Source organism: Nannobrachium achirus, assembly GCF_963921795.1.
Source record: "Nannobrachium achirus genome assembly, chromosome: 18".
Taxonomy (NCBI): Eukaryota; Metazoa; Chordata; class Actinopteri; order Myctophiformes; family Myctophidae; genus Nannobrachium; species Nannobrachium achirus.
Genome location: NC_137825.1, coordinates 48,920,083 through 48,992,171, shown reverse-complemented (window position 1 = coordinate 48,992,171; position 72,089 = coordinate 48,920,083). Strand labels below are relative to the sequence as shown.

The window sequence follows — 72,089 nt, the reverse complement described above, 5'->3', positions numbered from 1 at the left end:
GTACGACTAAAACTAAGACTAAAACTAAATAACTAGTCTGTCTGCGTTTGTCCGGGTGAAATCTCCCAAACCACTGGACCGAGCAGTGCCAGATATGCACTGCCAGTAGGCCAAAGAAGTTATTTTTTCCACATAGTATATATTTTATAGTTTAAACAGTATAGGGGTGCAAAATATCCTTGTACCGAATCGAATGACCCTTGTACCGAATCCACAACAATACCACTCCACATCCACATTCCCCTGAAACCCCCTCAAGGACCCCTAGGGGTCCGCAGAGCCCACTGAGAGAACAAAAAAAAAATACTAGGGCTGGGATGCGATTACAAAAAAGTATCGAATTAATTACAGGCTTTGTAATTAATTAATCGCAATTAATTGTATTTTAATCGCATATTAATATTTGACCCGAGAAGCTTTTTTTTTCAAGTAAAACACATTTTGTTCACATCCACTGGGCCAAGCAAAGCACTCTGATCGGCTACTTCTCCCTTTGCGTTTGTTGTCTCTTGGTTGCAGCAAGAGCCGCTGATACAAACGACCTACGGCCTGGTCGCGACTTAGGCCACGACTTGGAGGTCGTAGGTCCCGGTTCTGGAGGTTTTGCGCGATCTCGGTCGTAATTCAGCGACCTGGGAAGTCCGCGATCGAAACTCTACGCTTGCTAAGGGAAGGGACGCGAGTTTAGAAACTCTACGCTTGCTAAGGGAAGGAGCGCCGCGATCGAAACTCTACGCTTGCTAAGGGAAGGGACGCGAGTTTAGAAACTCTACGCTTGCTAAGGGAAGGAGCGCTCGTTTTCAACAGCGTCGGCAGGTTAGCTACTCAGTGTCGGCAGGTTAGGGTTAGGGTTAGGGTTAGGGTTAGGGTTAGGGTTAGAGTTGGGGTTAGGGTTAAGGTTAGGGTTAGAGTTAGAGTTGGGGTTAGGGTTAAGGATAGGTTTTGGTGCACCTCGCGCGGTCCAAGTGACTACAATGGAGCGCTTCCTACCTCCGGTTCAGCCAATCACAAGCTTCAAAAGGTTGAATAGCGCTGCTGCTCTAGAATATTCTGCAAAAAGACCTTTTAAATACGACCGCGGACTTCCCAGGTCGCTGAACAACGGCCCGATCGCGCAACAACGGCCCGGGGACGACCGAGGTGGCGCAACCACGGCCGGGGGTCGCGAAACTAGACCGGCCGCGACCTAACAAGTATGTACCGCGAACTACGACCTCCAGAACCGGGACCTACGACCTCCAGGTCGTGGCCTAGGTCGCGACCAGGCCGTAGGTCGTTCGTATCAGCGGCTGTCTCTCCTTGGTTGGTGCATTGCTATGATCGGTATGCCTGAAACTGAAGGTTCTGTGGTGCAAAAACCACACACACACACACACACACACACACACACACACACACACACACACACACACACACACACACACACACACACACACACACACACACACACACACACACACACACACACACACACACACACTTTCTTGTCATGATGAAGTCCAAGATCCACCTGAAGCCATGCCATTCCCATGTGAACTCGAGATCCACACAATCCGATCTTTCATTTTCTCCCAGCTCCAATTCAGGCTCTTTGGAGCTGTTTAAGTGGGCAGGGACCCCTCACAGTCTCAGGTAACTAGAAATAGTAGCCAGTGTCCCTGTCCCCATCGAAGGAGGATCGATACTGAACCAGAACTGCTGAGAAAGAGAAACAAAATACTCTGATTTTAAGGACATTCAATTTCCCAATGCAGACAGTGGTGCGGTAATATTGTGCACTATATTATCGCTAAAAAGACGACACTGATATCGGCTTTGTAGTCATTCTCCATTTTTAGAAGCCTACGTACTCTGTGGTCCTTTTGGTGTCTCACCATTTTAACACATTCAGAACGGATACACATATTGTGTATCAATATGTTATGCTTTAACTATTGAAAAATAGCAGATATACAAGCTCACAGCGCGGCACCGAGTGCCGCGCTGCGAGCTTGTAGATCTGCTATTTTTGAAAAATCGTGAAAATTTGAATTTTGACCCGATCAGCAATCTGGCCAGCCATCGTCAAAGAAAAGGTCGTTTTCACTTAACTGGAGCTCAGTTAGTCTGTTCTTGAGAGACTGTGTCAGTGGTTCTCAAACCTTTTCATGTGAAGGACCCCCAAAATGATATGTATTTGGCCACGGACCCCCCCCCCCCCCCCATCTCAAAATATTTAGTTCCAGGGACCCCCCAGAAGCCAAATTTGAGTTACAAACGTTCGCTTTGAAAATACATATATTCAAAGATTTGCACACATTTTCACGATTCTTTTCAAAAATAGCAGATCTACAGATCTGCTATTTTTCCACTGGTTAAAGCATTCAATAGTTCTAGGCCTAAATGGGTTAATGATAGTGACATGTCATAGTCTGTTTGAACGCCGAGCAACGCCTTGATCTAAATATGGCATGGATGAGATATTTATATGCAATGGTGCACAGGGGCATTAGGCAATCTAAATTGCAGCATGAAAACAACCTCACACCGTATGTATAGCCAGTATGTTTAGATCCTCATCCTACAATTCATCTAAATTCAAACATTTAGAGATGAAAGTTGTGCGTGTTGCAACCAAAGCCATATGTTCTGATTTAGAATGTCACGTTTTTTCCCATGCAAATAAACATGTTCCAAGCATTTTACTTTTTAAATTGCGTGCCGCTATCATCGTGCAGATATGCCATTTTGCGCCTTGTCCATGTGTGTGTGTTTGTGTGTCTGTGTGCATGAGTCCTGAGCTAATCTTGCAAAATATACAGTATATCTGTACAAAATATGTTGTGCAAGCTACCAGTAGACCAAGGAAGACACGAATAACAACTCTGTTATTTGTTATTTTTTGAAGGACAGATCTACGAGCTATAGTGCGGTGCCCCTTCTTCCATAGTGAATCTTGTGGTAACAGTTTGTGGAAGGTCATGTCCTTTTTCAGAATGACAATCTCCCATATATGCCCCTCACCAGGGACGTGCAGAGAATGTTAGAGAGGCAGGGGCTGAAATTTCGAAAAGGTTTCGAAAATATCGAAAATAGCAGACCTCAAAACGCGTCGCGCTGCGACGCGTTGTGAGCTTGGAGGTCGGCTATTTCCGGTACTTGATACCACACTGAACTGAAAAAAGAAAGACAATTAAATCCCTACAATATGTATCTAAGCAAACCTTGTGTGTTTTTACATTATGTACAGAGGTTTTGACTTAATGTGCATCGACTGTACAAATAAAGGAAGAAAGGGTTACCCAAGAGAAAACCTTTGTTGGCCAATTAACCACTTTGATTATTACCACATAATCAAGTCAATACTGGAGATGAGGCATAACGGCATAGATTTCTACACAGAGAGGGCAATTCTTTCAACATACTGTAAATATGCTGCTTTCATGTTCAGGAGAGTTTGGACAAGGCAATTCTCTTGCTGCCTTCAGGGTATGGAATGGAAAGGAGGGCATTTGCATTTCTTTCACCATAGTAAAAACTGCATTCCTGGTCTGGAGAGGGCAGTTTTTTACAGACGGATAAAAGGGCAGGGGCTCAAGCCCCCTTTGATGTCTATGTGTGCACGTGCCTGCCCCTTCACACTCCTCCATACAGAAATAAATGAGTTTGTTGAGATGAGCAGTGGTGGAAAAAGTGTTTCACAAAAAGGTTTCGGTCAAAGGGACCTTTCTCAACAGATTGCGGAAGGCCATTTTCGGTTTCGGAATGACAATCCCCGAAGTAAAAGTGTAAATTCAAAATGTACTTGAGTAAAAGTACAAAAGCATTGGCATCAAAATGTAGTAGTAAAAAGCACTCACTATGCAGAAACGTCCCATTTCAATATTTCAAATGTATTGAAATGTTTCGAAAATAGCAGCAAGCTCATAATGCGTCACATCGCCATGCATTGTGAGCTTGCAGATCGGCTCTTTTCAAATGGCCGAAATGTATATAGGGCTGAAGTTGCTAATGCAAGTTTTGTAATAATAATCAAAATCTACAAAGTAATAAGTAGCCAATTTTTTCCAAATAATTTTAGTGGAGTAAAAGTACAATATTTCCATCCAAGATGTACAGTTGGAAATGGGTTCAAAATCCTGACCTTAATCCTAACCTTTGGAATGAAGTGGAACGCCAAATGTGAGTGAGGCCTGATCACCCAGGCAAACTAGCTCATTTTGGACCCAAAACAGAAAGTAATTGTAACAGAATTTTTTTCTTCACAGGCCTTTTCTATAAGGTCTCCAGAACAACATACTAAAAGTCCTAATAAATCCTAGTTGCGGAAATATGTTTAATTGGCACCAATCCAAGAAATCCACCCAGGAGGAAAATACCCAGAAAAATATTTTTTTTCTGGGTATTTAAGGAGGATCTGAGGGGTCTAACTAGGGGTTTGTCATGATGCTGAATCCATTGCAGGCATTTGTTTTGCACAAAAAACATTCCGTGGGCTAGAAATGGCCTCAGAAAACAATACACGTATGCAGCGTCGGCGTGAGCGTCTGGGAAACCGGGGATTTCCCCGCTGGGCCGCTAGGGGGAGTCCGGCGAGCGGGCCGCTGCAGGTCACTGCAGTGTTTCAATTGAAACGGGCCTCGGCCGTCAATGCGAATGATCGTCGTCCATCAGAAACCCCCATTGGGGCCCCCTTTCTGTAACGTGCTAGTTCTGCCTATGTCCTGTTGCCAGGGGGGACTCCGACTGCCAGTAAATCTCAGTCCAAATAAATGACGCTCATATGTGAATGACACTCTATCGGAAGCCCCCCTCAATGGGCCCCCTCTATCACGCTGTGCCTGTGAGCTGTGACGCTGCACACCGATTGGCTTCACTTTGTAATACGAGCTAGGCGCGCGGTTTAGTTGTTGAATGGACTATCAAAACAAGTTGTTATTAGTTAGAATACATCACAGAGCCTTTCAAACGAGAGAGCATTTGTGAGTAAATTTGGCAAGTTGTTCAACCACTAATTAACAAGAATGCACGCTCATTTTAAGATGGCAACAACAAACATGGACGCAACACTGGTCTGTCGCATCCTATGGTCGCATCCAGTCAGATGAAACATGTCATGTGGACAGCTGGACACGTTAAAACGTTACCTTGAATGGAATATATCTGAGGAGCAATTATGTCAACTTCCCCAAAAGGCTGTCCTGTCTTATTAAACCAGACGCTGGGACAGCATCCACTGCTTGTATTGTATCCACAATATAACTTGTGAGTATCCTAATTTATTACCTTAACATGTCACGCCAATGCGCAAATGGTAATGTGGGTAGCCTACAGTAATTAATGTACAGTATTTGTGCAAGTTGGCCCTACATTTGTGGATAGCCTATGCATTATGTTCAAACAGTTCAATCCAAAACATAATGCTTATAGTCCAGTAATTTTAGGCCAAAATTAGGCTAAACCTAAAACAAATTGCAATAGTAGCAAACTCAACTGATTCTGTATCCTCATTATATCCTTAGTGAGAGAAAAAAGTCCCAAGGAATCCCATCAGGGCAAAGTTTTGAAAACGACCTACCTACCTTCACTTACTATACACTATAATATAAAGGAAAAAATGACTCCCAAAAAAATCTGCTTTAAGTGGGATGTGAGGGATCAAACTAGGGGTTTTTAATTATTCGGAATCCATTGCAAGCATTTGTTTTGCACGAAAAACATTCATTGGGCAAGAAATGGCCACTCAAAATGATGGTTTAGTGATGAGTCATCAATTTTCAGTCTTTTGGGGTCCGTTTTTAGTGTGGCGTTGGAACCGTTCATTTTGAGGAGGGGGTGCTCAAGTGAAAAATTGACAATTAATTAATAAATAATGCTCAATTTTGACAATTAATTAATAAATAATGCTCAACATTTTTGAGCATAGGGCCGGTCTGATGCAAATCCCAGGGCTGAAAATTCCTCCCACACCGAGCTTGCACGTATGGGTGAGTATTCATGTTAGTCGGAGGCCTTAGGGTTTTTTTTTTCTCGTGCTAATCAGTCTAAATATTATCTATTTTGCACAGATGTAGCTCAGGGCATGCTCTAATGATTTAGCTAGGGCGCCCGAGTCTGCGACATTCGGGGTCGCCACAGCGGCCAAATCAAGTTGGGCTCCCATCGACTTTAGTGATGAAAAGTGATGAGTCAGAGTTTTGTGGGTGCTGTGGTGACCCCGAAGGTCGCCGACTCGGGCGCCCTAGCTAAATCATTAGAGCATGCCCTGAGCTACATCTGTACAAAATTTTGCACTTTTAGACTGATTAGCACGAGAAAAAAAAACCCTAAGGCCTCCGACTAACATGAATACTCACCCATACGTGTATTGTTTTCTGAGGCCATTTCTAGCCCACGGAATGTTTTTTGTGCAAAACAAATGCCTGCAATGGATTCAGCATCATGACAAACCCCTAGTTAGACCCCTCAGATCCTCCTTAAATACCCAGAAAAAAAATCTTTTTCTGGGTATTTTCCTCCTGGGTTGATTTCTTGTGTTTCAGGCATTAAGGGGTTAATAATAAAAAATGCTCAATGGATATCACTGGTCATCATCTTGAATCCTTAAGAGGTGACCCCAAGCAACAAGAATCAGTTGAGAAAAAAACTTTTACAGGCGAATCCACGTTCACCCCCACGGCTCCCAGACTAGAATAGTCCCAATCGGTGGATATCTTGGATTGGTGCCAATTAAACATATTTCCGCAACTAGGATTTATTAGGACTTTTAGTATGTTGTTCTGGAGACTTCATAGAAAAGGTCTGTGAAGAGAAAAAGTCTGTTACAATTACCACTTATTCAGGAATGTATTCCAATATTGTAAATTTTTCTGATAATAGTACCAATTAGCAGCCATTTTGGATTGCCAAATTAAACATATTTACGCAACTGGGATTTCTTAGGACTTTTAGTATGTTGTTCTAGACACCTCATAGAACTGATGTGTGGTGAAAGAAATTCTGTTACAATTACTTTCTCGTAAAACGCTAGTTGAGTGTGCGAACACAAGTGTGCGAACACATTCATGCAAATACAAAGTAATTGCAACTAAGACCAAGGCTACACTAATCTGGATCTTTTTCTAAAGTCAGGTACCGTATATATCCGGATAGAAAGATATCTAGGTCCACACAACAAAAATATCTCGGTCTAAAAAAAAACATACCTACACTGATCCACTGAATCGGATATTTTAGTAAATCTTCACTTGTTTATCCGGTTACAAAAAGATCCGGTTTAGCGAGCAAAATATACAGCTTCGTATGGCTGCAAGCCCCAATCGCACATCAAAATGTGCAATTAGAAAAAGATCCATATTCGTGTAGCTGGCACCTTTAAGGGGAAAAAACTCACCGGCATTAATACAGTATGGAGTTGGTCCCCCGTCATTGCTATAACATGTTCCGCCATTCTGGGATGTGGCTTTTCAATAGTTGGAACGTTACTGCTGCAATTTGCTTCCATTCTTTCGTCCCCAAGAGCATATGTGAGGTCGGACACTGGTTGGGTGATTAGGCCTGGCTCACATACAGGGTTCCGATTCATTCCAAAGGCGTTTGATAGGGATTTGGTCAGGGCTCTACCAGTCAAGTTCATCCTCACTCAGGGGTGTCATTTGGGGGTTCACTCAGGGGATGGCGATTGCCACCCCCTAGCTTTCAGTTAAACCTGGAATTATTTTATACTTTAGCTATTGAAAAATAGCAGATATACAAGCTGGAAGCTAGATATAAAAGCTGCCACGATATGAGCTTGTACTGTAGATCTGCTATTTTTGAAAAATCGTGAAAATGTTAGCAAATCTTTCAATATGTCATTTTCAAAGCAAACCTTTGCAACTTAAATCTTTGCTACTGGGGGTCCCTGGGACAACATATTTTGAGATGAGGGTCCGCGGCCAAATATCTATAATTTTGGGGGTCCTCGACATGAAAAGGTTTGACCACTGATTTAGAAGACGGATTTAGGAGACATTTATAGGTCAAAATGTTCACATTTTCAAATATATTTCAAAAATAGCAGATCTATCCGTGCTGTGAGCTTGTATATCTGCATAAAATAATGGTTAAAGTGGTTAAAATCTAACGCGACACAGACACGTTCCCGCCGGTCTTAGTGGGTTGCCAATATGGACTGTGACCATACATTAGGTTAATCACATTAAAACTGATGGCCTCCCTAGTTTGGGCATGTCTTTAGAGGACTTTTCTCTCACCGCTCACCGCGCATCGCATCACATTTTTTTTTAAATTGGGCTTAATTGGTCACTTCTTTGCCACCCTCTGGGTTTTCATAAAGACTCTTCTCATTCAACAAACCTATCGTTGTTGTCGGGTGGAAACCTCGTATCTATGTGTATGTTTCTTTCGCAAAGTAAAGCCCTGCTTCATCATCCAAGGCCGTCGCACAAAAGTAGTGAAAACAGCAGATCTACAAGCACACAACGCCTCGCACCGCGAGGCGTTGCGTGCTTGTAGATCGGCTGTTTTCACTAGTTAAAATCATTTTTAAAATGATAAATGCAAAACGACCGGTTTTGGACATACAAGGTTGTCACCCGACAACAACGCTATGTTTCTAGGTGGGGAAGTGTGGGGGGGCACAGCACAGGGGTTTGTCATTCCGAAAGAGGAAATGGCCTTCCGCCAAACTGTTGATGCCTTGAGAAAGGCCCCTTTGACCGAAACCTTTTTAATAAATCAATGCAGAGGAGAAGGAGTGTGTGTGCAGGAATTGACTTTTTTGTTTGGAAATTGGATCTTTGGGGGATGTGATTCCCTGCCTGCACCACAGAAGAGACAAAGTTGAGTATGTTGTCTTCGAAGGCGTACGTGTGCCATCCGCACACCAGAATGCCTAGAATGTCAGTAGTTGAGTCTGAGTCTAATTTGGACTACCAACTGTTTCTGTGACGCACATGGAAAGATGCTCACGGAAGCGATGCAGATTCCCTTGGTCCCCCCGATGCATATGCCCCATAGCCGATACCTTTCTATGTCTATGGCACTGTCGCCTCACAGCTAGAAGGTCCTAGCCTGGCGGTGCCAGCCTCTATCACACACTTCGTTTTAGGAGAGTCTGGGATTGCAGGGAGAGATTCCATTTCTGGGGGGCGGGCTAAAGCCTGGTGAGCTCAGCCAGAGCTCTTAATTGCTCCCTTTGAACATCAAAGGGGTTGTGCACTAAGGTAATTGATTGGGCCATAAAAGTGTCAAGACCTTGTTAGTGTTCTCTCTAATCAAAGGAAGCAACAAAGACAACTACCTGTTTGATGCCTGTCATAGAGGGGAGGGGGAGGGGGGAATGTTTTTGTGTCCACAAAGCCTACAGCCCTGATTGGCTAACCCTTTCTCTTGGCTGGTGGAAATGGATTCTCAATCGTGAGAATTGACCACACTACACCACCACTACCGCCAGGGGGTGTTGTTGTGCGCTCTGGTTTATTAACCAGGCTAAGAAGGTCCTGGGTTCGATTTCCGCCGGAGATGCTGTGGGTGCCAGGGGGCATGTTCTCTCCTCCCGAATCATCAGTGCCCACACCCTAGGTGGGGTTGTCGAAAGGGCCTTTCTCCCTGTGTCTCCTAGGATAGATAGTACCTCACAAAAACATGCAGTAATCCTGGTCTCTAAACTGCCTCCCCCTGGCCAGCCGGGACACCTGATGGAGAGGAAAGGAACTTGTTAGAATAACGTGTTCCTTCCACGCGCTTCGTCCTACTGGGGAAACGCCTCTCTGTCAGGTGATAAGAAGCAGCCTGCTCACTCCTCATGCATTGGAGGAAGCATGAGCTCAGTTCGGGGCCCCCCCCAGGTTGGCAGAGGGAGAGCAGAGCCCAGGATTACAGCTCAGGCAATGGATGAATAGCAGCTCCGCCCCTCCAAACGCTGTCTCCGCCTCGACGTCCGACTACTATCACAGCGCGTCTCTATTAGCCTCATTCACTTCAAAGGAAATAGCGCGGATTTTTACACACATTTTACACATTAAATACTAATTCAGTGTTGGACCTAGAGCTTCGAAATCTCTTCCTGGTCCGTCGGCAGGGCCTGGCATGCGTTGGAGGAAGGTGTATTAGCCTACACGGCTATTGGAACAAACTGCAGAGGAATATTTGAAGAAAAAAAAAGGAATGAGGAAGCCCTTGGCTACTGGACCACATCGTCGTCTTTTATATAAAGAACGCCGATTTTAAATATCAATACACTGTATTGGCTAAACGGCCATGACCCATGACTATCAACACCTTATTTGTTATGTTAAATAGCCACTGATAAAGTAGCCTAATGATGAATGAACAACGCGAAGTGTTGTATTTCTGCCTTGTTGCACAGTAGACCGGCTGCGTCACAAGAGGGGGAAGTGGGACTGAGTTACTAGGGCCCAAGGTGGAAGGGCCTTAATTATTTTATACTTTAACTATTGAAAAATAGCAGATATATAAGCTCACAGCGCGACACCGAGTGCCGCGATGTGAGCTTGTAGATCTGCTATTTTTGATATACCCCGATGAAGAACATTCATGTGGGCCCGCAGTGAATCCTTGTACCCAGTGCCCAGAATTTGGTGCGACGACACCCTTGCCTCGATGTGCGACTCGGGTGGCTAAAACTTTTCGGAATCGAGACCATTTTACGCCAGAGATTTCAAATGTTATAGATTTATAAGCAATCGGCATGATAAGAAACATGTAGGCCTAGCCTACATTTGAAGCAGTTTATTGCCAGTGCTGCTATTTGTTGTCTTTCTTACCTTGTGTTGTGGTACACATATACTGTAGCTGTCCAGTCCAGTGATAAGTTGGCTTATATTAGATGAAGTAGCCTATTCCTTGGTGCTTCTTGATATAAACACATACTGTAGAATGTGTTGGAATAAAATGAGTCATACACATATTATGTTCTCAGTTCATATGACAAGACTTGATGAAACTCACATGCCGCCCAGGTCAATAACACTAATCATTATAATGGCATGAATCGATCTAAAGGAATAAAGTCTGTGCCGATGATGATGATGATGATGTTGTTATGCTTATGGCTGATGTTAGGCAGGCTACTTGAACAGTCGCTTAACATAACAAATAAGGTGTTGGTGTTATAGTCATGGGTCGTTTAGCCAGTAGGCTATTCATATTTAAATCGTTCCGAGTCAGTGTAAAACGGCTCTCAATCCAGCAGAGAGATTTCCTTATGTATTCTCTGCTGTTTTGTTTTAATAGGCCTACATATTTTTCCAATGCATGCCAGGTCTTGTTGATGGATTTGGAAGAGATTTCGAGACAAAAATGCGACATGCAGTGTGTCTGTGTGTGACATTCTCCTCCATGGTGCTGACAGCGAATGACTGAGTGAGGGCTGTGGGACTTCAAAGCTTGTCTTACATAGCAACAGTAACGAGGGCGGAGAGGTGGGGGCGCGGCCTCCGGTAGTCATGAATTGGCACCGGGTGAAAAATCGGTTACAAAAATATTGGAAACAAAAAAATATAAATATAAAAAAAGGGTGTCCATGGCGCTCCGTAGCAATATGGGTGAAGTACCTGCCCACCGCTGCCGGATTTGAACCGACCGTGGTCATTGGTGATTTTATATTCACAACTTTCCAACATCCCATCGTGCATTGCGCGGAAGTTGTACGGAGCTTCCGGCGCCGCAGCCGAGTGTGATCTACAAGCTCATCAACGGTTGCATCTGCAACGCGACGTGAGCTTCTATGTCTGCTGTTAACCGGAAGTGTGGGGCAAAAAAATCTCCAGTAAATTCCCGCGGAAAGAGGTGGATATAATATATATATATTTTTTTAAATCCGATTGATTCATAGCTATTTGTTGAGTTCTCATACGGATTTGTCATTTGCATACAAGCGGCATTAGGTATTGCAAATGAAAGGAAAGCCTGCCCGGTACTTCTAACAAGGTGTTAATAAAGTCACTGCCATGGATGGATGGAGATCTCTCTTTGATCTCTGCTCTGCCCTGCAGGAGTTAACGAGCAGTTTCTCCCTCTGAAAATCAACATCAAACTAAAATAATAAGGACTGTCTATCTGTCACCCTGACGTGTGTGAACTGTGAAAGCTATAACATGTGAGCAACAGTGTTGTTTTTGACAGCAGATTTTGATTTAGTTTTAGTCATAGTCTTTTGAATAAAATGTCATTTCGTTTTTAGTCATAATTTAGTCACCTGAAAAGTTTTAGTTTTAGTCTAATTTTAGTCGACTAATTATCATACGATCTTAGGCGACTAAATCTACAGTTGATTTAGTCAACTAAAATGTATTTTGGCGGGCCTTACGTGGCATCATAATGACTGATTTTAAACTGCGACGCGTTGTGAGCTTGTAGATCAGCTATTTTCAGCACTCAACACCTTCTGATAGGAAACATTGCCATAGAGGTTTTTGTTCAGTAGCCGAGGTCTCCCTGTCTCTCCAGAACAGAAAATAAATCTTCAGGTCGGAATACCAGTATAGGTTTCAGCCCAATCGTGAGCGCTTGTTTAAAAGACACTTCAACTTTAGAACTTTAGAAAATTACTTTGGTATCAGCAAGATTATACTTCATTGTGCAGGCTAGCAAATAAGGTGACCACAGGAGCTGTCCATCCTGTCATGACTCATGCCTCAATTAAGACAAAACCTTCCACAGTAGCCATTACCCATTAGCCAATATGAATATGTAAGCCAAAACTCAGAACATATCGTCTTATTAAGAAGGGTTATGGTCCTGAGCCATATGTCACGCAGAATGTATCTAAGAGTCAAAGGTCGTTTTGTGCTCAATTACATTCAGGGACCTTACCATTGGCGTTGGAGACAGGTAGATTCATTGGGACTCCTGAGGAGGACAGAGTTTGTTTGTTGTGTGATTTGGAGGAAATTGAAAATGAGGTTCATTTCTTATTTTATTGTCCATTATATGATGAATTAAGACATAGATTATTTGGTAAAATGTCATCTATTTGTGTAAACTTTTTTTGGTTGGATGATTATGAAAGAATTGAATTATGTTTCAGTAAAGGTATTCTCTTTTTGGCAGATTATGTGTGTAAAGCTTGGGAAAAAAGACAAAGTGTTTTGTATGCTTGAAGGACAGTTTGAAAAATAGTCTTTTTGTTTCTTTGTATACCTGTATGGTACCAATGAAATTATATGATTATGTATGTGTCCTGTAAGTCCATGTGGGCTGCATGGGCACCTTTTTGATGCACAACATGAAAATAATCTATCTCTACAGTATGATCCATTGCCGTCTCCCCTTTTGGCCCTGATGGGCCTACAACAGCAAAATAACAATAAATATCCCGAGGCATCAGCACAGAAATACAGACGGTCTAACTTTTCGTATTCTTCTTGACTTCTTCTCCATCATTGACCAGGTGCCAAATCAAACGTTCTACCCCTCCAAACTCTCGTTAGCAGGTTTCCAGTCTCTGAATCCAGTGTGTGAGACTGAGTGTGATCTGCTCGCTACTGTACCTGGAGTGGTGAAGCTGGAGAAATCCTGCTCTCTGGAGGGGTTCAGCTTCAGACGGCGCCACGGCAGTGATGTGCTCTGGGTGATAGATATATAGCTGCTGTTCCTCCTCCAAGGCCAGGTTTGCAGCTGGATCATCACAGCTGGTGTGTAAAAAGAAAAAAAAATACATATTTCTTCCACTCCTCTGCTTTAAATCTGCCCCATGATGCAACATGATGACAAGTGTGAAGTAACATCCAGTGACTTACCATCCAGAGTTATGCTCCATATAGACCAGGGGTGGGCACTTTGATAATGCAGGAGAGGGACACTTATTTCCACACTCCAGACTCCAGAGGGACACATTGCATACAGTATATTGTCAGGCAGAAACCTCTTATCTCCATATTTTAACCTTTTGTCATTCTACGTTGGCTATGTCACTCAAAACGTAGCAGAAATAGATGACCTAAAAGCTCCAAACACGCTTGGGAGCGTGTCGATATTGCGACATAGCATCTGTCCATTCTTTCGACACAGGTGAAAAGCTAACCTGCCAACGCGGGTGAATGTTATGCCTAACCCTAACCTCAGTAACTTGGACATATAGTGTTTTATTTATGTTTTATTAAATGCAACAAATATTGTTTTGTTAACTGTTGCCATGTCAGGGACGTGCTGGCCATTGGGAAAAGCGGGACAACTCCCGAACGGCCGGTTCATTCCCGGCCGGTCCACGTCGGGAATTAGGAAAAAAATTAAAATAAAATGTCGGCCTTCGTTCCATTTTGGGGGCTGGGTGGCCAACAAAGTAAATTGTCACTGTCGGGCAGAAACCTCGTATCTCCAAGTTTCAAGTTTGTAAATTTTTTCGCAAAGCAAAACCCTGCTTCATCATACAAGGCTGTCGCACAAAAGTAGTGAAAACAGCAGATCTACACGCACACAACGCCTTGCGGTGCGAGGCGTTGTGTGCTTGTAGATCGGCTGTTTTCACTAGTTTAAGTCATTTTTAAAATGGTTTTGGACATACAAGGTTTCCACCCGACAATGACGAAATATAACTCATGTAATTGGCCCACTGGCTTGTCACTTTTCATGATCTGAAATGGCAAATCTTTGAGTAGTAGCAGCGCTATAGAGAGAGATCTCTCTCTATAGCGCGCAATGAGGGCCTCTACAACTCTTTTTCCCGGGCTGAATCAGGGGCCCAGCATGTCCCTGATGTCTGTAAGTTGAGTGCCAAGGACTTCCAATGTAAACAAGACTGTAAAAGGTCTTATTTGTGATGTTCCTGTTGGCAAAGATGTTCTAACTGTACCGGTGCTGTGCTGCATCTCAAATGTGACTACTGTACTTTGTGTTGTTATTCATTGTGACTAATAAAATATTCAATCAATCAAACTGTGACGCGGATGAGTATCTGCCGGCGCTCATAGTCGAAAGAATGACCCATCGAAAGAGCGAGATTTCCCCAACACGTTTTTGAATTGGAATCCTGAATTATCCAATGCGTTTAGCTATACTTATGTTTACTTTATGAACTTTATGAACTTAAATAAAAAATAAAATTTTAATTTATTTATACTAGACTTTAAGCTACTGATAGAGACTGAAGTAATTAAAGCGGCTCATGTCCGCATGTTTGGAATTGTAACAGGTGAAATCAATAATATTACAGTATTTACCCGCGGGCTGCAGTAAGTGAAGGTGGGGGCCCCATGTGGCCCTCGGGCCGCCAGTTGACCTATTACAAACCCTTTCACAGTAGCCTAGCCATAATGGCATGAAATAGTAGCATAATGTTACCAGCAACAATACTAATTGCGGAAGTCTTCTCTTGACACGAATAGCCAACTCTAAAATCTAAATTGACACAGATGCTTTCCCAGTTTTAATGGGCAACAGCAGCACTCTTTTTTTTTACCAGAATGGTTTTGAATTACTGGTAACACCTGAAGGAAACATTACACTGCTATTTCATGCCAATATGGCTGTCAGGAAAAGGGTCAAAGGGGTGGCACAAAGGGATCTAACTCTTGCCTCTTTTCACTGTCTACTCTTCAGTCTCTAACATACTTTCTCCACAGAACCCGGGAAACTTCTAAATGTTTTGCTGGCAATGCTCTGGCCTATTTACTTACCGTTGTTTCCTGTTGAGATTGGCACATTTCACCCAGGTTTTTGCATCTCACTCACGTCACTTTGTCTGCTGACCTCACTCAGCAACGAAATAAACAGAAAATAAACAAAAAAATAAAATAAAATAATTCACAGGAGGCAAGCAGCGATCACCCCATGATGTGCACTGCAATGTAGTTTCAAATGCACTACATTGCAGGCACTGCTTGAGAGTGAAAACATAAGAAGACATGTGTGACATGTGTGATCTGGGCAGCTTGCCCCAGGAAATGTGCCAAACTCAATAGGGAACAACGGTACAAAGCTACATGGTGAGGAGCGTTACAGCAGCCACAATCTCTTTGGAAAACATTGGACATTTCTGTGATCTTTCTATTAAACGTGTAAATGTGTTTTGTATTCCTGAGCAATTCCAGTAGGCCTATATCAATATTTGGAAGTTAAATATGTTAAGAGAGAGTAGGACTTGAAATTCATGGAAGTATTTTGATGAACATCTGAACAAAAGGACCATCTTTGGTAATTGGCTTATAATGAAACGAAGCTATTTGGCACAGATTTTCACTTGGGAAAGCCATCATCAACAACAACAACAGCCACCAACTGTTTCAATGTTAAACTATTTATATGGCAGTTTGATATTATTTCATCATGCATGATGGGCTAGCTAGGCGTTTTTGTAAATTATGCTTAAAGCTTAATTATAAAGGTTATGCCCACCTTCAAACCCCTTGAGATGCGTAGGCTGGGGTTGAGTCCTATGTCCCTGAGCTTGGTCTTCTAGACTCTGGAGGGATGTTGTTGAATGCTGAACTGCAGTACGCACAGCAGGGACGTGCTGGCCATTGGGAAAAGCGGGACAACTCCCGAACGGCCGGTTCATTCCTGGCCGGTCCAGGCCGGCCATTAGGGAAAAAAATTAAAATAAAATGTCGGCCTTCGTTCCGTTTTGGGGGCTGGACGGCCAATAAAGTAAATCGTCACTGTCGGTCAGAAACCTCATCCAAGTTTCAAATTTGTTTGTTTTTTCGCAAAGTAAAGCCCTGCTTCATCAGACAAGGCCGTTGCACAAAAGTAGTGAAAACAGCACATCTACAAGCACACATGCTTGTAGATCGGCTGTTTTCGCTAGTTTAAATCATTTTTAAAATGAGAAATGCAGAACGAACGGTTTTGGACATACAAGGTTTTCACCGACAACAACGTTATGCTTTTGTGAAAAAGTGAATGATTCATCTTCATTATTGGGACATATCCACTGGAATATTATAACTTTGGACCAATGAGCCAGCTATCCCCTTCTCTCTCTCTCTCTCTCTCTCTCTCTCTCTCTCTCTCTCTGTCAGGCATGGTGTGTTTACAGCTAAATGGCTCCTGCACACTGCTACCACTACAGAGGAGCCAGCACAATTAGATAATTTGTCAACACCTGCCAATCAATTAACCCTGGCACTGCTTTAATGAGTCACTCCCCTGTCTCCAGACACAGCTGTTCTAATGAAGTTATTGTTCGCACAAATGCTTATGAACAACGCACATTTGGGAGAGGTGAAAAACAGCAACTCACTGAAGAGAGAGATGTGTGACAGACAGAAGGACGGACCATGTTTTAGTTTTATAGTTCATTTTAGGAGGATACTGTATGTTCCATAGCTACTGCTGCAAAGAAAATCCAATGTCCACATGGGCATAAGTTGTTATGGCAGTGTGTTTAACAGTGTGCACAGGATAGGCCTATATTATAATTGTCTCCACCAGCCGAAGGCATGGGGGAGAGTATGTTTTCCCCTTCGTCCGTCCGTGTGTCCGTCCGTGCGTGCGTGCGTGCGTCCATCCGTGTGTCCTCGCAGTTTGTGAGCGCCAAATCTCAGTCGCCGTTGGCCCGGTCGCTGCCAAAGTGAGCACACACATTCCCTGGATGCCAATCTAGAACCTCTGCCCTAAATTTTTCAAATGGGCCTTTTCTAGCGCCACCTAGTGGCCGATGTTCCCAAAACACATTTCTGTGCACTACTCTTACAGATTTTGTCCTAAAATCCTACAAATCGGTAGGCAGTATCTTGACAGTCATGTGATCGACACGTATCTGTCTGATTTTGCATATTCTATCCTGATTGGCTAAGATTGGCTTCCAAAGTTTGTAGGATTGAGCCGTTTTGAACAAAATGCCTCAAATCCCAAACGCAAAGTGCAATTATCATGAAATCGCGCATACACGTTCCCACTAGGTCGAGGAAGAAATGCCACTTCAAATTTTTGAAATCAGCCTCATGGTGGCGCTATAACAGGCCGATTTGTGGTTTTACCTATAACTCCACCGATCAGTTTCAAACTTTGTAAGCGCACTCCCTAGAGGCCAAGGAAAAACCCTTTCCCTGCATTTTTCACATCAGCCTTTTATAGCGCCACCAGGAGGCCAACTTATGTAAAACACATTTTTTCCTATTATTCCTTGAGATTTTATCCAAAAATCATGCAAATCGGTATACAGTATCTCTATAGTCATGTGATCAAGTCCGATCCATCTGATATTTCATGTTCCATCCTAATTGGCTAATATTGGCTTCCAAAGTTTGCAGGATTGCTCAGTTTTTGAACAAAATGCTTCAAATCATCAACGCAGCTTTCGATTACCGTGAAATTTGTCAAACATGTTCCCACTATGTCAAGGAACAAATGCTACCCTTTTCACGTTGGCCTGTTATAGCGCCACCAGCAGGTAGACTTTAGCAAAACACATTTTTGGAACACAATGCTCAAATCATGCATGCAGTGTCCGATTGCCATGAAAGGTCTAAGGTGAAGAACATATGCCAGCCTATTTACATTGGCCTATTATACAGTAGCACCACCAGGACGCATGGCCTGGTGGAGACCTGTGCTCGGAAGAGCACTGTTTCTAGTTTACAATGTTTTATATGATGACCTCTTCCTTTATTCATGTCTATTTCACTCATCAATTTCATGAATAAATTAAAAAAAAGAGGCCACACGACTGATCTGAATGCAATCTCACTTCGATAGTAGCATAATAGCTCTGTATAAATTACCTTAATTGCGACCGCCAGGTCGCAGTTTAGTATCAAAACCTCCACCGACCGTCCGTCCGTCCGTCGGTCGGTCACACGTCACACGTCACACCTTTGCCCTGCTCATATCTCCGCATCAGTATGACATCCCACTGCTGACATCAGTATGACATCACACCGTACACAAATGACCCTTATATAAGACCGGCATTATCTACCGACAGATTAGTAACAAGATGTCAAAATCGTCTAGGAAGGATGGTGTGAGTCATGCTGGCACCCTTTGCGGCAGGAGGAAGCTGGTGCAATCGACCCCTTGGCTTGTCGGGACCCCTGCCTACTAACGGGGTGGCAGGCTATCACCTCAGACTAGAACCCGTACGGGGTGGCCGACACCAGCCCATTGACAAGAGAGAGGCCTTGATGTCCCTTTACTCTTTGATGGGGTGGCCAGTTGACTAAGAGTTTCCGTTCGGGCCTTCTCGATATTGTACAGATTTCCACGGGAAATCTGGGGGTGGCTGTTACAAAGACCCTCACTCACCTTCACGTCATGTGGCTAGTCGTTAGGTAGCCATAGTTACACGTTGAAGGTTGAATCTCCAGATATGGAGATAACCAACACATCCCTCCATATATGGAGATAACCGACGAATCTCACTAAGTCTGACCTCACAAGCCCCATATTTGGACACGAACAACATATAACTCCATATATAGAGACATAGCTGCTGACATCAGTATGACATCACACTGCTGACATCAGTATGACATCACACCGTACACAAATGACCCTTATATAAGACCGGCATTATCTACCGACAGATTGTGGAGATAAGCGACCAACGGTCGCTTATCTCCCGATTAGGGAGTCTTACTGGTATAGTTAATATCTTGATGTCTTTCTCGGCAAGCACACCTGTCCGGGCGGAAAGTAATCTTTGTGTGATATACACTATACCTATATGTCATGCGGCTCATACAATACTTTAAAGACAAGGCACAAACATAGCACATTATTCAAAGACAAATACATAATCACGTGACTGGAGCATCAGGTAATTAGGTTGCTATGTGTGAAGCCTCTCCTGACAATTCAAAGTTGTTCCTATGGTAGCATTGTCGGGCGTGGATTTTTCTCTTCCTGTCCCGCATCTCCTATTTATCTTTTGGTTGTGCAATGCTTTCACACAATCTTTTTAAGTGATACATTTCTCCCTAGATATCTCCTAGGAGGCTACATCCCCAGGAAGGCCTATAGCTGTTAACAGCTGTGACAGCTTTGCACCTGTTTCATAATCACAGAGCTCAGTCAAACAATTTCTGTTCTTTAGATACTAAAGCTTTTTACGTGATTAAATTCCTGTACAGAACTGAACAAAAATAGATTGTTGTCAGGGTTATGTGCCATATTTGCATTACATGCCAGAAGACGTATTGTTTTATGTTAAATATCGTGTAGACAATCATCTGCGTTCTGTATCTGTGCAATGAATAGAGGAGATTGTTTTTGAGGATTGTCTCTGTTGCATACAGTACATCTGTGGCTAACCAACAACCGTTACCAGGACCAGGCATGTGCACACATAGACACACAAAGGGGGCTTGAGCCCCTGCCCTTTTATCTGTCCGTAAAAAGTGCCCTCTACAGACCATGAATGAAGTTTTTACAATGGTGAAAGAAATGCCCCGTTTCCATGCCATACATGAAGGCAGCATTCAAGAGAATTGCCTTGTCCAAACTCTCCTGAACTTGGATGCAGCATCTTATGTTGAAATCAAGAAATGTGTAGAAATCAAGCATCGAAAATAGCAGACTTCCAAGTTCACAACACGTCGCAGGGCGCCGCGTTGTGAACTTGGAGGTCTGCTATTTCCGATGTTTTCACCAAAAGGCCCTTTTAGAAATGTCAGCCCCTGCCTCTCTAACATTCTCTGCACGTCCCTGACCAGGACATTAAGAGGCACCAACAATCCTACAAACGTATCTTTCTACCTCAGCTTCAAGTTGATCTCTCTATCTTTCTAACTATTATGCATGTGAATAGTCAAGAGTCTACAGTATAGTCAAGTGGATGCTACCCTTCATATTTCTATTCCCTTCCACATTTCAGGAGCTATATCCAGGGAGAGAGTGTCTTAAAATGGAGTCTTTCTGCAGCAGCATCAAGGATTAAAGCCAGCCCCTAGAGACACTAACAGAAGATTGATCAATACGATGAGATTGCCTGTCTACAATGTGTGAAGCCAAATAACATGAGAATGAAAATGTGTTAATGCGTTACTCTGAAAAGACAGGAAGGATTTTTTTTTATTATTTTTTTGCGCATTACATTCAGATAAAGGTTGACAATTGCTCCACGTGGGAATTTAAATTGGGCTTCTCTCGGAACCGATACAATCGGCAAATTATTATTGATTGCGGTGTTTGAATAAGCTGATGGGCTCCTGCATGAAACATTATCTCGCACCAGGTTGCAGCGTGTGAATGTATAAATCATATTAGTACAGAATATGCATATTAATGGCACAAGCTGGTGGTGGTGGACTGGTGGTGGTCTTTACAAATTAGCGGGCCGCTGGTTTACATCTTTTTTCATGATGTAAGCTAGGGCCAGGGACGTGCTGGCCATTGGGAAAAGCGGGACAACAGTCCAATTGTCACTGTCGGGCAGAAACCAAGTTTCAAGTTTCAAATGTGTAAATTTTTTCGCAAAGCAAAGACCTGCTTCATCATACAAGGCAGTTGCACAAAAGTAGTGAAAACAGCAGATCTACATGTGTGCTTGTAGATCGGCTGTTTTCACAAACAGCCGATCAAAACAAACGGTTTTGGACATACAAGGACATTCCACCCGACAACGACAAAATATAACTCATGTAATTGGCCCACTGGCTTGTCACTTGTCATGATCTGAAATGGCAAATCTTTGAGTAGCAGCAGCAGCGTTATAGAGAGAGATCTCTCTCTATAGTGCGCAATGAGGGCCTCTCCAACTCTTTTTCCTGGGCTGAATCAGGGGCCCAGCACGTCCCTGGCTAGGGCCGTCGTCTCAATCATTCATCAACAGTATAAAGACCAAGTGCAGTCAAAGCACGACGCAGCCCTATCAAAAAGCATATGCAATGTTATTAGTTCACCTCAGACCGTTTGTCAGACTGTTCTAGAGGTGAAAAGTGAGGGTAAAAAGGCAATTCCCCAAACAGACGACAGCGTTACACAAAATTAAATGAAAAAAATGGCATATTAACTCCTAATGTCCTCGGCCTTAAACCCATTTAGGCCCAGAATTATTTGAATGCTTTAACTATTGAAAAATAGCAGATATACAAGCTCACAGCGCGGCACCGAGTGCCGCGCTGTGAGCTTGTAGATCTGCTATTTTTGAAGAAGTCGTGAAAATGTGTGCAAATCTTTGAATATATGCATTTTTAAAGCAAAAGTTTGTAACTCAAATTTTGCTTCTGGGGGGGTCCCTGGAACTAAATATTTTGAGATGTGGGTCTGTGGCCAAATACATATCATTTTGGGGGTCCTTCACATGAAAAGGTTTGAGAACCACTGACATAGTAGTCTCTCAAGAAACAGACTAACTGAGCTCCAGTTAAGTGAAAAGCACCTTTTCTTTGACGATGGCTGGCCAGATTGCTGACATAGAAGCATAGGTTTTTCAAAAACTTTTAGAAGGATTCAAAAGACACTTATAGAATCGGGTCCAAATTCAAATTTTCACGATTTCTCAAAAATAGCAGATCTACAAGCTCACAGCGTGGCACTCGGTGCCACGCTGTGAGCTTGTATATCTGCTATCTTTCAATAGTTAAAGCATAAAATAAAAATACACTATAATGTGTACCCGTTCTGAATGGGTTTTAATGTCCTCGGCCTTAATCCAAACCAATAGACATAATTTAATCAGCGATAAATAAATAATGGAACCATAATTTAATACACCACCTGTCATCTACTCATTAGATTTGGCAGAACAATATGTCTCAATAAAGGCTAAGTTTAAATTGAAGGCCATGTTTAAGGCCAAACTCAGGTTTAGTGATTATTATTTCCCAAGCAGTATTTGAACGGTACATTACAAGGCTTTTTTATATTATTCTTAACATAAATTGGGCTCCAGCAAGTGCCTCCTTGACATCAATTGGGCTCCACCAAGTGGCTAAGACTAGAATTGTAGAAAAGAAAAATGAACAGAAATAAAATAATTCAACCAAAGCTATAAAATCAACAAAACGTTTAGTTTATTTTAAGACATAATCGTCTCTTCTTTTGTTCTTGCATTGCTAAACCAATGTCAACAACGATGTGCCCGCCCCTTTCCCATTAAAAGTGACGGATTCTGTAAAAGTTAGAAGATAATCATTAGAATTACATTAAATCACAGCATAGAATCCAAAAAATATATAAGGGAATAAACATTCTCATGCATTTGTGGAAAAATAGGTGCTGGATAGCACCTTTCCTTCTCAGTGTAGGAGTTGTTTTTACATGATGGACAATGCTTGTTATTGATCTCCAGCTTTTGTAGTTACTCCACATGTTTCTGCATTGCAGACCGAGATTGCAGAGCAATGACAACATTTGTCTGTTTTTTCCACTTCGATGGAACATAAAAAAACAAAATGTTTTGATGTTTTTTGAAGTATAAATCGGCATACAATTATAACATAAAGGTGGCTACTGTGTCTATTCACAAGCCAAAATACTGCATTGTCATCCACTCTGGTAACCAGAGCCCTTTGTGTGTGTGTGTGTGTGTGTGTGTGTGTATATATATAGAGAGAGAGAGAGATTGAGAGAGAGCATGCGCATGTGTGCATGAGCTGCTTGCGTGCGTGTCTGTGTGCATGTGCGTGCAGTGTGTGTGTGTGTGTATATATAGAGAGAGAGATTGATAGAGAGCATGCGCATGTGTGCATGAGCTGCTTGCGTGCGTGTCTGTGTGCATGTGCGTGCAGTGTGTGTGTGTGTGTGTGTGTGTGTGTGTGCGTGCCAGTAAACATTATATTTCACTAGTGTTACAGTATTTATGGTTCTGGATTACAAATATGCCAATATGCTTGTATTGGATTTGCTAAAGTTAGGCATGTACTGAAACTAGATATATTTGCACTGCCTTTGACCAATCTGATCAATACGAAGGTTAGTGAATAAAGTCTCTTGTATAGAAAACAGTAAAAATCCGGATATTTTTTTAAAACATCAATCATCACGGTTACAAAATATGTCTTTGGGTCTTCATCCAATATGGTTGTCTCAATGTTGGTCATTCAGGATCAGGAAGTAAATCCAACATATCGTCGTTGTCGGGTGGAAACCTTGTATGTCCAAGACCGTTCGTTTTGCATTTATCATTTTAAAAATGAACTAAACTAGTGAAAATAGCAGATCTACAAGCACACAACGCCTCGCACCGCGAGGCGTTGCGTGCTTGTAGATCGGCTGTTTTCACTACTTTTGTGCGACAGCCTTGTATGATGAAGAAGGGCTTTACTTGTTAAAAAAACTTACAAATTTGAAACTTGGAAATACAAGGTTTCTGCCCGACAGAGACGATATACTTAATTATTAGAGAATATAATGTATAATGAATACCACAGCAGGCTTTGGGGCCAAAGTCACCAAAATCCTTCAGCTAATAGGCATCAAATAAATTAAGGAAATCTTGACGTTTTTTCTCAAACCTAATGTGATATAAATGGAGAGATTTGAGGCCATTCAAATTGTTACGTCAATTTGTAAACTCTCTGATGGTTTGGCTTACTACTCATCTACTGTATAAAACTTTAAACAGGGTTCCCACACATCTTTACCAATTAATTTCCAAAACATTTCCAAGACTTTTCCAGAATATTTAACCCGATTTCCAGGACTATATAACAATAATTCGCTTACTCAAATGCGCAAATAATCATATTTGAACTGGGGACCCCGGCACCCTGACGAGCACTAAGAGTAGAAGAATTTTGTATAACACGGTTTTATTGTGAAAATAGCCGATCTACATGCTCACAACGCCTTGCGTTGCGAGGCGTTGTGAGTTATGTTTTATTATGTCATTTCAGAGGTACTAACAAAATCAATAACCAAAGACAATGCATAGCTATTTTGTCCAGGCCCCTCCAGGACCCTTGATAAATTCCAAAACTTTTCCAGTACTGGAAAAATATTTTTCTAATTTCAAAATATTTCCAGGAATTTCATGACCGTGGGAACCCTGTTTAAACCACTTTAGCCCTATGGAGTCCCAATTTTGGGCATGTCATTAATAGGCACACAAAAAAGTAAAAGGTAAAAAAGCTCGAAAAATATCAAAGATTTTTTTCGAAAACAGCAGATCTACAACGTCACAACGCGGCGTGGTGTGTGGCGCATTGTGAGCTTGTAGATTGACTTTTTTGTTGTTGTGGTTAAGCGGTTAAAGAGATGCACTCATCTCTTTAAAAGTGGACTGGAATCAAACATGAGACGAAATTAACACGGCAAGGAAAACGAGTTGCAAGTGAACTGGTTTACTTTGAGAGAGTGAATGAGCAATTCCTATCATTCATACAAAATGTATATTACTTTGAAGAAAATGTGCAAACAAAGCATTTTATAAAGGATGCCTAAACATGCTCTGTGATGCTGGCATCTGGAAAAATATACAGTTAGAAATATATACAAATCCAAAAGTAGCAAGTTTTACATACTCGGTGTGGGCATTTAGCAAGGATTGCTTGCATAGTTAAGTGCATGCATAAGCAATTTATCATGCAACAACTGCTGTACGTACGCGGTACATATCTCATAAATGGCAATCTCTTTTTTTCTCAGTCTGACGTCAGTGCATTCAACATGGATCTATCTGCTCGGTAGCGCGGATAAGCTAAGGATGTTGCACAAGCCGTGATGTTACAGATAAAAAGACAGAGAAGGATGGTTTCAGATTCAAACACACATACATAATATGCTGCGTATGTACATGTATGGTGTTCAATGAAGACATCCCAGGAAATTGTCTTTGAGTATCTTGGTTGTGTGTGTTGTACAGTATGTGCAGTGGCTTCTGTTTTTAGTTTTTTTTGTTTTGTTTCTTTTGGACATAAACCCTGTGTTCATCTGAGAGAGGAATGTTTTTGAGATGGCTGGCAGTCTGAACAAGTGGTTCCCCGTAAGGCTGTTGTGCACCCGCAGTACCTTGTGTCAGCGGCTGGGGGGCAGCAAAGGGGTGGAGGGGTGGGTGGGGGCAATCAACGGGGGAGGGGCAATAAACTGGAGAGTTCCATCCCACAATGGCAGAGTGTTTTTTTTTGCAGGTCTTTGAGTCCGAGTGTTTCAAAAAAGCAACTGGGTTAAGCACCGTTGGTCCGACCAGTTTAACATTCACCGGGTTAGCATTCACCAGCGTCGGCAGGTAAGCATTTCACTGACTTTCGGCTCCTCCGCGCAGCCAATCACAAGCTTCCGCTGCCTTAACCCAGTTGCCTTTTTGATACACTCGGACTGAAAGACCTGCAAAAAACACTCTCCCATCCCACGATGGCACACATCCACCATTCGGAGAAAAGCGGGAACCAACAACAATCAACAACAACGGAAAAAAATAAAAAGGTTGATAGTACAAAGTGTATAAATTGTGACTGGATTGTACAAATTTTAAAAGTACAGCAGGTATAACTAAAAAAAGAGTTTGATAAGATCAGAATAAGCTCTATTAGAACAGATATGGAATGATTAACTTCTGGGAAAGATCTTTTTTTTTTTCCTTCTAGGTGGACTATGTCGGAGTGAAACTCTTCAATTATTTAAAATACCATTACGAACCGCAGTCTTCAGACTTTTAACACACCAGCAACGGGCTCCGTTATTATACTTGGACCGGGCCTCGAGATGACAGACGCGCCTCATCTCGGATGCACATACAGTAGACGCTGCTTATTAAAGGTAATCGCACAAACACTACACCAAGGAGCATAAGATAAGTATTCAACGTGTCAACCGCATGTGCAGTTTAAGATACGTATTCAACGAGTCAACCGCATGTGCAGTTTAAGCAGGGTTACTTACAATACACAGGTATGTTCAGTGCTTGATAAATATCAAAATTGCATTATAAATATAGCAACACCTGGCGTTATACAATTTAGAATAGACATAAATACGTGACATAATGATTATCCGAGGCACTGATGTTTTGCTTTTAATACAAGGCTCCTAATTCAACCTCCCAGTCTCAGCAGTACTGTACTGTATGTTTGGGGACATTTTTTTTGGAAAATCGTTGAATGGCGCGCTGCCTCAGCGCATCAGGAAAACAACCGGTAAAACTACGTTTTGGTCACTGAGCATTCGATGTTGACGTATGTCAAATGGGTCTCTTTCCAGCCGTCGCCATACCGCCGCTCAGTCTTGTGCATAGCCAACGGTTTCATCTCTACCCCCAGTGGCGTCAGTTCAGCAAACGCTTAAAGTATGGCAACATGCCTGGTGGCTTGCACGCGTGCCTTTGCACGCGTGCAAGCAACCAGTCATGTTGCCATACGTTAGCAACAGGCGTGAAGAATTTATTTTAGGAAGTATATGTAAGCCATTTACCATGAGAGGGAGTGGGTTGTTGGCTGATTTACCACTGTTTCAGGGTTGTGGCACGAGGCGAAGCCGAGTGCCAAACAACCCTGAAACAGTGGTAAATCAGCCAACAACCCACAACCCTCGAATGGTAAATTGCTTTTCTAGCACTTCTACCATATACATGAAAGAAAACACAGTTGTAACTTGCAAGGTTATTTAGTTACAATCATTCATTGTTTCAGTGGGCGGGGTCCATGAGCCAACTCAAGGTTGTTGACTGATTTACCACTGTTTTAAGCCAATCAGAATCCAGTATCTGAACATGTGACCACAAAAAGTGGTAGAATTTATTTTTTTCCCCCTGTAGCCAAGGTATGGCAGCTTCCATACCTTGCCATACCCAATTGACGCCTCAGTCTACCGCAGTGGTTCCCAAAGTGGGGGTCCGGGGAAGATTGATTGATAGATTGATAGTCAGGAACCAAAAAAAGTCAGGTCTGTAAATCTGAGAGTGTACACTCTAGTTATGGGGTCTGTGGTCTGATGCATACCAAATTTGTAGTAAGGGAAACATAATAAAATCTGCGAACTAAATCGTTACCAAGAAATGTCTTCACCAATGTGTTTCTAAAGGTGTGTAATAATATGTACTAAAAGGTTGAAATTCAACTCCCGGGGGAAACTTCATAAAAAACGTTTGTGTCTCATTAACTTTAATATACAGGGAAAAAAAACAAAAAAAAAACACACTAAATAAATCTGCTTTAAGTAGCATATGAGGGGTCAAACTTGGGGTTTTCCATGATGCCGAATCCATCGCAAGCATTTGCTTTGCAAGTAAAACATTCCGTGGGCTACAAATGACCCCCACAAAATGGTGAAAAGTGATGACTCATCACTAACCCATCGTTTTGTGGGGCTGTTTTTAGCCCAAGGTATGTTTTTCATGCAAAACAAATGCTTGCAATGGATTCAGCATCATGAAAAACCCCAAGTTTGACCCCTCACATGCTACTCACATTTCCAGTATAGTAAAATTAATGGAACACAAACACAAATCAGTTTTCCCCTAAAAGGTTGAATTTCAACCTTTTAGTACATATTATTACACACCTTTAGAAACACATTCGTGAAGAAATTTCTCGGTAACGATTTACTTCGCAGATTGATCAAATATCTTATAAATTCCTCTTACTATTGGGGTCCTTGGAATTGAAAAAAGGTTTGAGAACCACTGCTCTACTGCACCTCTTCCCGAGACGCAGCCTTGCCACTGTATGCTACAGACAGAACCGGGCAGAAATGCGTATACTCAATATATACTGTACATGTGTGGTCCGTAGGGTTTATACAATACTATATAATATACTTCAAATTCAATGCAAACCATACAAAGTGCTTTGTTTAAATCCATTCCTAAATAACTATTAACAAATTGGACAGTAAACTGTCCAATATGGCAGCTGGTAATAATTAACCAATTGAAAGCTATAGGTGCTTTGAACATTTCCTCTGACGAGAGAACCACTTCAAATGGTTTTCGGGAAACATCTTGGAGCTGCACTATGGATAGAATAATAGAATAGTTATCAGCCCTTTCCGAGTCACTTTACTTGGGCTTCTGGGTGGTCCGTGTACTGGTAATGGGGATCTTCCTCGACGGCATTGTCTTTTTCGCCGGCTCCTTCTTCGGCGGGTCTTTCCCGTTGGCGGAGACCTGGGCGCTCTCCGCCTCGGCGCCGGAAGACTTGGACTTGGAGGAGAGCAGCGACGAGCGCTTGGCCGAAGCCGACGACGCCTTGGACGACTCCTTGTCTTTGGCGGCGGACGGATTCGCCTGGGCCTCCGAGGACGACGCGCCCTGGCCCTTCTTGAGCGCTCCCTCCGCGGCTTTCTCTCCGGGCGCGTCTCCGGCGCCGTCCTCCGTCGGACCGCCTTTGGCCTCCGCCGCCCCGGGTTTCGCCCCGTCGGCTGACTTGCGCGTCTCTTTCTGCCTCAGGGCGGACTTGAAGAACGACAGGCCTTTGTCCTCCGTCTTGCTGTTCCGCCGAGGTCCCCTCGACGACGGGGTGGCGCTCGCGGGCGGGACCCCGACGCTCGAGGACCGAAGGCTGGTCAGCGACGAGCTGCTGCTGGAACTCCGGCCTCCCGCCCTGCTGCTGCTCTCCGTGCCGCCGCGGGCCGGCTTGCCCTCCGCCCGGCTAGCTTCTCCGCTCCGGGACGAGCCGCCTCCATTCGCTCGAGAGGAGGAGGAGCCCCCGTGGCTGGCCTTCTTTTCAGACAACGCCGCGTTGGCCCGCGAGGACTCTCGGCTGGCGCTCCTCTCCGCCGCTTTAGTCCTGCTCGAGGCCGAGCTCTTCTCCGCCCCTCTGGGCGACGACCGCCGCGGAGGGCGGGAGTTTTGCGATCCCGGAGAAGAACCGCTTTTCCTCTGCTGCGCCGAGTCGGGGTGCAGCGTCTCCTGCGACTGCGACGACCCTTTTCTCGACGGAGTGGCCGTTTTAGAGGCCACAGCCTTGCCCGTTTTAGGAGGCCCGTCGCCTCGGTCTTTGGGGTTGGACGCGGCGCTCCTGGCCTGCGTGCGGGACGGCGACTTGTCGACGGCGGGAGACGCGCGCGACGGGGAGCTGGAGGAGGTGGAGGAGGTGGCGGGGCGCTTCTTGGGGCTCCTTTCGGACTCCACAGAGGCCTTGGCGGAAGTCCTTCTGGCTCCGGCGCTCTCGCCGCCGGCCCCGCTCCGTTGCTTGGCCTCCTTGAAGGTCACGCCGTGTCCCGGACTGCCCTTGTCGACGGCGGCCGCTGCGTTGTTGTTATCCCCGGCCTGGGCGGAGCTTCTCTGCTCTGCCTGGGACTAGGGATGGGACGATAAGCGATGTTATCGTTTATCGTGATAAAAAATAAATAAAAAAACACTCACAATAATCGTATCGTGGAGATTGAATTTATCGTGAAATCGTCCTCCGTCATGCACTGGGATCAATTCACCTTTTATTTGCTGAGCTGCATATCCGGTACTAAACCCTCTATTGGTAAAAACATACTTATAATATACGTACGTCTTTTTTCACTCTACCAAATCTCTTAAATAGCCGATCTACAAGCTCAAAGCGTTGCGACGCGTTGTGAGCTTGTAGATCTGCTATTTTTTGGCAAATGTTCCACCCCAGGGTAACGGATGTTGGGGATATTTTGATTATCGCGATAATATCGCAAATCGCGATTTCTTTGGTCAGAATAATCCAGTGTTGTTTTTGACAGCAAAATTTGATTTAGTTTTAGTCATAGTCTTTTGAATAAAATCTAATTTAGTTTTAGTTATAATTTAGTCACCTGAAAAGTTTTAGTTTTAGTCATATTTTAGTCGAGTAAATATCATGAGATTTTAGTTGACTAAATCTACAGTTGATTTAGTCAACTAAAATCTTTTTCGGCAGGCCTTGATGGCATCGTAATGACTGATTTCACACTTGGTTGCATGCTGAAAATAGCCGATCTACAAGCTTGTAGATCGGCTATTTTCAGCACGCAACACCTGAGAGCAACCAAACATAAAATGACTTTCTCCTCCACTAGTCCCTCCCTAACGTTTTAGTCTAGTTTTTATTTTGTTGATGAAATTGTCAATATTATTTAGTTTTCATCACAGCTTAGTTTTTATTTCGTTTTCATTTAGTTTTCGTCAGTGAAAAAAATGCAGTCGACACACATTTCTCGTCATAGTTTTAGTCGACAAAATCAACACTGGAATAACACTCGGGTGACTGAAAAAAAATCACTTCCACTCTGACTGCATTTATCAGTCAAATTGACAGGTACATTCTCTCCCTTTTGGCCCGGGAAAGCAACACCTCCTCCCCTGCTGCCAGCGGGGGTTCTACTGTCTTCCAAATGTGAATTAGCATTTCAATTGACCTCTCAAATGGGGAGCGCAAAAGGTGTGAAATTCTCTCCTTGCTTCAGGGAGGGGGAGGAATGGGTGAGACCTGTCTTTATGACCGATAACTAACAGTCAGAGTGTTATAATGGTATATTATTTCATACCTAGGAAACGTTTCAGAAGGGGAAAAAAAACTAGAACATATGTCTTGAGTATTTAGTAAAAGTCATGGAAGGGGAAATTTCTGAGACCTTCACGGGGAGAGTTATTGCACTTTGCGATCTCAAAATCGGTCAAAATGACCTGTTAGTTCACCCGTGTGATAATAGTGATATGAAATGTTCGTATCGCCTAAATGCCTACCTGGGACGCGGCCTTGGAGTTGCCCTGCTCGGCTGGCCTCTTGCCGCTCGGGTTGCCCTCCATCGCCGCCTTGCCCCCGGACAGCTTGTCGCTGAAGGCCTTGTCGTCGGCCTCTCCGATCCGCTCCAGCGTGGGCGAGGACGAGTGGGAGTCCAGGGAGAAGCGCGACGGGGAGTTGGAGCGGCGCTGGAGCTTGGCGGAGATGGGCCAGGGGGGCTTAGTGGCGCCGTTGTTCTCGCTGAGCGCCAGGGGACTGGCCATGGAAGACCTGGACGAGAACGTCTGCCTCTGCATGCCCCGCACCGCCGGTCGGGTGGAAAGGCCTGATGGAATGGCACATGTAACTAGGGCTGTAACAATATAGTAATTGCAATTTAATTTTGCAATGATCTACTATATCGATATGCTAAAGCAAAATATCGTATCGTTTTACAATGTAGATAATCGATTGTATGGAAACCAAGTATTTTGCCTCGAATTTAGCAATTTTAAGAGGGAGAATAAAAAAAGTGCGGTCTAATTACTTTTACTAATATCCATTCCATATTCATTCATTCATTAGTTCGTACCGTCATCTTCGCTCCGCTCCGCAGCAAACTCGGCCGACTCGGAGAGGGAGGCGAGCGAGGTGCGCCTGGAGGAGCCGGACGAGGCCTGGCTGGGCGGGCGGCTGCCCATCAGCCTGCTGATCCAGTGCTCACACAGCGAGGAGCTGGTGGATCCTGAGGCCCCAGAAAAAAAACAAAAAAAAACGTACGGTAGTCTTTTGGAGAATAGCCGATCTACAAGCTCACAACGACGCATTGTGAGCTTGCAGATTGGCTATTTCCCAAACGGCTGAAATGTGCAGTACTGTATGCAGGGCTGATGTGGTCACTGTATGTTTTGTAATGAGAATCAAAAATCCACAAAGCAACTATATAGTGACTAAAGTTTTTTAAATAATTGTAGTGGAGTGAAAGGTATAATGTTTGCCTCCGAGAAGTAAAAGTACAGAAAATTGGAAATACTCCAGTACCTCAAAATTGAGTACTTTATACAGTACTTGAGCAAATGTACTTATTTACTTTTTACCAGCTTAGTTACTTTTTACCAGCTCAGTGGCCTTGCTGTGACCGTCAGGTCGCAGTTACTATCAAAACCTCCACCAGTCAGTCAGTCAGTCAGTCAGTCACGTCACGTCACGTCACGTCACGTCACGTCACGTCACGTCACGTCACGTCGCACTTTTCCCCTACTCATAGCTCCGCCACCGTTGCCCCTATCCATGCCAAACTTTGCACACACACTCCTTGGCTGTCAAACCACAACCTCCACCCCTCATTTCTCACATGGCCGCCTCTTCTAGCGCCACCATGAGGCCCATTTTTGCAAAACACATTTTTGGACACTGCTACAGACTACAGGTTTTGTAGGTCTTGTAGATCTGCTATTTTTCAATAGTTAACGCATTCAATAATGCCAGGCCTAAATGGGTTAATGTGCAGTTAAACAGAGCGCAGAGTTGCTTCACGCTACCTCCCACAGAGCTGTTAGCAGACCACGATGGTATCGTGGCGCGTCTTTGATAAAACAGGATGTAGGCCGTCTGCTTGCAAACGTCGTCGTCAGATATGGCCTGGACGTCGCTGTCGTCAAAACAGTACCACTGCCCGTCGATGGAGTTCTTGCAGTGAGCTACAAGACACAATGAACATTACAATGAAACCATGTAGTATTTATCCTTCATGTCAGTGGTTTTCAACCTTTCATATCAAGGTCCATTATTATCTTACACAGTAACAACAATTTGGGACATAAAGCTTGGACACTAAGGACGGGTGGTGTTGCGTCACCTGTGTAGTGGCCTCCCTGCATGGTGCCGTGGTGGTTGCACACGGCGTACAGGTCGTACAGGTAGTCCTCGGGGTCTCGGCCCATGCCGTAGGGTCGCCTCCACGGCGACCAGTGGGAGGGCAGGCTCCAGCTGCTCTGGCTCCTCTTGACCATGTGCGGCGCCATGTCCATGCCGTTGAGCGGGAAGCGCACCATGTTCTGCATCTTCATCCGCCGGTCCCCGTCCTGAGAGAGAGGGGTTTTTTTACACTTGGGTTTGGCGCTCTGAAAACGGCCCATCTACGAGCTCACGACGCATCGCATCGCGTATATCGTCTGTTTTTCAGAGCGCGACACCCGAGCAGTGATGGGCAGTAGCTAGCTACAAGTAGCTTAGCTACATAGTTCAACATTTCTAAAGTACCGTAATGGAAAACTTGCTACATTTCTCTGGGGATAGCTTGTAGTGTAGTTGAGCTATATTAATCAAGAGTAACTAGTAATGTAGCTTACTACATTTTACGGATGGGAAAAATACAAAAAATAAATAGACCAGTCAATTGCAATAGTGTCCCCAATAGTGAGGGGTACACATTTAATGTAAAGCCAGACAGAGAGTTTCCAGTTTCAGTTTGTTTTATAATAACCAGTAAGACTCCCTAAATCGGAGATTTAGTGTACCGGTTTGCGTGATTTTAGGGCAAAATCTGTAGGAGCAGTGTCCAAAAATGTGTCTTGCAAGAATCGGCCTCATGGTGCCACTAGAAGAGGGCCATGTGAGAAATGAGGGGTGGGGGGTTGTGGTTTGGCAGCCAAGGAGTGTGTGTGCAAAGTTTGGGGAAAAGTGTGACGTGTGACGTGACTGACAGAGGGACGGACTGACTGACTGACAGCCGGTGGAGGTTTTGATAGTAACTGCGACCTGACGGTCGCAATAAAAAAAATATATAGTTTTAATGTAGCTAGCTACTTTTGCCCTGTAGCTTGTAGTTTAACTTGCTACATTTCTCTGGGGATAGCTTGTAGTGTAGTTGAGCTATATTAACCCTTTCCAAGCCACGGGGAGCCCCTTAATATTAAAACCGGAATATACCGGACATCTGAGCAAGGATGTCTCAGCCGCGCCGTCTTTTACCGTACTGGGTCATTAAAAACGAAATAAATTATTTTTATCCGGAAATCGGCGATCGTCTAACCTTCCCTAGTCACCGCTCGTCCATCGATAGCTCATGGCTGCTCTGACATGAACCGGAAGTGACGTCAGGTCCTTTCCCTGCAGAGGCTTCCCAGCAGCCACCCATTTACTAGACGATAACATTAGCATAGCTGGAGTGCTAAGGGCTAAGCTAGCCAAAATGCTCACATCGACCGTTCAGTCATACCTGGACCATATGCTTGGATTATATGCGCACGGATCGCGCACGCGAAACGCACGGGGAGAAGACGCCTTGGCCAAAACTGCCACTTTATGCGAATGGAGATCCAGATATTCATGGTGAGCAAACGACCGGGGGATAAAAAAAAAGAAAAAACAACGGCGCCGTCCAAGAAGGAGGGGTGGCGGGCTCATGTTTATAAACATAATATTATGTCTCAGATCATAATACAATAATAGAAATTTCACGGCTAATCTATCAACAAGCCATTCTATTTCGGCTAGCAAAGTGTTAAATCAAAACTAGTAGTGTAGCTTACTATATTTTCCAAGTAACTTGCCCATCACTGCACCCGAGCGCAAGGAAACGTGAAAAATGAGCTCTACCGGATCTCTTCTCCGCTAGTCCCTCCCGGGCATTTTAGTCTAGTTTTTTATTTTCCATTTGTTGACAAAATTGACAATATATTTAGTCATGGTTTTAGTCATCATAGCTTAGTTTTTATTTCGTTTTCGTCAGTGAAAAAAGTCAGGCGACGAAAATGTTTCGCCATAGTTTTAGTCTACAAAATGAACACCATATGATGCACATCAGTGGTTCTCAAACTTTTTCACTTGTTCAATTAATCGAGAAGTGGGTTTTCTTAATTTTTAACCATGAGGACTCAATGAGAACTGTACTGTGTATTGCACTAGTTTAACCAATTCAGGGCGGGAATCCCTTTTGCTAGCTAGGTCAGCGCCGGCGGCCCGTAAATGCATACTACGCAGTCTGCGTGAGGCCCCGCGACTAAAAAGGCCCCCACCGCCCCCTCCTCAGCTGAAAAGAACTAGTGCTGCACGGTTAATCGTTTTCAAACCGAAATCGCGATGTGAAATCTCGCGATTAGCTAATCGCAAATACCGCGGTTTTCTGCAAAGTAGACTTCCCAAGCAATATGGAGATGTTTTAATTTTTGAAATCCCTTCATAATTGACTAAGCAATGATCAAATCAAGCTGTGGTGACTTGCTTTGCTTCCACGCATCGCCGCACCGCTGAAAGTGAAAGTGAATGTGATGTTTTGGCACAGACAGTGGCTCCGGCTGCAGGTGCTCCAGCACCCCTATGGGGAAGTTTTAATTTTTTATTTAAATAATAAAGAACAAATCAAACATAGCAAAAATACGTTGCCTGTTGTAGCCGTTTTTTATTTATTCATTTATATATTTTTTTTTTGGGGGGGGGGAGGCGGAGGATTTAGTGCTATTATGTTACAAATTATATAGCCTACTATAATATGTTTCAGATCATCGCCTTGGCATAGCCTACATCTATGCTTATTTGGGGGTATTTGTCCAGTCCTTAGTTAAGTTAGGCTATTTGATGCTACATTGCATGACGATTCTGCAAATTGGCCTATTTATATAAAACTAAAAAAATACTTAAACCCATTATAAAATGGATTAAAAAATGATAAAAAATATTATTATTTTTTCGCGGGCGCCCGCAGGAAGGCCCCATAGCAGAATCATGCTTAGGGCCACCGTGGGCCCAGAAACGGCTCTGAGCTAGGTACAGTACATAACAACATATATTATTTTTTAATCAGACTGAGTCCTAAATAGGAATTAAGACCGGGAACTTAACTATAAAAAAAATAGCAGATATACAAGCTCACAGCGCGGCACCGAGTGCCGGGCTGCAAGCTTGTAGATCTGCTATTTATTGAAAAATCTGTTTTTTGAATATTTTGACCCGATTCCATAAATGTCTTCTAAATCCTTCTAAGGTTTTTGAAAAACGCATGTTTCTATCGTCCGTGGTTCTCAAACTTTTGTATAGCTTGTATATCTGCTATTTTTCAATAGATAAAGCATAAAATAATTCCAGGTCTTAAAAACACATTCATAGCCAACCAGAAATGGCTTGTGTGCTATTTCTGCCAGGAATCTCTGAGCATTTCACTGATATTTCAGGAATAAATAGCAAATTATGTGATATAAAAAAAAAAAAAAAAAAAAAAGCCATTACATGAAAAATCTGTTAAAATCTGATTTGGCTGATTGGGACTACCTAGAAAATCTGTTAAAATAAGTTTTGGCCGAGTTAATGGGGTCCACTGTGCTGTGCTCCTATAGGCCCTGGATCAGTACCTGTCGGAATCGTTTGAGGTGAAGTATGAGAATGTCCGGCAGGGTCCAGAGGCTGAGCTTGATGCTGCCCTGCTGAAGCTGCTTACAGTGCGGACAGCGCCACGCGTCGTCCGGAGCCAGCTGCAAGTATGGGGAACACACACCCGGGTTTAAAGGTGTTATGACATACAAAAAAAAAAAAAAAAAAAGAACATTCAACATTCAGTGTTTTTTCTGTAATCTGTAGTTTTTTGGAATAATTAAAGGAGACGTAGTTCACCCCCAAAATGACTTTTTTTTTCTATTGATTAGTCACGCCATGGAGAGTAGAGTTCAATAATATTTTCTGTTTTTTGTCGCATTCCTAAGACTAAAATTTGATTCTAGTAAATTTACCCCCATCCGGAACGAATGGGGTAAATTTATTGTTATCACATTTTTGTCTTAGGAATGCGACAAAAAACTAAACATATTATTGAACTCTACTCTCCATGGCGTGACTAATCAATAGAAAAAAAGTCATTTTGGGGGTGAACTACTCCTTTAAGCTCAGAAAAGTGGGTTCATTTGCCTCTGGACTAACGCATCATCATCCAGGGGGAGGGTGTGGTTGTAGGTGAGGGTGAACGCAACAACTGAACTGGTAAATGGTAAATGGCGCATTGGAACGATCCAAACACAGTGGAAAGTAACATCAAAGGTGATACTGTACCCTCCCCTACAACCACACCCTCCCCTGGATGATGATGCGTACGTCCAGGGGCGTCACACCAAATTCTGGGCCCTGGGTACAAGGATTCACTGTGGGCCCCCCATGAATGATAACTATTGAAAAATAGCAGATATACAAGCTCACAGCGCGGCACCGAGTGCCGCGCTGCAAGCTTGTAGATCTGCTATATTTTTTGGAAAAATCGTGAAAATGTGCGCAAGAAACCTATGTTTCTATGTCAGTGGTGCTCAAACGTTTTCATGTGAAGGACCCCGGAGACGATATGTATTTGACCACGGACCCGCATCTCAAAATATTTAGTTCCAGGGACCACCCCAGAAGCAAAATTTGAGTTACAAACGTTCGCTTTGAAAATTCATATATTCAAAGATTAGCACACATTTTCACGACTTTTTCCAAAAATAGCAGATCTGCAAGCTCGCAGCGCGGCACTCGGTGCCGCGCTGTGAGCTTGTATATCTGCTATTTTTAAAGCATTCAATAATCCTAGGCCTAAATGGGTTAATATTGCTTAAATAACAGCTGAATTCAGCATTTGACCCAAGCAATAGGATACGATGAGCCAGACCTGTTCTTCTTTGGTGTAGAGCTGAAAGCACTGGGCGATGGAGCAGGTCTGAGGCTGGAGGTGCAGGTCCTTCACCTGACGCACGCTCTCGGCGTCCGGGATGTATTCATCCTCCGTCCGCTTGAAAAGACTGCAGAAGGGAACGAGCACGGTTTTATCCCTTTATTTCAGTGTTGATTTTGACAGATTGATTTAGTTTTTTCATTTTTTGAATACATTTTCATTTGGTTTTAGTCATATTTCAGTCACCTGAAATCTTTTAGTTTCATGAGATAGCATAAGATTTAGTCGACTAAATCTACAGTTGATTTTGGCAACAAAAATATATTTTGGCAGGCCTTGGCTGATTTTACACTTGGGCGCATGATGAGAACAGCCGCCGAACTACAAGATCACAACGCGTCGCAGCACAACCCGTTGTGAGCTTGTAGATCACATCATCTGTGATAATAACCAAAATGTATTAATCAAAGTTTTCAAATAATTGTAGTGGAATAAAAAGAACAATATTAAAAAAGTTTTAAAGTATTGAAAATCGTAAATACTCCAGTAAAGTAAAAAGAGAAATCCTAGAAATTGTAATTAAGTACAGTAGCCTACTTGAGTACATTCACTTCACCACATGCACATGTCAAACATAACAATGAAACATCATTCCCACACTGTGTTACACTTTATGAAGCCATGATGCTTACTAGTCTTTCGTCTCTTTGTCCCATTCCACCACTATTTTGACATGAGGCGGCCCTCCAGGACCACAAGACTTGTATGCCCTGTAAAAAGACAGAATTATTATGATTATTTATGTTACATTTGAGTCATAATACAGTGATGTTACTAGGTTTTCAATGTAATGGGTCCCGGGACCCACAGGTGGTCATTCAAATGGGTCCCAGAAAAGTTTTATGAGTCCTCAATACAATGTTTTCGAGTGCTGTGAGCTTGTAGATCGGCTATTTTCAAAATGTTTGCCTATTTCTTATATTTATTTTACAATTTGGCTAATGTTTGAACTTAGAACAAGGATTTCTAAATACACTAGGCTACAGACACCCATTTAATTATATTTATATCACTGGGACCCCAATTTATATTAAATGTTAAAATACTAGAGTGCAAATGGAACTTGTCCATTTGGTTCCATTTGTTCACCGAGTTACAGACCCATAAAGTTCTATTTGGTTCCTAACTATCATTTATCTGGGGACCCCCTGGAACTCCCTCAAGGACCCAGGACCCCACTTTGAGAACCACTAGTGAAAATAGTTTTTAGCTGTTCCAGGTTTAACTGATAATAAATCTTTACAGTGTTTATCTTATACAATACATTAAAAAACGAATTAAACTATCTAAACTAATATAGCAACTTAAGTAGAAGAAGTAAATTATTTTAACATGGACTCCAATGGAGGCGCATCCCCGGGACCCCAGGACCATGACATGAATGAGTCCCTGGGCGACTTGAATGAGTTTTTGATGCGGGATGCGCAAATAATGACATCACTGATAATATGCTCTCTCTCACTCTCTCATACAGATTGACTTACAATGAGGGAAAAATAAGTCATTAATAAATCCTAAGATCTAAGAGCCTAAGATGATCCACAAGCAGTAAATCTAAAACAAATATATCGTCGTTGTCGGGTGGAAACCTTGTATGTCCAAAACCGTTTGTTTTGCATTTATCATTTTAAAAATGATTTAAACTAGTGAAAACAGCCGATCTACAAGCACACAACGACTCGCACCGCGAGGCGCTGTGTGCTTGTAGATCGGCTGTTTTCACTACTTTTGTGCGACGGCCTTGTATGATGAAGCAGTGCTTTACTTTGTGAAAGAACGTACGAATTTGAAACTTGGAGATACGAGGTTTCCACCAGACGACGACGATATATTCCCTAGCCCAGGGGTTCTCAAACTTTTTAATACCACTACCCCATATTATGACGAAAATGTTTTGCCATATCTTGATAAAAAATATATATATTAATTCGTTTTTTTGGTTGCCAATGACTGACCCCGAAGGTACCTTCCCGTGTCCCCACTTTGGGCCGTGGCCCATAGTCTGAGAACCGCTGTCCTAGCCAAATAAATGTGATTGTTGATCAGTCCAGCTCTCTGTGCCTCACCATAACTATGTCTCAGCTGAAGTTGGTCAGCATACCTCAGAGTTTGAGTTCATCATTGGATTGCATTTTATTTTATATAAATATACTTTATTAATCAATTTTGTGTTTAAAAATACATAAATACACACTAAAAGTTTTAATTTGAAACAAATGTCTACAAAATAGTTCCTCACATGTATTTCATACAATATCACCTGGTTAGTATGTCACATTGTGGATACTGTGCCCAAAATTCATTGACCCTTTGAAGGTCACAGAAATACAAAAGTCCAGATAGGGAGCAAAACAAACATTACATATCAACAACCCACTCCCCCCCCCCCCCCCCCCCCTTCCCTTAATTACTACAATTAAAAGTTTAGTTAATCATTGGAGGATTTAATTCAGTGGTTCCCAAACGTTTTAGCTCGAGACCCAAAAGAGAAATTAGACCCAATCTAGTGAAAACAGAAGATCTATAAGCTCACAACGCCTCGGCTATTTTCACTACTTCTTAAACATTTGTTTACTAATTTCTTCGATTTTTCTTTGATTTCTACATGAAATTACTGGGAAGAAAGAACGAAAAAAGTTGTTTTGAGAATGTTTTTTGAAAATGTTTTGAAATAAGAATAATTATTAAAAACTAAATGTAGAAACCATGGGTCCCGACCCAGTGTTTGGGAAAGAGTGATTTAATTTGACTTTATCATAACCGCCAACCACTGGTGAGACAATAGCCCCCTCCGCTGGTGACCAAGTGACATTACCTTTCCACAGAAGGGTGGCAGAGGGGCTGCTCCTCTTGAGGCAGTAGATATGTGATCCCCACCACGCCCACCACACGCAGACTCAAGGGCCCCGCCTACAGGCGGCCATGGAGAATTACATTTCAATAGACACATCAATAACAGGGGTCATCAATATGTCCGTCCACAAAACAAATGTGTACGTGGCAAGACTTGGTTTTGTCCGTGGCAAATTCTTACGCAACACTATAATGTTCTTATTTTCATCATAAGACAGACTTATTGAATGTCGGTGTCCAGGTTCTCTTCAGAATATGTATGACACTGATTTACTACGACACTATAGCATGTACGGAGTCCACTAGTACTGAGTGTGTACAAATGCAACCAAATCCATTACGGGTCCATTTGGTTCCATTTGTACACTCTCAGAGTTACATACATGTTAATGGTCATTCAGGGCTATCTTTTTATGTGTTTCTGGTGATATTATTGTCTTCTCATTGTGTGTATGTCCGGGGCAAAACAAATAAATTTTGACAAAAATGTCCACACAAGCCAGCTGACCAATAATATTAGTTACTTATTAGCTGTCAACTTCCGCCACGAAGTGTCTGTGTGTGTGTGTGTGTGTGTGTGTGTGTGTGTGTGTGTGTGTGTGTGTGTGTGTGTGTGTGTGTGTGTGTGTGTGTTATCCTTTATCGTGATAGAAAACACTCCTTTTTCATGATATCGTCCTCGGTCATGCACTGGGATCAATTCACCTTTTATTTGCCGAGCTGCATATCCGGTACCACTCAAACCCTCTATTATTGGTAAAAGGTACTTATAATATACGTAGGCTACTTGATAGAGTCTTTTTTTCACTCTCTACCAAATCTCTTTGCCAAAAAAATCCGATCTACAAGACTGTATCCGATCTACAAGCTCACAGCGTGTCGTGTTGCGACGCGTTGTGAGCTTGTAGACCGGCAATTTTTTGGGGCAAATGTTCCGCCCCAGGATAATGAATGTTGGAGATATGTTGATTATCGCGATAATATAGTTAATCACGATTTCTTTGGTCACAATAAACGTGACATGACATTTTCATATCGTCCCATCCCTAGTGTGTGTGTGTGTGTGTGTGTGTGTGTGTGTGTGTGTGTGTGTGCGTGCATTCGTGTGTGTGTGTGTGTGTGCACCTGCACAAAGACTCCAGGGCGCAGGAGGTGCTTCATCTTCTCCAGGATCTCTTTCTGAAGGACATCCCAGGTCACCATGCGCTCCAGATACAGTACAAACGGGTTTCCAAACCTGTCACACACAAACAAACCATGCATTTTACGATTGTTTATGGTCATTCTTTTCTTTTCCTTTTTTTTCCCTTCGATTTAACCCATTAAAAGAGAAGATTTGTGTTGAAAAGTTCAAAATTACTCGACAATGTTTCAAACGCTTTGAAGATTGTTCAATAATTTAGAACACCGTTTCTCAAACGTTTAAATTCCAAGGTCTTCCCCTTAACTCTGACAGTGTACAAATGGAACCAAATGAACCCGTTAGGGTCCATTTGGTTCCATTTGTACACTGTCAGAGTTACAGACTTGTATGGTTCAATTAGATCTACAAGCTCACAATGTGTCGCGTTTGAACTTGAAGATCAGCTATTTCTTGGCAAAGAGATTTGGTAGAGAGTGGGGAAAAAAAGACTGTATCAAGTACGTATATTATAAGTACGTTTTACCAATAGAGGGTTTAAGTGGTACCGCATATGCAGCTCGATCGGCAAATAAAAGGTGAATTGATCCCAGTGCATGACGGAGGGCGATTTCGCGACAAATTAAGGCCATGGCTACACGGAGCTGGATATTTCTGAAGCTAGACATTTTTTTGTGCTGTTGGGGCTTGCAGCCACACAAAGCTGGATATTTCGGCCGCGAAGCTGGATATTTTTTAAACCGGATAAATAAGTGAAGACATGGAAAAATATCCGATTCACTGGATCCGTGTAGACAGGGAACCTGGATATCTCTGAAGACTTTACTGTGTGTGTGCTTGTTAGACCTAGATATCTTTGTCGTGTGGACCTAGATATGTTTCTATGTGGATATCTGAAAAACCGGGATATATGAAATATCCAGCTCCGTGTGGACCTAGATATTTTTCTATGTGGATATCTGAAAAACCTGGATATATGAAAAATCCAGCTCCGCGTAGCCATGGCCTTATCTCCACGATACGATCATCGCAAGTGTTTTTTTTTTATCACGATAAACGATAATATGGCTCATCGTCCCGTCCCTACCTGCGTCCTTGCTGTCCCGCGCAGGCTCTGTTGCACACCAACAGCACCACCTTATCCGCCTGGCCGCTGCTGCTGCTGTTCCGGTTGGGACTGGGAGGAGGCGGCGTGCCGGGCTCTTGTATTTGCGTGGAGATCCTGTTGTTGTCCGTCCCGTACTTCAGGTTGTTCTGGTTCAGGTTGGCGTGCGGACTCCCTGCGGGCAGTGCATACGCTGTACGTTTACCAACCAAAGGAAAAAAACGTGAGAGAGTTGAGAACCTGTGTGTGTGTGTGTGTGTGTGTGTGTGTGTGTGTGTGTGTGTGTGTGTGTGTGTGTGTGTGTGTGTGTTAGGGCGTTAACGACTCGTGATTTTTGCAAGTCGACTCGACTGAGTAAAAAGTTGAGTTGAAATCGACTTTATCGTTTGATGACACGATCACATCACACACGACCCCCCCAATTATTTTGGGGGGGGGGTCCCCAGATGGTTAACTTAATGTGAAACATTGTTTTCTCACTCAACTGTAAACAAACCAACATAAAGTTTAATTGTATGAGGGTATCTTCACATTTCTAAAGTGCCAATTTAAGATGTTTTAATACCTCTAAAATGACAAATTAAACATTGTCCAAATTGTCAAATATATAGAGGCAGAAATTGTGAAAATAGCCGATCTACATGCTCACAACGCCTCGCGATGCGAGGCGTTGTGAGCATGTAGATCTGCTATTTTCACAATAGAACGTTTTTTTTTTTTTTTTTTTTTTTTTTCAACATCGACTTTCGACTTTCTCTGGTGGGAGTCGACTTGTGTAATGAAGTCGACTGAGTCGACTTGTCGACTTTTTCGTTAATGCCCTAGTGTGTGTGTGTGTGTGTGTGTGTGTGTGTGTGTGTGTGTGACTGAGGGTGCTTTTTTCCTATACAGAAAAATCAACCATAAGGCAAGGCAAGTTGGTGTGCAATGGTTTCCCGGTGTAAAGCTCTCTGGCTGCGAGCTTGTAGATCTGCTATTTTTGAAAAATCATGATTTGGAATATAGTCTTTGAATATATCCTTTTAAAAGCGAACATTTGTAACTCACATTTTGCTTCTGGGGGTCACTGGAACCAAATATTTTGAGATGGGAGTCCGTGGCCAAATACATATCATTTTGGGGGTCCGTGATATGCAAAGGTTTGAGAACCACTGATCATAGAAACATGCGTTTTTAAAAAAAGGATTTAGAAGACATTAATAGAATTGGGTCAAAATATTTAAAGACTTGCACCGATTTTCATGACTTTTCAAAAATAGCAGATCCACAAGCTTGTATATTTGCTATTTTTCAATAGTTAATAGTTAAACATAAAATAACAATTATAAAATAACAATAGTTAAACATAAAATAACGTGTAATAATGCGAACGGGTCTAAACTGATTTGAGAGGAATTGGGGTGTTGAGGATACCTCCTCCTCCGCCCCGCTGGGAGCGGATCTGCTCGGGCCTGAACAGCTCGGGCGTCTCGAAGGCAAAGATGGAGTCGCTCTCCTGGATGATCTCCAGGTCGTCCTCATCGTCGCAGAAGGAGCGGTGGAAGCCGTCGTAGTACATCTCCGTCAGGACGATCTGGATGGGGGAAAACATTACTCACATTTCTTACTTAAAGCCGTTATGGCACATTGATTGTGTCATGAACAGGGACATGCTGGGCCCCTGATTCAGCCCGGGAAAAAGAGTTGGAGAGGCCCTCATTACGCGCTATAGAGAGAGATCTCTCTCTCTCTCTATAGCGCCATTTCAGATCATGACAAGTGACACTGACAAGCCACTGGGCCAATTACATGAGTTATATTTCGTTGTTGTCAGGTGGAAACCTTGTATGTCCAAAACCGTTTGTTTTGTATTTATCATTTTAAAAATGATTTAAACTAGTGAAAACAGCCGATCTACAAGCACACAACGCCTCGCGCCGCGAGGCGTTGTGTGGTTGTAGATCTGCTGTTTTCACTACTTTTGTGCGACGGCCTTGTATGATGAAGCAGGGCTTTGCTTTGCGAAAAAATGTATACATTTGAAACTTGGAGATGCAAGGTTTCTGCCCGACAGTGACGATTTACTTTGTTGGCCGCCCAGCCCCCAAAATGGAACGAAGGCATTTTTATTTTTTTCCTAATGGCCGGCCTGGACCGGCCGGGAATGAACCGGACGTTCGGGAGTTGTTCCGCTTTTCCCAATGGCCAGCACGTCCCTGGTCATGAACAATCATTTAATCGCAGAGTGCCAGGGTTTTTTTTATTTCCTTTTTTCCGAGGCTTTGAGTAAAAGTAATCAGAGAAAATGTATTTCGTCACAATAGTAGTTTCTTTCACCCAGAACAGAAAAATTACAAACGCTGCCATCAGTGCTTTTGTAAAGGCCGGTAGAGAAGGGCTCGTTTTAAATATGAACGTGATCTGGAGTTAAGATTACGAGATGAATCCACTTTTGTGAATTTCATAACGCTGGCCTAACCGGATTTCCAGATTGAGTTATCTCCCGTTGCATTGTGGGAATTTGAGTTTTTTCTCTTCAGCCACGGCTGCCACAGAGCGCAAGTTACGGTTTAACACGTTGCAGTCCGAAATAGAATGGTGGTTGGTAGATTAGCCGTGAAATTTCTATTATTGTATTGTGATCTGAGACATAATATTATGTTTATAAACATGACCCCGCAGCCCCTCCATCTTGAACAGCGCCGCTGTTTTTTCTTTTTTTTCCCCCCCCAGGCCAGTAACTCACCATGATTTTCTCGATCTCCGTTGGGATAGAATGGGGGTTTTGGCCGATCGCCGATGTCCCCGTGCGTTTCGCGTGCGCGATCCTTTCACGTAAATGTCCCCGCAAATAGTCCATGTGTGACTGAAGAACAGAACTGAAAAGTTTCGCTAGCATAGCCCCAAGCATGGCTGCAGGAGGAGCTCGAGTGTGTAGACAGTAAACGGATGGGTGGAAGGTGCCTTGGAGAAGGAGAGGCGCTGACGTCACCTCTGCTTCATGCACGGTCTGCATGAGCCATCAGTGCACGAGTGGTGACTAGGGAAGGTTAGACGATCGCCGATTTTCGTATCAAAAGCTTTTATTCCGGTTTTAAAGACAAAGTCCGGGAATAGACGGCCTGGCTGAGAGTCCCTGGGGGGATGTGCGATATAGTACGGTTTTAACATTAAGGGGCCCCCCTTGGCTTAGAAGGTGTTAATATAAAACCCTATCACATTCGTCATACTCGCCGATGGCACAAGGGGACATCAAAGAGTCACTCACCAACCTCGTCGATGGCATGCAGTGAGTTTTTAACCTTAGATTTTTTGATAAGAGAATACATTGTTTCAAAATGTTGTTTTAATTTTTAAAAAATAAAAGAAAGTGCACTTCAGAGAGAAATTACATTCATTTGGTGTCAGACTCTGGCTTATTATATTGCAGCGTGTTTTAGGAGAGGACCGGGATGTGGACTTTTTGCCCCGTGCACTGCAGGGCTCTTATGAGCAAGATTAAAGACGATTTTCCTTTTTTTTTATCTTCCAAACCAAAGAAAAAACAGATTTTGGTTAAATATCCATTAATCGCCCAGCCCTATACCAAAATAAATGGTTGTCAGCGCACCTGTTGGGAGGGGATTTTGGTCTCCTGCGCGACGGCTTGTCTCAGCCTGGACACCGTGCTGGACAGCGGCACTGCCACGCCCACTCTCATGCAGTGAGAGCACTTTCCTTGGTACACCACCGTCACGTACAGGGGCCTGCAAGGCAGAGGAGCATCGTGAAATGAAAACAGCCACTTCGACGCGACAATCGTTTGAGCAGCACTTCAAAGTAAGGCTGGGCAGTATATTGAAACGGTATACTGTACATACCAACGAAAAAGGCTTGAAAATTAGGTATTGGATGTATGTGTCAAATTAATCAACAGACACACTATGCATGCACGTAGCACATGCAAAAAAGCATCTGAAACCAGGTGTGGTTATTTCAATAATACCACTGTTGGAAAATGGACACTGTTGGATTCTATGTGTACTGTGCAATGTGCATGCATGGATATGCTATTCATTATCTGGGTTAGGCAGGCAGTGGACCTAAAGCAGAAAATCATTAGAAACTATATATACTGCGATTGTATTTACTAATGCAGTGAGTATTATCGATATCGAGGTATTCAACAACGTCATCGAATATCGAAGGCTTTCCTAATATCGCCCAGTCTTACTTCAAAGTTTAACAGACCTTAGCATCTCCTCGACAGATCAAAGTGAAGCTCTTCAACCGTTTCTTGGTTTTTGACAAAACTCTTTTGCGATCCATTTTCAACTCTCTCTCCTTATGGGAGAGTGTTTTCTGCTGATGATTCAGTCCGAGTGTATCAAAGGGTGCGTTCGGAAATGCGCACCGGGTGTGGTTAGGGTTAGGGGTTAGGGTTAGGTTTAGGCATAGTTTTACTGAGGTTAAGGTTAGGGGTTAGGGTTAGGTTTAGGCATAGTTTTACTGAGGTTAGAGTTAGGGTTAGGGTTAGGTTTAGACATAGTTTTACTGAGGTTAGGGTTAGGTTTAGGCATAGTTTTACTGAGGTTAGAGTTAGGGTTAGGGTTAGGTTTAGACATAGTTTTACTGAGGTTAGGGTTAGGATTAGGCATAGTTTTACTGAGGTTAGGGTTAGGTTTAGGCATAGTTTTACTGAGGTTAGGGTTAGGTTTAGGCATAGTTTTACTGAGGTTAGAGTTAGGGTTAGGGTTAGGTTTAGTCATAGTTTTACTGAGGTTAGGGTTAGGTTTAGTCATAGTTTTACTGAGGTTAGGGTTAGGGTTAGGTTTAGGCACTCACTTACACTGAGCACACACCCGGTGCACATTTCCGAACGCACCCTTTGATACACTCGGACTGAATCACCTGCAGAAAACACTCTCCCCTCTCTTTATGCACACGCACGCACATGCACGCACACACACACACACACACACACACACACACACACACACACACACACACACACACACACACACACACACACACACACACACACACACACACACACACACACACACACACACTAGTAAGGGGATTTTATAAGATATTTGACCAATCTGCGAAGTAAATCGTTACCAAGACATTTCTTCACCAATGTGTTTCTAAAGGTGTGTAATAATATGTACTAAAAGGTTGAAATTCAACTCCCGGGGGAAACCTCATAAAAAAACTGATTTGTGTTTGTGTCCCATTAATTTACTATACAGGAAAAAAAATACAAAAATAAATCTGCTTTAAGTAGCATGTGAGGGGTCAAACTAGTTTTTCATGATTCTGAATCCATTGCAAGCATTTGTTTTGCACGAAAAACATTCCTTGGGCTAAAATCGGACCCAGAAAACGATGGTTTAGCGATGAATCATCACTTTTCATCGTTTTGTGGGGGCCATTTGTAGCCCATGGAATGTTTTTCGTGCAAAACAAATGCTTATTATTATTATTTTTTTCCTGTATAGTTAATGGGACACAAACACGAATATTTTTTTTTTTTATAAGGTTTCCCCTGGGAGTTGAATTTCAACCTTTTAGTACATATTATTACACACCTTTAGAAACACATTGGTGAAGACATTTCTTGGTAACGATTTACTTTGCAGATTTTCTTATATTCCCCTTACTACACACACACAAACACGAGCACACTCCTCACCGTGTGTGAGGTACTGGGATGGGCAGTGAGATGCAGAGGAACGGATCGAACGTGTTGCTCTGCTTCTGGCAGTGAGGACAGGTCAACGAGGACCTGCGTTGAAACATAGAAAGAAAACATAGAAACAGGGCTGTCACAGTTATTACATAATCGTCTAATCGCAATTATTTGACATAGTCGTGATTGTTTTTCATGATCGTCATAATCGTTACCGTGTTGAAAACGTCTTTTTTTAAAGTAAAAAAATGTGGAAACAGCCAATCTACAAGCTATTGGCTGTTTCCACTATCAATGTTCTTTTTTTTAAGTATAAAGTTGTCAAATATGTCAGTAATTTCTTTGCATATTTAGGTTATGTGTGATATCTACCATAGACAACTTCAAAGCCTAAAAGCCAAACAGAAATGTAATTGTCAACGACAAAAACACAATTAAATTGTTAATCACAATTATTTGAGTGACATGTAAAATGTCATGTAAAATGTCATAATCGTGACAGCCCTACATAGAAACATGAAGTGAAATCAAGTCCAGAGAATCTCTAGGGCTATCTGGCTGTAGCTATTTGGGGGTCCTTGTTGGCATTAGCTTTGGAACCCTGGTCTAGTTCGTTGTTCAAGTCAGGGACATGCTGGCCATTGGGAAAAGCGGGACAACTCCCGAACGGCCGGTTCATTCTCAAATGTAACTGTTTGCACAAAAGTAAAAATTAAACTGTTTGCACAAAAGTAGTGAAAACAGCAGATCTACAAGCACACAACGCACCGCGAGGCGTTGTGTGCTTGTAGATCGGCTGTTTTCACTAGTTTAAATCATTTTTTAAATGATAAATACAAAACAAACGGTATTGGACATACAAGGTTTCCACCCGACAACAACGAAATATAGGCCTAATTCATGTAATTGGCCCACTGGCTTGTCACTTGTCATGATCTGAAATGGCAAATCTTTGTAGCAGCAGCGCACAATGAGGGCGCAATGAGGGCCTCTCCAACTCTTTTTTCCCGGGCTGAATCAGGGGCCCAGCACGTCCCTGGTTCAAGTGGAACTGGCATAATATGACTAAAGTGGCGAGAATGAGTGACTTACAGACACTCACCACTCCCAAAATACCCACCATTGGAGTGCCCTGAGCAGGGCTCTTAACCCCCAAATGGTCAAGTGGAGCATCTCAGAGGTTGTTAGAGTATGTGCTTGCACATTATGCACACCTTCAAGTACCATGCATAGTAATACATAAGGACCGCAGGTCTACACTAGAAACGGAGGGTGAGAGAGATTTCTCTCTGTCCGCACTTGTCCGTATGAGTATGGTCCGTACACGCACCCTACCGTACGTACAGTACACCCCCCAACTGAATGTACTGGATTTGTCCGTAGCAAGAAGTACCCGCGGCCACCGTTGTCAACCGTTGGGGCAGTAGTGAGGAACATAACTTTTCCTCTGCAAAAAGAGTGAAAAGATGTCGGCTACTGAAAATATAAGAAATATATTTTATCAAGAAACGGGAAAAAAGGAACGTCGTTGCAACCACGTGAAGAGGACGCCTTGACTCCTCACACACACACACACACACACACACACACACACACACACACACACACACACACACACACACACACACACACACACACACACACACACACACACACACACACACACACACACACGCGCGCGCGCACACAGGTCCGTCTTTCCTCCAACATTTAGCGAGACGAGTGCACTCAGTGCAGCAACAACACAAGACAGACAGCTATAGTAGGCTGAGGCACACAAAAAGAGCTGATTTAGCTCAGCGGCTCATTTACTTGTAAATTATGTTCAATACCAGCGGGTGTGTTTTGTTATAATTACTCCGGGAGCGAGAGGGTACCGGGTCCGGATCCATGCGGTTAAATCTGTACCCTCGCAGAGTTACATTTAGACCGCAATGTAACGTTGTCGACAGACAGCAGAACCAGTCCAGACTGTTACCACGACGGGTCAAGAGATTCTGTGGTTCTACATATTTTGGCTAAATGCTTCGGTTTACACGTGTGCAGAACCACCTCCATAGCTTTAAGCTTTTGTTAGCTATTCTGCTCTCGTCTCGTATGCTCTGTGCTGCGAGGGCGCGAATGCGACGCGCTGCCCCAATGGGAGCAGAATTGGAGTGGAGAGCGGGTCGGCACGCACAAACCGTAGAGGAACTAAGCATGTCGACGCAATTACTGCATGTACTCTCTCACCCAAAACGTACACAAAATCAAGCATACGGAACTATTAAACGGCCCTTCAGTCTACAGCAATAGTGCTTTATTTGTTCAATGGCCGTAACAGTGGTCAACAGTATAGTATAGTTAGTAGGACTAACTAACTAATGAGTTTATTGGGCAGCTCCCATGTGTGAATGAGAGTAACAGTATAGGATAGGTCTTTGCACACTGAGTCCGGTGCGATTTTGCATTGGTCAGTTTTCCTTGTGAATAAAATTGGAAGTAGTGCCATAGTCTTGTACTTGTTCTGTTTTGTATGTGTCTATGGAGTTAATATTACTCTAATAGACCCCCAGATGTGGTTATAATATGCCGAGCCAAAAGGCCCAATTGAAATACACAGATATAATGACATCATAACATCTTCCCCTCCCTTTTCACCATCCAGATACATTTGTGGGTGTGGCTAACTTCAGCTGGGTCACCAGGTGGGTGTGGCCACATATTAAAAATATTTTAACACTTTCTGTACACTTTTTGAACAAGGTCTTTCTCCAAAAAGTTGATGATTATGTTGAAGGGGGGAGTGGGGGATCATGGCACAATGTCTTTAAGTGTGTGTGGAGTAAACACAAGTCTCTAAACTGTAATAATAATATAATAAACTTTTTAGCACTTTTCAAAAACTGTACAGTACACAAAGGAAGGTGTTATGGGAAGGATTCAATCTAGCTTTCAGTCGAATGAGGCACAGCGACCATTAAGGTATTTAATAACGGTCAGCACATTTTTCCCAACCACCACCAGAAATAAAAACCCCTGTCAGAGAGTGGGCTGGGATAACATTATGATAGCTACAAGATGGGGCCATATACACAGACAGACAGGTGCTTTGAAAAACCTTTGCAATCCGATTCCATATTCTTAGGGAATTATGAAGGTTAAAACAATTACATGACAGCCTTAACAGCAGCGGAGGAAGGTAACCAAGTAGATGTACTCACCTACTGCAGTAGGGCATTCACGAATAGTGATTTTTTGTATTCGAATTATTCGACCTCAAAGGCGTTGCGAGGCGTTGTGAGCATGTAGATCTGCTATTTTCACAACATTTATCTGCTGAACCGAGTCACATTAAATGTAATACCTACAATTCCAAGTGCTTGTCAGGGTGGGGGTCCCCAGTTCAAATACACCAGGGACATTGACAACTCATACTTATGACTTCCTATCTAGCCAAGCTTTATAAACTATATATATATTTTTTATGAGAAAACAATAATAATAAAGAAAAAAGGAATATTCGACTTTGGTGAACAACGTCGAATAGTGACTTTGATATTCGAATATTCAAATATTTGGTGAATGCCCTAGTACTCAGGTATTTGTACATTACTTGAGAATGTCCAATTTCCAATACTTTAACTTCTACCACTTTTTCGAGTCACGTGTTCAAATACTGGATTCTGATTGGCTAAATTCCGGAGGTTATGAGAGAACTACTGCCGCAAAGTTGTGTGAGGACTTGTCCGAGATCAATGAGCCTCAGTGTACATCCGGGGACTTCAGGAGGTAGTCGGAACACCTTTCCCCCAACCAACAAATGACCGTGGCAACGGTCCTATGTTCACTAACGTGCATGCTATAGTCGCCGATTTATTTGGATCCAATGCAATCCGCCAACTTTAAAGCCCCTTTTCTCTGAACCTATGCCTTTCTGGAAGCGAACAGCCTCTATTTACGGCCGGAACGGTACTTCTAACTGACGTTAGCTTAGCTGTAAGCTAGACGCATGGATTAGTATGGAGTTGGCGCCATCTGTTGGTGAGTAGAAGATGTTGTTGGTGGAACTATCTGCTGTCTCGCGGAAGTTTTATAGGCAATAATGATTGTAACTTAAGATCCTTGCAAGTTACAACTATGTGTTTTCTTTCATGTATAAGGGAAAAAGTGGTAGAAAAGCTATTTACCACTCGGGGTCGGACATTATGCTCTGATAATGTCCTGTGTTAGGGTGTTATCGGACTCGGCTTCGCCTCGTCCGATAACACCCTAACACAGGACATTATCAGAGCATAATGTCCTCTCACTCGGGGTAAATTGCTTACTTCTAACTTCACTACATCTGTGAATGTTGGTGATGTTGCCTCTCGGCGGGCAGCGGGGCTCTAAAAGCGGGGGGGGGCTTGCCACCTTTCTCCGCACCGCTCCCCGTAGCGGGGTGTGTCAGCGGCACTTTAACTTTTAAAAAAAAAATGAAAGTACTTTTTCCACCACTGGGAAACAGGAGTGCAGGAAAAGAGCTTCTCAAATTAGACGGTGAGGTTGCTGACCTGTGTTGAGCCTGAAACAGCTCCTGTACGAAGGACGCAGGCGCTGGGAGAGGAGATCCCTCAGGGTTGCTCTCTTCTTCTAGCGGAGGCTGGAGACATTCACACACATTTACAATGGCCATTAGCAGGGACACACAGGGGCAGGGCAGTGTTTTTGTCGACTAAAACTATGACGAAAAATGTTTGTCGACTGTGTTTTTTTCACTGACGAAAACTAAATAAAAACGAAATAAAAACTAAGCTGTGATGACTAAAACTAAGGCTAAAAATATTGACAATTTCGTCAACAAAATAAAAACTAGACTAAAACGTTAGGGAGGGACTAGTGGAGAAGAGAGTCATTTTGTTTGGTTTCTCTCAGGTGTTGTGTACTGAAAATAGCCGATCTACAAGCGTGACGCGTTGTGAGCTTGTAGATCTGCTATTTTCAGCGCACAAAAAATTAAGTAAAATCAGTCATGATACCATCAAGGCTTGCCAAAATACATTTTAGTCGACTAAATCAACTGTAGATTTAGTCGCCTAAAATCTTATGATATTTAGTCGACTAAAATTAGACCAAAACTAAAACTTTTCAGGTGACAAAATTATGACTACAACTAAATCAAAATCTGCTGTCAAAAACAACACTGGAGCAGGGGTGTCGCACCAAATTCTGGGCCCTGGGTACAGGGATTCCCTGCGGGCCCCCCATGAATGTTCTTCATAGGGGGAACTGGGAACGCATTATTATTTATTACGCATTATTTTGTGCTTTAACTACTGAAAAATAGCAGATATACAAGCGAACAGCGCGGCACAAGTGTCACGCTGCGAGCTTGTAGATCTGCTATTTTTCAAAAATCGTGAACAATTGTGCAAGTCTTTGAATATTTCAAATCCTTCTATGTTTTTTTTTTGAAAAACCTATGTTTCTATGTCAGTGGTGCTCAAACCTTTTCATGTGAAGGACCCCCAAAATGACATGTATTTGGCCACGGACCCCCATCTCAAAATATTTAGTTCCAGGGACTCCCCAGAAGCAAAATTTGAATTACATATATTCAAGAATTTGCACACATTTTCAAGACTTTTCAAACATAGCAGGCACTCGGTGCCGCGCGGTGAACTTGTATATCTGCTATTTTTCAATAGCTAAAGACCTAGGGCCCTAGTAGGTCTACAAGCACACAATGCCTCGCGTTGTGTGCTTGTAGATCTGCAGACTATTATACATTAAAAACGTAGTCTTAGAAGACACAAAGACATGGTTTACTTGCGTATATTGCTGAATATAGAATTGTCCAAATTATGATGTACATAATCTTTTTTCTCTTTTTTTTACCTTCCTGTAGGGGTGCAACAATTAATCAAATAATCGTAATTGAATCGATTAATAAATGACTTGCCAACTAATTTAGTAATTGTTATCGAATTGCCAACTAATCGCTGGAATTCTTTATGATACCGTGCCGAAATATAGGGTCAAAAACCCAAAATATGACTTGAATATCTATTTTTAAATTACCTATTTGAAAAGAATACTGTTACCCTTTAGCCTGACAAAATGACAAATGTGTAGCTATTTTTTTATCAATTGTATGCCGTCAAAGCAACCTAATCGGCAGCTGAGCAAAACAAAATGATGTATTTTTGAACGAATTATTCATCTTTAATGTATTTTAATGTCGAAAAGAACCTAATTTAGAAGAAGTCTAATTTACAAGGTCATAGCTAAATAAGTGCCATAATCTGATTAATCAATTAAATAATCGTCCGAATAATGGATTAAGAAAAGAATGGTCATAGTTTGCAGCACTACCTTCCTGGGGGGTCTGCTGTCAGGGTGGACGATGTTATTGAGGTCTTCGTGAACTCGGTCCAGCAGCCACAGCAGGAACTCCTGGGCGTCGTGTTGGGCGTTCCCCCGGAACTGGAGGGCACTCTTGGACACCACGTTCTGGAGCACACAGAGGGGGGAAAAACATAGACTGTAAAAAATATATGGACAAAGCGAAGCCATTGGTTTCTATGCAGCGCAAATGACGCATTTTGGGTCCTTGGCATGGGTGTCGCCATCATAGATTGTAAAAGCACCAGAGGATGCTATTGGCTGCCAACAGTCACGTGCAACCGCAGGGATACATGGGAGAATGTGGCCGGAGCCTCCCGAAATAAAGCACACGAAGAAGAACACAGCCGGCTGGTATCAGCGTAGTTGGCCACGCCCCCCGCAACTTTATCATCAATTTTAACATAAATGGGACAGTATTTTCACAAAACGCATATCATGGTGATTGAAAGGCAATTTTTAACTAGCGATAGAACCATAAAGTATTTATGAAAATGTTAATTAAGGTTAGAAAACGAAAGGGGAAAATGAATGGGGTCCAATGGAGCTCAGCGACACTCGCGGCCAATCGTAGGAACCTTTAGTTCCGGGTGTTTCATGTTAAATCTGGGCCCCTGGAAAAAAGAAAAAAAAACACAACTGCGATACACACAGACCCGTCAGATTCTATAGCGAGCAGCTTCTGGAAAAACAGAAAGCATTTTTAAACCGGCACCATTTCTCTTCCTATCACAGCGAGCCCCGTCATGAAATATTCAGCAGGCTCTTTTTTTATTTTTCCCAGGATGCCGCGGTCAGCGTTATTCCTGAAGGTTGGTGGTGGAGGTGACGGAGACGTGGGTGGTGGTTGCGACGAGGGCCTGGGAGAGGCCTCAGGGGCGTCAATTGGGTATGGAAGGGGTATGCAGCTGCCATACCCTGGGTCCAGGGGGGAAAATAAAAGTCACTTTTAAATATAAATCCATGAATGTCTCTTTGTCTATCTGCGCTGGTTAGTATGTTGTTAAATTACAATAAAATAACTACAAATGCAAAATTTAACAAGGTATTATGATTATATTCTCCACACTTGTATTCTCCGCGCAGCGTGAGGCGTTGTGAGCATCTAGATCTGCTATTTTCACGATAGAACCGTGTTATACAAAATGTAATGCCTCTTTTCCATGAGGACTCCCATCTTTGCCATACCCTAGCTTTTGCTGAACTGACGCCACTGTGAGGCCTCGTCCACGCAGACACACCCAGCGATGGCTGTGACGCTGGCCACTGACAGCGGTGTGGAAAAAGTACTCAAAATCTTTTGCTTAAATAGGCCTAGAATTATTGAATGCTTTAACCAGTGAAAAATAGCAGATATACAAGCTCACAGCGCGGCACCGAGTGCCGTGCTGCGAGCTTGTAGATCTGCTATTTTTGAAAAAGTCGTGGAAATGTGTGCAAATCTTCGAATATATGTATTTTCAAAGTGAACGTTTGTAACTCAAATTTTGCTTCTGGGGGGTCCCTGGAATTAAATATTTTGAGATAAGGGTCCGTGGCCAAATAAATATAATTTTGGGGGTCCTTCACATGAAAAGGTTTGAGAACCACTGACAGTAGTCTCTCAAGAACAGACTAACTGAGCTCCAGTTAAGTGAAAAGCACCTTTTCTTTGACGATGGCTAGCCAGATTGCTGACGTAGAAACATTTCTATTATATTTACAAAAATAGCAGATCTACAAGCGCTGCAAGCTTGTATATCTGCTATTTTTCAATAGTTAAAGCATAAAATAATGACACAGAATAATGTGTACCCGTTCTAAATGGGTTAACCCATTTAGGCTTAGAATTATTTAATGATTTAACTATCAAGTGTCGCGCTGTGAGCTTGTATATCTGCTATTTTGAAAAATCTTTTTAATCTTTTAAAAGCGAACATTTGTAACTCAAATATTTACTTCTGGGTGGTCCCTGGAACAACATATTTTGAGATGGGGGGTCCGCCCGCGGTCAAAATACAGGTAATTTTGGGGGTCCTTGATGTGGCCAGTGGTCAGAGCTGTTCTATTTATATGTACATAAATGAAGACGCTTAAATGGTACGCATAGGCCTATGCAAAAGAAGTTGATATTGCGTCGGGCTAATAATATACACCGCTGATTTGAGTGATATACTGTATGCTATGCTCTGACCATGGATATCTGCACCATATTAAATAGCACACAGCATCATGGACGGAAAAGAGAGGTACTGTACTGTATTTCCTGAATTCAACCACATTTAGGTGATTTTGCATACTGAGTAGCCAGCCTACTAGTTTTATTATCAATCAAGCATTTCAATTAGGCCTATTGATTTAAAGAGGTGGTGTCATGATTTCCCCCCTCTAAAACATGATTATCAGGTATTATGATTATACTAGGAGGAAGATTTTTTCCAAAAAAGTATACAGAAAGAGTTGGGTTTTTATGTGGCCACACCCCCGGTTCATTAAGTATGCATGGATGTCATGGTGGGTGGTGACCCAGCTGAAGTTAGCCACACCCCACAGTGTTGGGTGAATGGTAATTAGGGGAGGAGTTGATTCTGTGATGTAAAAGTATCTGTGTTTTTTAACTGACACTTTTGACCACAGGCTGGCAGCCTCCAAGAGAAAACAAACAAATACCAAGAGAATACATAATTGCTCATAAAAACCACACCAGGGGGTCCAATGATGTACTTTCAACCTCCTAGACACATGAAAAACAGAAAAAGTACAAAACTATGGCACCACCTCTTTAAGAATCTGAATTGCTATTGTGTAGCACTGTAGCTTATACAGCAACATATACAACTAATGTATTTCTTCAATTATGACTGATTAACAAATCGACTGCCCACCAGGTGGCGCCAGTCATCCCCTCTGAGTGCCCCCATAGCACTTCCATAGAAGAATACGAGGCCCTGTTGCGTCAATGCATGCGTGATGACGTCACTTGGTCACATGAGCGCAGACAGGATGTTATTGTGTAACTTACTGTATGGGCTAGTGTTGATCATAGCTGTTCACTGCCGATCAAAATTTGGACATTTTGCCGCACGCGGCCACAGTTTTAGCCATAAAACAAACATCGGAGATAAAGGGCTTTAAAGATGGGGAAATGCATTGGAGTATACGGAGAAAAACGGCCGCGCGATGCTCTCAGCGTCGACTCGAAGCGACTAGCGGCTAATGGGCTACATCCAGGCGTAGCCCCGACCTAACGGTGAGATATAAAGTTATACTGTAATTACAGTAAACGCGTCCAACGCGTCGTGGGCCTCCAGCGACATCAGAGAAATTGTCGCGTAGACACCTCGTGGGCACCCGCTGTGTTAATGATGCATGCTCTCTCAGAGCAGAATAGTTTGGTGAGATTGGCATGTGTAAAATGTGACAAGGTTTGAGAACCATTGATTTAGAAGAGGGATGTAGAAGACATTTATAGAATCGGGTCAAAAGTACTCAAAGGCTTGCACACATGTTCACGATTTTTCAAAAAATAGCAGATCTACAAGCTCGCAGCGTGGCATACAGTATAAATACTCTGTTACAAGTAAAAGTCCGGAATTCAAAGTATACTTGAGTAAAAGTGCAAAAGTATCGGCATCAAAATGGGCCAAAAGTAGAAAGTACACGTTATGCAGAATGTCCCATTTCAAGTTTTCAAATGTATACAAATCTTTTGAAAATAGCCGATCTACAAGCCCACAATGCGTCGCATCGCGACACATTGTGAGCTTGTAGATCGGCTATTTTCAAATGGCCGAAATGTATATACTGTAGGCCTAGGGGTGAAGTTAATGCATGTTTTGTAATAATAATCAATCTACAAAATAACAAGTAGCTAAAGCCTTCATGCAAATGTCCGAGATGTAGTGGTGTAGAAGGGAACGTATTGGAAATTGTAAATACTCAAGTAAAGTAAAAACACCTCAAAATTGAGCTCGAGCCTAGCACTTAAAAGGATCCCTGGCTAGTAAGCCATGTAGGCCTTAAAGGTGATACACCATGAAATTTCACTTTTCCTATTTTAAAACCTTTTTTGGGGGTCCCACTAGCACCTTCTATCCTCACACAAGTCCCATTTCTGACCGTTGTGTCTTTCTCTGGTTTTGGGAAGGCGGAGGTTAAAAGCATCCCACGGGTTCTCAAAACACGCTGTCCAGATTGTTGTCCAGGGGGGCAAGCAGCGATGACGTCATAGATGCTTTTTGTGTGGTCAGGCCCATTTAAAATGGCGGTGTAAACAAGTTTTATATGTTGAATTAAACACTTTACAGGCAGGGCAAAACATCTTACTTGATATGAACAGAACAGAAAAGCACCACACTACTAACTACAGTTAATCTGAGTTTTAAATATTGTAAAGAGAACGTTGTTTTGACGTTCCATATTAACTCTATGGGCCCGACCACCCAAAAAGCATCTATGACGCCATCACTGCTTGCGACGGACACTGCAATGGCTCCCCCATGGGTTGAAAATATGAACATTTTTCTCTCAAAGGAAGATATTTTAAGTGTTTTAAATGGTATATTTTGGTTAAAGAGGGTTATTATAACATATTAAGGCCTACATGGCTTACTAGCCCCGGGATCCCTTTAAGTAAATGTACTTAGTTACTGTACACCACTGGCCACTGACGGTCACAGCAGCGCGTGCCCGCAGGGCCGCGGCAACCAAGTCACCGCCACTCGGAGCAGCAGGCCTATCAAATGTCACGGAAGGTCAAAGACGCGAGGAGACCGAGCATTACGGGCCTCTGAGCCTGCCTCGTGGGACACTCCCTGCTCCTCTCCTTCAAGCCATTACCGAGGCAGGACAACACTTTACCACTTAAAGTGCATGAAGCATTCCGTCCCGAGGCTTGAACGCAGGGAATACCCTCTTTAACCACTGAAGACCCTTTACGCCCTTGGCTAGTCTTAAAATACCGGCAGCTACATTTTCGTCCATGCCTTACCCCTTACCCCAGATTTTTTTTTGCCTTTTTTACTATTTTGAAATAAGCTCACTAGGGCTGTCACGATTATGACACTTTACATGACGATTAACTGTAACTCAAATAATTGCGATTAACGATTTAATTGAGTTTTTGTCGTTGACAATTACATCGTTTGGCTTTTATGCTTTGAAGTTGCACATGGTAGATATGACACATAACCGACATATTGGACAACTTTATACTTGACTAGATCTGCTTTTTCCACTATTTTTTACTTTAAAAAAATATATGAACATTTTTCAACATGGAAACGATTATGAAAATTATGAAAAATAATAATTAGACGATTATGTAATAATTGTGACAGCCATAACGCTCACAACTTGAAAGTATTTTAAAAAGTTTTTCAAAATAGTAAAAAAAAAAAAAAAAAAGAAGAAAGGCAGAGACGTTTTGAGACTCTGCATTGATTTATTAAAAAGGTTTCGGACAAAGGGACCTTTCTCAAGGCATCAACAGTTTGCGGAAGGCCATTTCCTGTTTCGGAATGACAATCCCCTGTGCCCCCCCCCCCCCCCCCCCCCCCCCCCCCACAGTTCCCCACCTAGAGACATAACGTGGTTGTCGGGTGACAACCTTGTATGTCCAAAACCGGTCGTTTTGCATTCATCATTTTAAAAATGATTTAAACTAGTGAAAACAGCAGATCTACAAGCAAACAACGCCTCGCGGTGCGAGGTGTTGTGTGCTTGTATATCTGCTGTTTTCACTACTTTTGTGCGAGGGCCTTGGATGATGAAGCAGGGCTTTACTTCGCGAAAGAACGTACACATTTGAGATACGAGGTGTCTGAACCAATCAGAAGGGACCAGCCCTTCAGGCGATGGAAAGTAAAATCTGCGTCATGTGATGCCTAATGTTTTGTTTGTAGCCATCATTAGCATCATTAGCATTATCATTAGGCTCCCTCTTGTGCAGAATGTTTGTTACCAAGTAGCTTATTATTCTAACCTACTGTATAATGTTTACATATACATATTCTATTGTGCTCATTGCGTTTACAATGAGTAATACATAGTTTGGAGTCATCTTGAATGAGATTCAAAACGGAGTAGCTTTGTAATTAAAATCAGCTGTGTTTGGAGGAATGTGCGGCAATGGGAATCAAACAGGTGAATGCAATCAAAGGTTAATTTATATTCAAAAAGTCTGTCTATGTCATCATGCAGCACGTTTCTGTTCACAGGAAATAATTAAGAATGGGCTATTTAGGGACAAAAATTGTTTATTTTCTATTTATTTGGCATCTAGTTTTAGGACTGCCCATATGATTACCACGGATAAGCTCTAAAAGTGTGAAATTTTTATTTTTCATTTCACTAGGTCTTTAAAAATGATAACTGTAGATTTTCATTTCATGTCTGCCTTTTTAAAATTGGGTAAATTATTTTGGGGGCAAAACTCATCCTGGCAAATTTGTTTGTATGTAGACTATGAGTTCAGTCCGCTTGGGTGGTACTTGAAAACAATGTTGCTCACACCAAATGTTCTGAGACCAAATGGATGTCTCGTTCCCTTGTGTAATCACCACTGATGTATTCCTAATGAGCAGTGCTAAGTGCTTTCAATAAAGCCTGATACTGTGGTCCAGGCACATGCACACATAGACATCAAAGGGGGCTTGAGCCCCTGACCTTTCATCCGTCTGTAAAAAGTGCCCTCTCCAGACCATGAATGTAGTTTTTTACTATGGTGAAAGAAACGCAAATGCCCTCTTTCCATGCCATACCTGAAGGCAGCGTTCAAGAGAATTGCCTTGTCCAAACTCCTGAACTTTAATGCAGCATCTAATGTTGAAAGAATTACCCTCTCTGTGTAGAAACTGACTTAAATCTTCTTAGTTCAGTGTGGTATCAAGCACCGAAAATAGCCGACCTCCAAGCTCACTGCGACGCGTTCTTGCGAGCTTGGAGGTCTGCTATTTTTTATATTTCCACCAAAAGGCCCTTTTAGAAATGTCAGCCCCTGCCTCTCTAATATTCTCTGCACGTCCCTGCTGGTCCAAGACAATAAGCTATGGAGCTGCAAGGCAACCTCACATGCGGTCACTGGGCCTCCTGTAATCTACACGAGCATCGGAAATGGCATGCTTCAGTGAACTTCAATTAACTGCATTTAAGTTTCTGATATATAGGGTTTGGGTAGCGCAGCAAAGAAAAATCGATTGAACGAAGCACAAGCTTTTTTCTTTCTTTTTCTTTTCTCCAAATACCTTAAAGGGAGAGTTCACTTTTTTTTTTTAAAGTGCATCTGGGTCAGCATGAATGGAAAGCATGTTCAGATCAGTCCAAAGAATAACGTGCCTCGGTCCTAAGGAGTTTCAAATATTTAGGAAGACATTCGCACACCTGAAATGCTTCTAACAGGTGCATGCGAGGGGGAAGAAACGCCTAAATGGGGTCATTGAAAAAGAAAAGGAACGGAATTATGTAAGGGTGGGTATTGGCAAGAATCTCGCGATGCAATACGTACCACGATACTTGGGTCACGATGCAATAGTATCACAATATATTGTGAATCTTTGCGATATGATACTATTGCGATATATCGCTTTAAAAGCTGAAGGCTCTACTTGTTTTCGTCGTTCGCAGCCATTTTCTCGAGAGACCTCACTCACTGAACCGTGGGAAGGGGAAGTAGCTACTATAGTACAGCGACATCCAGAGGCAGCGGAGTGTCAGGACCGGACTTCCACCATTGGTTCCTATGCATGGGAACATATTTTATGTTCCTCAAAGTATCGCGATACAACAGCCTGAATTTTCGATACAGTACTGGCAAATAAACTATTGCGATGTATTGCCACATCGATTATATTGCCCACCCCTAGAATTGTCCACACACTGCTTCAGTGTTGTGACCGGAAGGCAATGCTTGCTGAAGGCAATCACAGAGAAACTGTTCGGCCGCACTCACACAGACGCGTGAAACATCTTCTCCGTATCGTCTGAGAATGAGGGGGAAGTCCAATGCATTGTCAATGGAAGGTTGTTTGGTTTTTTTGTCGTTGCCGTGTCTCTTGCTCAACCGAAGGCTGTCTTTTGGCCAAGAGATACGGCAACGACAAAAAACCACGTGACCATCATTGACAATGCATTGGATCTTCCCCACCCCCACTCATTCTCAGACTACACGGACACGATAGCTGTCGCAACTGTGTGTAGCGCGCCTTAACCATTCCGTTGACATACACCAACCACAGCAATCAAACCCTGCCTCCATTGTCTCCAAATCCAAGCCCTGAAATGAATAAATGAAGGCACCCGGACCAGGATATTAAACCCATTTAGAACGAGTACACATTATTGTGTATCATTATTTTATGCTTTAACTATTGAAAAATAGTAGATATACAAGCTCACAGCGCGGCACCGAGTGCCGCACTGCGAGCTTGTAGATCTGCTATTTTTGAAAAATCTTGAAAATTTGAATTTTGACCCGATTCTATAAGTGTCTTTTGAATCATTCTAAGGTTTTTTGAAAAACCTATGTTTCTATGTCAGCAATCTGGTCCTTTTCACTTAAATGGAGCTCAGTTAGTCTGTTCTTGAGAGACTGCTATGTCAGTGGTTCTCAAACCTGTTCATGTGAAGGACCCCCAAAATGACATTGTATGTATTTGGCCACGGACCCCCCCATCTCAAAATATTTTGTTCCAGGGACCACCCAGAAGCAAAATTTTAGTTACAAACGTTTAGTTACATTATTCAAAGATTTGCACGCATTTTCATGACTTTTTCAAAAATAGCAGATCTACAAGCTCGCAGCGCGGCACTCGTGCCGCGCTGTGAGCTGGTATATCTGCTATTTTTCACTGGTTAAAGCATTCAATAATTCTAGGCCTAAATGGGCTAACCAGATAAAGATATAGAATATCCCGTCAGCGCTGTACTTCCTATTCGGAGGGAGTGCCTCGTGCCTGATGCCAGCTCACACCCTGGAATCAAGGCCTCGCGCTCTAAAGTGAATAATCTATATCGAATCGACAGATTGCACTCTGGCTGTCAACCAAGGGAGGAAGAAAGGGACAGGAATAGCAGCAGTGTCAGGAATAAGCAATGTTCAGTTCCCCTCTCCAATGTTTATTTTGAACCCATGAAATGGGACAGGAATCTGTCGAAAAGAAACAGGGAAACGACAGGCCCTGTTCCTTGATGAAAAGTAACATTTTGTGAATGTGACGGACTTTATTTGCAGCGCTGGGAAGAAAAGCCGCCTGTGTAGTCCTGATGAGGACAACTTGGTTCCAATCTGTTTAAAATGTTGCATTGAGGCTATATAGACTGGTGTTAGGATCATTCTAGAGGTGGGACATAGTAACACTGCGAATAGGCATTGAGGATACAGAAGTATAGTTGAAGTGGATTATTTTCCCCATCTGAACTTAACACTTTTAATGTTGACATTTTGGGGGGCTTACGAGTAGATCTTATTACATGTAAGCCCCCCAAAGTACACCGCAAAATCCTCAGTGTTAATTCTACTCTGAGATTTGTACAGCTGTAATAATGAACCAAAGTAGCCTACTTCCAAGGTACTGTAGCACAGTTTTAGTGAAATCGCCTGCAAAACCAGACCAGGCATAGGCTACCTGCGGAGAGTGGAGGAATAATGTGTTCAGTGTGTTTTATTGTCACGTGCATGTAGCCTACGGTATAGGCCCTACAAATCAAGGGCCATTATTTATTCAGCATTTGAGCCACAGACCACCATTTGATGAGAGTTAGCCTCTCAGACCCAAGACTTCGGATATTTTGCCATCGTCGGATAGGATTGTGTCCACAATTCCATGCTGTATTGATGTGGTACCATAGGGGAGATAACAGACACACGTTGATCTAAATAACAATTCTTCTAGGTTCTCTAATTGTGCAGACTTCTTGTAAATTAAGTAATGCATATGTTTAACAATAATTATGTAACTTATTAGAGCGTAAAATGAAACCTGGGTCCATTTGGTTTCATTTTACACTATCAAGTGCTTAAGATCTATAAGGGTTGGGTTCCTATAAGGGTCCTTTTAACTCTTCATCATTTAGCTGGGGACCACCTGGAACACCCTCAAGGACCACAGGTGGTACCCGGACCACTAGTTGAAGACCGCTGGTATAGGCTACAGCTGGCAGCAACATACAGTGACATTCCTGTACTCCACTTCAGAAAAAAAAAAAAAAACGCATGATAGACAGCAATAATTTAAAAACAACAGAACTCAGTCCAAAATGTTCAAACCACAGCTGAAAAACGTGCAGCCACTCATATAACAAAGGTAAAATCTCAACATCCCATTGGTCTGACAAAGGGTTAGGGTTAGGTTTTTGCGACCGTCAGGTCGCAGTTACTATCAAAACCTCCACCGGCTGTCAGTCTGTCTGTCAGTCTGTCAGTCACACGTCACACGTCACACTTTTGCCCTTCTCATATCTCCGCCACCGTTGCCCCGATCCATGCCAAAATTTGCACACACACTCCTTGGCTGCCAAACCACAATCTCTCTCCCCCCCCCCCCCCCCCCATTTCTCACACACCCCCATGAGGCCGATTCTTGCAAAACAAATTTTTGGACGCTGCTCCAACAAATTTTGCCCTAAAATCACGCATATCGGTACACAGTATGTCTACACTCATGTCATCAACATGGATCTGTCCCATATAGCGCCACCATCAGGCCGATTTTTACATGCGACCTGACGGTCGCTTATCTCCCGATTAGGGAGTGTTACTGGTAGGGTTAGGTTTTAGGGTTAGGTTTAGGCATAGTTTTACTGAGGTTAGGGTAAGGGTTAGGTTTAGGCATAGTTTTACTGAGGTTAGTGTAAGGGTTAGGTTTAGCCATAGTAGCATTCACCAGGTTAACATTCGCCAGGATAGCATTCATCACCAGCGTCGGCAGATTAGCATTTCACCAGGTCAGCATTCACCAGCGTTGGACGAAGGTGGCGTCGGGACTATCCAACGTCGTAATAACGCTACGCTCCCATAACCAGTGTTGGGAAAGTTCACTTTAAAAACGAACTAGTTCAAGTTCAAGTTCAGAACTTCTAAAATGAACTAGTTCATTTCTAGTTCATAATTCTATATTTTGAACTAAAGTTCATGGTTCCCCAAAATGAACTAAATTAGTTCTTTTTCGTTCGTTGTTGTTTAGACGTTAGTGCATGCTATTATTTGTCAAAATTATTGACAAAGCCCATATAGAACCACACACAGCAATAATTTCATCCAACTTAACATTGAGGTGCCCACAATATTTATGTGCCCACTGCCCAGTGCCCAGTCTTCCTGCACCCTTATTGTGAAGGGCTGAAGGCAGACATTTCTAAACCTGGCGCACAGCATGTTTCCGCGTTGGTTAAAATAGCTGATCTACAAGCTCACGTTGTCTCGTGGATGCAACGCATTGTGAGCTTGCAGATCAGCTATTTTCGCCGTACAACACATACGACAAGTATAGTCAGGCTTGCGAGACGTAACGAGGAGGAGATTCACAGTGCAGCTGCAGAGTGCAGACAGCACCGCATATCAACGTTCACGAGGAGCTGGGTGCAGTGCGTGCTATTGGAGCATGTGAATGAAAAGAGAGAGGAGAGGACAGACGACCGCGGAGGCGCGGACCGCCGCATGAACGGCCGACGAATGCCGACGAACGCCGTTTACGGGCGTCAGAATGACCGCGTTCGACAATATCGTTCATCAAGCGAAAACAATTACGTTCAGTTCACGTTCGCCCAAAATATGAACGTGTTCATGAACGATCGTTCTTTGAACGCGTTCGGGTACAACACTGCCCATAACATAACTCACCTAGCCTGGTTAATGAACCAGACCACACTACACCACCCCGTGGTGTAGTGTGGTCTGGAGCCTCACAATTGAGAATCCATTTCCACCAGCCACCAGAAAGGGTTAGCCAATCAGGGCTGTAGGCTGTGTGGATACAAAAACATTCCCCCCTCCCCCTCCCCTCTATGACAGGCATCAAAGAGGTAGTTGTCTTTGATGTTTCATTGATTAGAGAGAACACTAACAAGGTCACAGGCATCAAACAGGTAGTTGTCTTTGATGCTTTCATTGACACTAACAAGGTCTTGACACTTGTATGGCCCAATCAATTACCTTAGTGTGCAACCCCTTTGAAGTTCAAAGGGAAATGGAATATCTCCCTGCAATCCTAGACTCTCTTCCCAAACGAAGTGTGTGACAGAGGCTGGCACCGCCAGGCAAGAACTCACCTTGAACTCTCGGCTGTGCTGAGGGGTGTACTCGAAGGTCCACAGCGCCCGGACCAGGCCCGACAGCTGCTCGGTGACCTCGCCCGAGTCCTGCTGGCCGCCGCCGCCGCCGGCTTTCTTCTGCACCAGGACCCCGTTGGCGGTCTTGGACTTGTCCACGGAGCCGTTGGACCTGTCGTGGTTGCCGCCGGCGGCGGCCGTGTTGTTGGTGGTGGTCGCGGCGCCGCCGCCCGGGCCCTCTCCCTCCCCGCGGAACTGCTCCAGCGCCAGGTACTCGGCGAAGAGCTCCGTGTTGCTCAGGCACTGCAGGATGGCGTTCATGAAGCACGTGTTGCCGTGGTTCTTCAGGCCGGACACGCCCGGCACCTTGGTCGGCGGCGGGGAAAAAGTATACTTGCACGTTTTACTTAACCCATTTAGGCCTAGAATTATTGAATGCTTTAACCAGTGAAAAATAGCAGATATACAAGCTCACAGTGCCACGCTGCGAGCTTGTAGATCTGCTATTTTTGAAAAAGTCGTGAAAACGTGTGCAAATCTTTGAATATTATGTATTTTCAAAGCGAACGGTTGAAACTCAAAGCTTCTGGGTGGTCCCTGGAACTAAATATTTTGAGATGGGGGTCCGTGGCCAAATACATATCATTTTGGGGGTCCTTCACATGAAAAGGTTTGAGAACCACTGACATAGTAGTCTCTCAAGAACAGACTAACTGAGCGTTAAGTGAAAAGGACCTTTTCTTTGACGATGGCTGACACAGAAACAAATACGTTTTTCAAAAAATCTTAGAAGGATTCAAAAGACACTTATAGAATCGGGTCAATATTCTAATTTTCACGATTTTCCAAAAATAGCAGATCTACAAGCTCGCTGTGAGCTTGTATATCTGCTATTTTTCAATAGTTAAAGCATAAAATAATGATACACAATAATGTGTACCCGTTCTAATAAGTGGTCCCATAGTTTTGCACTTTTTTTTAGTTTTGTGTGTGTCTACGGAGTTAACATTACTCTAATAGACCACCGGGTGAGGTTATAATGTGCAAATTTGCCATGCCTATGTATTTGCCTCAGAGTCAAAAGGCCCAGTCAAAAAACACATATTTAATGACATCATAAAATCATCCCCTCCCCTTTTACCTTACACCCAACACTGTGGGTGTGGCTAACTTCAGCTGGGTCACCACCCACCTGACAACCAGGCATACTTAATGAACTGGTGGGTGTGGCCACATAAAAACATAATTTTAACAATTTCTGTACACTTTTTTGGAGAAGATCTTCCCCCTACTATAATCATAATACCTGATCATCATGTTTTAGGAGGGAACATTGTAGTGGAGTAAAAGTATGGATCCGAGATGTGGTGGAGTATAAGTAAAAGTATTGGAAATACTCAACAAAACACCTCAAATACTCGGCACAAGCACCTCAAAATTGCACAAGTACAGTGCTTGAGTAAATGCACTCAATCACTTAACAGCACAGTGGTTGAGCTTCAGTACCCCTTTTCCTGATTGCTGTATCCAAGGAATCGACAACAACATTTTGACCAGAAAATACTGACATCAAAAGTCCAGTTTATACATCAATATGTTGAAAATGAAAGTAAGTAGCCTGTTTCCTATTCAGTAACAGTAAAATTTGCACTTAATTTGGTTTAAAGCTTTACAGAGTAGCACGTTCACATACATTTGTCAATGTTTTACCATCAAACATAACAGTAAAATAAATGTTTCCATTTTCCATGTTCCCTCACGAACCCCCTGTAGTACCTTTGTAGTACCTTGGGTACGTGTACCAGGGCCTAGGGGTAGACGTGAAACATGACGGTCGTATCTCACAACCGTCATGGGACCGGGTTTACATGGGTTCGGGCAGAGCGACCTATTTCGCCATTTACAACTACACAAACATTCAGATTTCACAAACAAAGTGCTTAATAAAGTCTCACCCCTGTCTAATTATTATACCGCAAACTATAATTACCCGTATCCTCCGTATTCTTTAATAGGAAGCATTTTTATCCGATCGTTTTCTGTTTTCCCATGTATATCCGGACCGATTTTTGCAAGGCCACGCCCACATCTCAGTGCCCATAGATGGGGTTGGTGCGCATGGGGAACGCCAGGAAATACATGGGAAAACATAAAACGATCAGATAAAAAGCCTTCTTATTAAAGAATACAGAGGATACGGGTACCGTATTTAGACAGGTGTGAGACTTTAAGCACTTTGTGAAATCTGAATGTTTTTGTAGTTGTAAATGGCTAAATAAGTCGCTCTGCCCGAACCCATGTAAACCCGGTCCCATGACAGTCGTGAGTTACGACCGTCATGTTAAATTTGTAGTACCTTGGGTACGTGTACCCCTAGGTGTACGTGTACCACGTGCCCCTAGGGGTACACGTACCCCATTTGAGACACACTGCTTTACAACCACCGCACCTTGTCGCCGAAGAGCAGGAACCCCCCGCAGTCGCTGTCGTCGGACGGGACGGAGCCGGTGGTCGTGGGCAGGAACGCTGCGTCGTCCTTCTTGTCGGCGGCGGCGTGCTCCTCCGTGCCGAAGTGGGACAGCGTGGACAGCGTCCGGAGCACTCGGTTCATGAAGCTCCCCACGGAGCGCACCGAGCTCCGGCGGAAGAGCTTCTTGCTGAAGGACTTCTTCTCCTTGTTGCTGGTGGCTTTCGACATGGCTGCTCCGACTCCCGACAGTTATTAGGCCTGAATATTCCTGGACTTGGGGGGAGAGTAGAACCGCTGCTCCTACGCTTGGAGAGGAGCCAGCTTAGGTGCTTCGTTCGGGCATCTAGTGCGGATGCCTCCCGAGCGTCTCCCTATATAGGGAGGTCCTCGATGCGCGTCCCACCGTGGAGGAGACCCCCGTGGCAGACCAAAAGGACCAAACGGAGGGATTACATCTCCACGCTGGCCGGGGAGCGCCTGGGGATCCCCCCCGGATGCAAGTGGATAAGGTTGCTCAGGAGAGGGAGCGCTGGAACTATGTTACCCCTGCGACCCGATTCCAGATAAGCGGTTGAAGATGGATGGATGGGTCCCCCCTTTATTAGAGCGTTGCTAGTCCTGCCATTCCTACTTGGCGAGTCAACCAACCCGTGGCAGGTTCACCGATGTTCAAAACGTAGGCTATACACAGTAGACCAAATATAGACTCATGTTGTAGCTATAAAAACCTATGGGCTCCAAAAGCAGCAGCTAGCTCCGGGTAAGGGGATGGGGATGGGGGTGGGGGGACCATAATATTATCATGACAGCAACAGCAACAGGAACATAAAAGAGAGCCACGGGAAAATCAGCCCACTTGCAACACTGCGTCGGATTGCATAAACACCGCTCCATATGGAGAAGCCACCGGGGCAAGGTCCCGCTCCAAAGTGAATCATCTGGCTTCATCTGGACCTCTCATGTCGGTCCAGCGAGAGGAGAGGACACAGCAGGTGTCACATTATAGGGTTATTACGTGGAAGATAATTAGCTCTTGGTTGACCATCACAAATAAAAGATTCTCGTACACATCAACAGCAAAATCACCGTTTCAGTCAATCGAGATCCCATATCATGTTTTATTAAAACAACCCGCAGCTCCACCCTTTCGGGATATCTCGACGCTTTTTTTCACCGCGGTATGTGTGGCCGTTTGCGAAAAGAAAACACCATATTCTGATTGATTCCATGAATCGCGACACGGACGTCGGACGGACGCGCTCTGCTCCAGCTCCTATCCCTTCCCCACAGAGAGAGAGAGAGAGAGGGTCGTCCTCCCTCCGCAGATCTAGCAGACCAGCCGAGCCCGTCGCCCGCTCCTTGCGGGGATCATCTGGGGTTCGTTTGGGGAAAGAAGATAAGACGCCTCGGTGGTGTCTCCTCCATAAAGCAAGTTCTTCTCACAGCTGTCCCGTCCCGTCACGGCTCGTTTCCCCCCTCCACCAGCCTCCTCCTCCGGTGTTGATTCATCGCTAAGGCCGCTTTCTATCCTCCACCCTCACCTCTCCACCCTCACCTCCTCCTCCTCCTCCGCCTCCTCCTCCTCCGGTCTCCATCATCTGTAGTCTAGAGGCGGGACGTTCGCGAACGAATCGAGTCTTTTGAACGGCTCTTTGAAATGAACGGTGGGATCCGGTTCGCTGTGGGGAGCCGTTCCTTTTGTAAAATGAACAGTTGTGGGGAAAAAGTACAAACATTCTTTCTTTACTTTTGTAAAAGTACCAATACTGCAACGTGGAAATACTCTGCCACAAGTAGAAGTTTGGAATTAAAAAGCACTTGAGTAAAAGTAGCCTACAAGTGTCGGTATCAAAATGCACTTAAAATACCAATAGTAGAAAATAGTCATTATGCAGAATGTCCCATTTCACAGTTTTTCCAATGTAGAAAATGTAGAAAAATAATTTGAAAATAGCAGGTCTACAAGCTCACAATGTGTCGCAACGCGACGCATTGTGAGCTTGTAGATCGGCTATTTTCAAATGGCAGAAATGTTTATAGGGTTTAAGTAGCCTAATTTGTAATCGCAATCAAAATCTACAAAGTAACTAAAATGAGCCAGTCTCAATTGAACGGCTCTTTGAAAGGAACGGATCCCAGA

General features: G+C 43.2%; 1 protein-coding gene across 1 annotated transcript; it reads right to left on the bottom strand.

The window, feature by feature from the left end:
• Nucleotides 1–28,822: 28,822 nt before the first annotated feature.
• Nucleotides 28,823–70,177, bottom strand: LOC308302728 (ubiquitin carboxyl-terminal hydrolase 31-like; the record flags this gene model as incomplete). Its single annotated transcript, XM_080747015.1, has 18 exons — nucleotides 28,823–30,058; nucleotides 31,454–31,776; nucleotides 32,023–32,175; nucleotides 32,972–33,130; nucleotides 33,289–33,514; nucleotides 36,779–36,898; nucleotides 38,059–38,188; nucleotides 38,754–38,831; nucleotides 40,937–41,031; nucleotides 42,100–42,211; nucleotides 43,203–43,395; nucleotides 44,634–44,793; nucleotides 46,810–46,945; nucleotides 48,877–48,969; nucleotides 53,406–53,494; nucleotides 55,207–55,344; nucleotides 67,480–67,845; nucleotides 69,929–70,177. The coding sequence occupies 18 exons, from the start codon at nucleotides 70,175–70,177 to the stop codon at nucleotides 28,823–28,825; spliced, it is 4,056 nt and encodes a 1,351-aa protein (XP_080603141.1).
• Nucleotides 70,178–72,089: the final 1,912 nt, after the last annotated feature.